This window comes from Tasmannia lanceolata, unplaced genomic scaffold, assembly GCF_043159265.1.
Source record: "Tasmannia lanceolata isolate RefF3 unplaced genomic scaffold, GAP_Taslan_0.1 ptg000024l, whole genome shotgun sequence".
NCBI lineage: Eukaryota > Viridiplantae > Streptophyta > Magnoliopsida > Canellales > Winteraceae > Tasmannia > Tasmannia lanceolata.
Genome location: NW_027518701.1, coordinates 5,122,637 through 5,194,725, shown reverse-complemented (window position 1 = coordinate 5,194,725; position 72,089 = coordinate 5,122,637). Strand labels below are relative to the sequence as shown.

The following is a 72,089-nucleotide window of genomic DNA, read 5'->3' as shown; positions in this document are numbered from 1 at the left end:
ATTCTGGGTGGACCAGTCAGCGAGCGCACGTGGACTGGGGCCAATTTCGGTTGTTTTATCTTGGAGCGTCGGTTCGCAAATCCCGGTTGCACCGGTAGGGGGCGGATACGATTCTTAAGGAGAGTGACCAGTGGCACGACTCAGCCTTATTCTTTTCAATCCGATTTCCAAAGGGTTTTCAACCAAACAGATAAGTTCTATTTTATTTCTGATTTCCAAACAGAAAGAGTTTTTTCATTTCAAGTTGCAGATTTTTTGGGTTCGAATAAACCATAAATCAGATCCATTATCTAATTTTCCAACAGCTAGTGTCCATCGCAGAGGCATTTCGTAGATGGCATGTTGCATGTGAGAGTAGCCACATCATGATTGAAGACAAAATCTGCTGAAAAGTGAGCCGATGTGGAACATGCAACATGAAGTCTAGCAAATCCCATCCCAAGATATACACTTGCCGAGAAATTCTCGAGGCAAATATTTGTGCCTTTAAAACCTAACGAATAAAGTGGGGGTGGGGGTGGATTTTATCCATCAGCAGGGGGGGGATTTTGTATAAATTTTAATTTTCTAAATAGGGTGTCTCTATCAAATATGGCATGTGCATTTAGGATTTATGGGTGACGATGAGTCATGCCATATTAGCTGATGAACCAGCGTAATGTGGATGACTGATCAGGTGGTTGGACAAAATACTAGTGAGAGTGTGGTTACTTAGATGGCAGTTTGCTATTTGTAGAGATAAGGAGTATTGATCGGACCCTTGATCTCAAAACAATTTGACCTGAAAGATAGGTTCTAAGAGAGAGATATTTGGTAATCTACATGTATGCTGATGAGCACAAGCACATCAACCAACTGGAATTTTCTTCCTACAAGGGAAAATTTAAATATGGCTTGTGAAATACATTGCCATGAGAGAACATCTAGTTTTCATGAGAAAACAAGCATAATCAATCTCTCCTGATCTCACCTCTGCACTTCTGATCACTGACATCCGCAATCTTCACTAGTATCAAGGCGAGATTATCGAATAATTCTGTGCTCACACCAGTGATACATCCTTAGATCCAGGGCTGACAAGTGAACCAGAATCAAATCAAGGAATAGAAGAAATGAATGGGGATCAAGTAGTTATCAGTGGAAGAAAGGCCCAGCGCAAACCCATGTGGATGGGAGATTACGTGATGAACCAGATTAAGTGATGATAGAGTCATTAGTCCGGAGATCTGAATAGTGTAACAACCTGATAGTGACGTATTCCTTTTATTGGAGTAAACACTAACAGAAAAGCAATGAATGATAATTCCCTTCTTTTCCTATCTATCTCTCTCTTCCTCTTTCTCTCCCTCTGTTTTCTACTCTTCTTCTCCTTGTTTCCTCTAGAATTTCTGAACTTAGATCTCAGATCTGCCATTACAGAATATCAGATCTGTAACATAGCCAATTAGAAAAGAAACAACAACATGAGTTCTGCCATTATCAAAGAATAGCCGTTATCAAATCATGGTAGTGCCAATATGAGCAGCATCAACAAATAGCATAAGCATCAAGCAATGTAGCACTTTCTTTTTTCAGCATTCTGTCCTCTCAACTACTGGCCGGCACCCACAACATGACCTCAGTATTTTCATCATTCCATGTAGAAATTAAGGACCCATGATGCATGTAGAGGTCAGGACATTGTGCACAGTACATAATATGTTATAAAGAAACATGTCCAAGGGGTAGGTACTTCTAAGGTGTTAACTTGACAGAAAAAAAACAGTTGAAATGTTTAGGAACTGTATAAGTAACTGGATTTTCTCGTATCCAGTCTAGTATTTTCAAGGAAACTGGAATACCAGTGAGCAGACAGCCTGGGGTACCTCTTACGATCCTTGTCATGGAAGTCGACTCCATAGAGACCGTAACGAGCACTGTATCCAAAAAGTAGCTCAAAACAATCCACAAAGGACCAAACAAAGTAAGCTCTGACATTTGATCCATTCCTGCACATAAATTTCCATTCAGAAACAACTAAGAGTTGGACAACAGTAATTAACAACTAATTCTGCCTTTCTTTTTGTGTGAATGAAAAATGATAGTGGTTTGCTATGATCCAAATGGTATACTGTGATTTGTCTAGAACAGTTCAGTCATGGAAAGCATATCATGTTTGAAGATTGCCTGAAATTGTTTCATGCATTCATTTCTTTCAGTAGTAATTCAGATGTTTGTATAATTGTGCATTTGAAGTATAACAGAGGGCATAAAAGAAGCTGGAAAAGTACAATAGTGTTTCCACTATCATACAAAGAGCTCGAAATTTAATAGACATTCTTTAAATGCTTCTTCCAAGTTACACTTCTACTATTGCACAGATTGTATTTTCTTATACTACTGTTTATAAGGAGATGGCTACCGGTTCAATCTATGTTACCTAGTTTTCAGATGAATTCTAGTAGAAACCAATTTCAATAGAAGTAATTAAAAAACAAAATCAAAGTATTGAAACAAAGCACTGCCTTAATCTAGTCCAACTTTTCTGGAAAAACAAATTCACAACAATTCGATCTGGTGTTCCTAGAATATTATTGGAGATCTAGAATAAGGATGAAAATACCTAATGGACGGAAGCAAGCCTTCAATGTATGCTCGTAAGTAGTCAGCTCGCTCAGCATCATCATGGGAATTGGAAAGAGCAGATGAGTTGATAAACTCCATATATCCTGATTACCATAATAATCTTAATCATGATCATATTTAACTTTACTGTAGGGCAGTTTCAGTGTCACTATGAGTCTGTTTATATTCTCAACATTTTTTGCATGTTACCGTTTTCATGGATTTCGACTGCAGGATTTTTGTAGTGCAGTTTTACGTACTCCAGCAATCTTTGCATAGCCCATGGAGTTACAGGCAGCTGAAAGTCTTTCAGGTTGCTAAAATCCTGGACATGAATTTAGTTTCGTCAGTCTGTCAACCTAAATTCAAAGAAACACAGCTGCATAGTAATCATTGGTTTCTAATTATCTTACCTCCCCAGGCAACCCATCCATAACTACATAAAAAACAAACATGGTTTTCAATCAGTTTGCTATCTAATCTGATAATGTCCTGAAAACAATCCATTCAATCCACCTAGTTATATTCTCAATGGGGAAAAGAAAAAGGAAAGAAAAGACATTTATTGAAACTTAAAAACTCGAGTAGTGCGTTGACAAAAGGAACTCATAAAGTTTATTTCAGCATGTTTGGATGTTTGTAATTAACAAAAAAACAAAGACTCCGAGAAATATGATTCTGTTTGGGCAGTGATAAATCGACTCCCAAATATCTTAAATTGACCCCCCCATGTGTCTTTCTCCGAGGAGAGAGAAAGACACATGGGGGGTCGATTTAAGATATTTGGGAGTCGATTTATCACTCCCCTTCTATTTTTCTCCGAAAATCTGAGCAACATTTCCTGGTCCACAAAATAGAAATTAAACATTTCCTGCAACTATATTTTTATATTAAACTGAGAAACATCAAGAAATTAAGAATTATGGTTTGATGATGAATAAAGCATCAAAAATTTCCTGCAACAGTACTATCACATTAAAATATGAAACACTGCATAATTTAGGAATGATATGCTGTGATGCTGAATCAAAAATAAAAATCCAAACAAATTGGATTCATGAGTCCATAGTTAATATTATGGGGATGCATGCTTGATAACGTCTGGAATGAATGTGAGAAAGCAGGACGATGTCAGAAAGGGAAATTAAAAAAAAGGCTTCAAACAACAACCAAAATGCCTGGAGAGGCAAGAAAGATTCTGTAAAAAAGGACATTACAAAAACTTGTTCATCTCCTTATAAGATTTAAATTCCAGAAAAAAATGAGTGACATGACTCCTTGAAGAAAAGAAAGAATAATAATTTCGAAAACCTCATCTCTATTTCATGTTCCACTTGAAAGTGTACCCTACTATGGAACTAGTTTCCTTGTCGTTATGTCCAAGTCCAGGTTAGATAATCCAAGATTAGTTCAAATATCTTTGAAGGTATGGATACAAAATAGATAATATTACCTTCTGATTTCATGCAAAGGGTAGAATCATTCAGAATTATAAATCGATAACCAGATCCCAAACTCAGTTACCAGAGGTTGCAACAAAAAGTACAGAAATAAGCTATTTTAGGACCTAAAGCCTCTCACAGGATCCTGACATGGGCAGCAACCTACGTTTAGAACTGGTGCAACTATATTCTTAAGTTTGAACTACCAGTTTTCAAATCTATGATAGTGTGCTTCACAAAAGAGAAGATCTATTGAGGGATCCATGACAACTTACATGATAACCTAGCAGAGATATCCATAACATAGTCTATGTCTCTCTTATCTGGGTCAGCAGGTGCATCTTGTGCATAGAATACATTATAGTGATTCAAACCGATAAAATCAAATGATCCCTTCAACATTTTTGATTCATCCTCACTAAATGATGGCAATCGAGATCCTACGATCATTCTCATAGTGTCAGGATAGTCCCCGTAAACAAGTGGATCCAAAAACCTGGTCCAATAAATTAGACAACATATATAAGTAACAGATTTTATGCATTATTATCGGTTCAATATCTGTGTTTCATCAAAAAAGAAAAAGGAAAGAATAAAATCTATGGTTCATGACTGTTGTACTCACCAGCCAATTTGAAAAGTGAGCCATCTTTGTGTCGCAGCAATGTCCTTTGATGAGTCTGTGAGTGGTTCAAACCAAGAACCCAAAAGCGTAATTCCTATGCAGCCCTTTTGCTTTACCTATATATAGAACATTTCTCATTAAAATCTATCTTGAAAATTTAAAGGAGAATACGGAACACCAAGTGCCTCTGTATCTTCTAAACTGCCGAAATGTCTAAATCGAATATTGCAACATGAAGTTGTAGAAGCAAAACTACTGGGTCATAAGATGGCTAGGAAAAAGAGATGAATGACATTTTCGAACCTGGTATTTTTCTCTATATAGTTGGACCGCTGCTGCATGTGCTAATAAGATATTATGAGCAGAAGTATATACTTCTGTTGATGAGTTCCCCTCTGTGCAATTGCGGCCAAAAGGATAAGAGCATCGTCCTGGTGGAGAGATTCCCGTATCATAACCAGTTACAGTTAGTATGTTGGGTTCATTAAAAGTGCTCCACGACCTCACCCTATCCCCAAATTCTTTGAAACAAATATCTGCATATGCTGTGAAGTCCTTGCTGCAACAGAACGACAAACAGCATCAGCAGCAGCACAAAGGCTATGAACAATAAGCAAGCCAAACGGCCATGAATCTTTTGTTTGATGTAATTCAATTTTTTGGGATGTAACAAACAAGTCCCCAAATGATGCAAAATGCATCAGAAATTAGTGAGGACTTGTAGCTTCTCTGGATTTTTAGATGGTTTCCGTTGGTGTTTCTATTTCTCAATTTGATGTAATGTGGATTTCAATTTCATCAAACCATCTGGCTGGGATTGAATACAATTTTTTTTTTCTTTTAGTTCCCATTCCATCATCTTGCATTGCCCCAACTATTTAATGATATGGAATAACTAATCATAGTAGTTCCTATTTAAATTAATGGATTTTGTTGTGAAACGAATAACTAGTCATTTTATTATTGTATATTGTTTGTTTATTATTTTATGTGTATATGAATGAATGTTACGGATTATTATACGATTTGAACCTTTTTTTTTGGTAGGTAAGCTGGAATTGGAACTCCGACCTCCGGGTCGAAGAACAAGGCCTTGACCATTGAGCTAGAGGCTCAATCCCATACAATACACTTATTACGATTTACGATTTGATTCCAATTTTTAAAACATTGCTCACCACCAATCTAGTGTTGGGCGGTTGGAATCTGTTTAGGAGACTAAGTGAGGATTAAGAATTGAAACTAGAACCACTAGGGGCAATGCAAGATGATGGGATAAGTTGGGAAGGTGATGTGTGCCAAAGTTGGAAGTTGGAGAGAGAAGGAAGGCCGGCTCCCACCTATCGGGGCTAAGGTTCTAGCGAGGCAGCATGTTGGCAATTCAGGACTTCTACAATTTCTCCTGTTTGTATTGGATTTTTGTCAGCTTCCAACAGTGTTCTCTTTCATCTTCGTGCAAAGATGTTTCAATCAGTTTGGGTTATTTCACAATCTCCAATTCAATCTTACTGTGATTCTCAACAGGGATTTTAGAAGAGTACTAGTTCAGTAAATCCCAAGATTTACGGAAGAGGCAGCAGATTACTTACATAAACTTTGGGCTCATATCCTCCGTATTCATCTTCTAGCGCTTGGGGAAGATCAAAATGATTCAGCGTAACATGAGCCTCAATTCCTGTAAAATCAGGGGACACAAGTTCTACCAGTGTTACTTCAGGGAGACAGAATTTCAATCAAGTGGGAACTAAATGCATATTTGATAATGATAAAATTCCAATGTTGAAACTGGGGCAGAGACATGCTGTAATGAAGATAACGAGCTAAGAGCAATGCTGCTACGAGTACCATGGATGATAAGTTCATTGATGAGATTACTGTAGTACTGCAAGCCTTTGGGATTGACAGCTCCATTCCCATCTGCAAGTAAATTGGCATGGAAAAGATCAAATGGGAAATTCAACTAAGTTTCTATGAATTGAGAGTTAATTTTTTACTGTAGAACTACCAGCTTCATGTTGGAAACAATTTACACGTACGTCAATCCTAACAAAATAAAGGGTATTTTAGAAAATCCATTTATAAATCTAAACCACTTTTAACAGTCCATACCAGGAGTAAGCCTGGACCAGGATATGGAAAATCTATAGGCATCCAAACCCGTCTCATGCATGAGCTTCACATCATCCTGCCATCATTAATACCAAGAATTCTTTTGAGACCTGATTTTTCTTCTCATATAGGAAATCAACAATTAAGCTTCATTTTTTTAACCTTGTACTTATGATACTGATCCGCAGCAACTTCTCCTGTGCTCTTGTCCAAAGTTTTTCCTGTGAAGAAGCAAAAGAGATGCTTGTTTCAGGCAGTTTATGGTATTCCCATTTGAATTCTCTTACTAGATGAAGACGTGTATAGAGAAAGTGAGAGAATAGAGAGTGACCGGCATTGGCAAAAGTGTCCCAGACGCTGGGTTTCCTTCCATCCTTTGCAGCTGCTCCTTCAACCTGCAACCCATCGGAAACCAACCCATATTCATCACAAAAACATCTCAGAAGAGAAGATTTTAAAATGAAAAAGATCAACAGGTTAAACGTCTAATTGGACAATCCTACTTGTTGAGAAAATTAGGTCAAATCCGATCTGATAGTGCGCAAATAAATGGAAAAGTAACGATAAACACAAGCCCCAAGATTAACACGGAGATTTTACGTGGGTTGGCAAAACGGCCTACATCCACGGGCGAGAACACGATCTTCCACCATGAGAAAAATAATATACAAGGATTACAATGAATTAACCCAAAACCCACAAACCCGCAACGCTTTATTTGCTTCTCTCAGCCAAGACCGTTCACAAGAGAAACCGTACATAAGAGTATCCTGAGAAAATACCCAAGACAAGAGGAACCCGAGAAAAAAACCCCAAAAGAAACCCCTTTCTTCTTTCTCCCTCTCCCTCTCTTTTTTCTCTCTCACTCTATCTCTTCTTGCCGCTGACACACAAAGAAGTGTTGCGGAATTGAGGCTCAAAACAGCCCTCCTCAGTGACCCGTTAAAATCTGAACACGAAAGTGTGTTTCCGGATTTACTTGTTAACAATACGCAGCGTTGCCGAAGTAGATTTGCAAGAACAAATAAATAAAAGTGCAAGACAAACAAAACATAAAGCACACAAGAGCACCAAAATTTAATGTGGTTCACCACACAGTGTGTGTGGCTACGTCCACGGGGAAGACTTCAAAAGATTTCACTATGTGGAAAATAAGTGGGTTACAAGATGCACTCACCGGATTACAAAAACCCAACGCTTTCTCCGGTTTACACAAGTAATAATTTCTACACAGTCTAGGATCCAAGCACTACGCTCCCTAGATGGCTTGCTTCTTCTTTTGCTTGTTCCCAAGAGAGAATCCAAGAAACACTTGTCTGTCTCTCTTGTTCTCAAAGAGCCGAAAGACCCAAGCTTTTTCGTTCTCTTTTCCTCCAAGTCGTAAACACCAATAACGTTTGTGCTATTTCATAAAAGTCGTATGCATAGGATGCCAAGCTGTTTTGGAGTCTTTAGAATTTATCTCTTTATGATAAAATAAGAGTCCCAAATAGAACCGACTTCTATTTCCAAAAGCCTTTACCCAGAAGTTTCTTAAAAACAAGGAAACATACACACGTGCAATACTTTGAAATTCAAGGCAATCTCAACATTCTCCACGTTGTCTTGAATTTGATTCCTCCACCACCTGTAAATATCTTTCATCACAAACTCTTCTCCACCACACCCCGAAGGGTGCTAGTTCTACCCAACTTGTCGGCACAGGCTTAGTCAACATATCCGCGTCATTGTTCCTTGTATCGACCTTTTCCAAAGAAATTTCATCCCCGTCAATGACCTCTCGAATGAAATGGTACCTCACATCTATGTGTTTCGTCCTCGCGTGAAAAACTTGATTCTTTGCCAAGTCTAATGCACTCCAGTTGTCGCAATATACACAAGTGTTTCCTTGCTCTACCCCAAGTTCACTTACAAGTCCTCTCAGCCATATAGCTTCTTTCACTGCTTCCGTTGCTACCATATACTCTGCCTCTGTAGTAGACAAAGCTATAGTCGTCTGTAAAGTGGACCTCCAACTGACAGGTCCCCCAGGAAGCGTAAAAGCATAACCTGTAGTGGACCTTCTCTTGTCCAAATCTCTAGCATAATCGCAATCCACATAGCCCATGATATTTCCTTTTCTAACACTGCTCTTGTCAAACAAAATCCGAAGGAACGACGTACCCTTCAAATACCGAAGTATCCATTTGACTGCCTGCCATTGTTCTTTTTCTAGGTCTACCATGTACCTGCTAACAACACCCACTGCCTGTGCAATATCTGGTCTAGTACAGACCATAGCATACATCATGCTGCCAACAGCATTCGCATATGGAACATGAGACATATACCTCCTTTCTTCATCTGTAGTAGGTGACAACTTAGAAGAAAGTATCCATCTCATAGCTTGAGAGCATCTTCTCAATATACTTCTTTTGAGATAGCCACAACTTTCCCTTTTCCCTGTCTCGGCAAATCTCCATACCCAAAATCTTCCTTGCAGTGCCTAGGTCCTTCATTTTAAACTCCTTGCTCAACCTGGCTTTTAACTTGTTGATTTCTAACATGCTTTTAACAAACTATAAGCATGTTATCAACATATAAGATCAAAATAATGATAGAGCCATTACCAAGGTTTTTGACATAAACACATGAGTCATACACTTCTGTAGAAACCCTGTCCAATCATGAAAGTATCAAACTTCTTGTACCACTGCCTAGGAGATTGCTTCAAGCCATACAATGACTTCTTCAACTTGCAAACATGGTCTTCCTTTCCTTCTACCCTGAAACCTTCTGGTTGATGCATGTAGATTTTCTCTTCTAGATTCCCGTGCAAGAACGCCGTTTTCGCATCAAGTTGCTCAAGCTCAAGATCAAATAGTGTTGTCATGGCAAGTAATACTCTGATCGAAGTATGCTTCACTATCGGTGAAAGTATCTCATTGTAGTCTACTCCTTTCTTCTGAGCATATCCTTTGCCACCAAACGTGCTTTGTATTTTTCTCCACCATTTTCTGAGCTTCCTTCATTTTTGCACCTAATTGCTCTTTTGCCCTTTGGTAACTCCACCAAATCCCAAGTCTGGTTCTTCTGAAGAGATTCCATTTCTTCATCCATTCATCCTCCCAACACTTGAGTTTTCGCATGCAACTACTTCTTGAAATGTAATCGGATCTCCACTTTCTGTTACCAATGCAAAAGCCAACATATCCTCATAGGCATATCGTACATATGGCTTATGAGTTCTTTGAGATTTTCTAACCTGTGATTCAGACTGGTGCATCTGCCGATCCTGTTCAGGTAGTCTTGCTTTAGGAAATTCAACTTGAATATTTTCTTTATGCACTTCTCTTGGAGTGTCAACCTTCACCTCAATGGTCTCACTTGTGTCCTGTCTCCCTTCTTCTCCAATCTGCTTATTTGACTTTAACTTAGAAGATTTTTCGAAAACAATATCTCGACTAATGGTTAGCTTGTTAGAAGAAGGATCTCACACTCTAAATCCCTTGACCCCACTTGCATATCCAAGAAAGACACACTTTTTGGATTTTGGGTCAAGTTTAGAGTGTTGATCATTTTTAATATGAATATAAGCAGGACAACCAAATATTCTTAAAAAAGAATAATCACTAGGTTTACCAGACCATACCTCTTCTGAAGTTTTGTAAGAAATTGCTGTTGAAGGTGACCCGTTGACCAAGTAACATGCTGTATTGACCACTTCTGCCGAGAAGTCTTTCTATAATCTAGCATTGTTCAACATACTGCGAGCCCTCTCTAGAAGAGTCCTGTGAAGTCGTTCTGCAACTCCATTTTGCTGTGGAGTTTTTGGTGTAGTAAAGTGGCGAACTATGCATTCGCCCTTGCAGAACTCGATAAATTCAGAAGACTTGTATTCTCCTCCATTGTTTATCCTCAGACAGTTCACCTTCTTGCCAGCTTGCTTCTCAATCATGGTTTTCCACTGCTTGAATGTAGAAAACACCTCAGATTTTCTCCGTAGAAAGTAAACCCATACTTTTTTAGAGTAATCATCAACGAACGTCACAAAATAGAGAGCACCGTCTTTTGAAGCAGCTGTGACTGATCCCCACGCATCTGAGTGCACATAGTCTAACTTGCCCTTGCTGTGATGAACTGAAGTTTTGAAACTCACCCTGCACCGCTTTTCGAATACGCAATGCCCACAGAAGTTCAACTTGCAACTTTTAACACCCTTGAGTAGATTCCTTTTATTGAGCTCTCTCAACCCTTGCTGACTCATATGCCCCAACCGCATATGCCAAAGCTGTGTCAAATCACTCAGACCATCTTCTTCTGTAGAAATGGATGCTCCACCTACCACTGTATTTCCTATCAACTCGTAGAGATGATTTTTGACCATCTTTACCTTCACGACCACGTGAGAACCCTTTACAACCTTCAGAGTTCCACCATCTCCAGTAAACCGACATCCACTGGTGTCTAAAGCAGCCAAAGAAATTAAATTTTTCTTCAGCTCTGAAACATGTCTAACTCCTGTCAAGGTTCTAACGGTTCCATCATACATCTTTATATTCACTGTACCCATCCCAACTGTCTTGTAAGAATTGTCATTCCCCATCAAAACTGAGCCACCATTCAACTGCTCATATGTAGAGAACCAATGTCTATGTGGGCACATATGAAAAGAACATCCCATATCAAGGATCCATAAGGCATGATAACGATCAATACCTGATGATGCAGTGAGCACCTTGCCGTAGTCTTCATCTGAGTTTTCCTCTGCCACAATTGCCTGTTCAGAAGCCTCTCCACGCTTCTTCTCTGATCTTCCTTTTGTTTTTGGCAGTCTTTCTTTATATGCTCAATCTTATGGAAATGAAAACACTTTATCTTGCCTTTTCCTGTTTTGGATTTTGACCTAGGCCTGCCTCGATTATTCTCATTCTCTTTTCCCAGTGGTCTACCTCTGGCAACCAAACTTTCTGCTTGCTTCTCACCCGTAGGCCTCTTTCTCATCTCATTAGAAAGAAGAGTAGCAGTGACCTCCTCTAATTCTATGGTATCCTTACCATAGAGTAGTATTGTAACCAAATGTTCATAAGATGGAGGTAGAGAAGTCAACAAAATCTAGGCCTTATCTTCATCATCAATTTCCACATCAATATTCGATAATTGACAAATGATCTTATTATAGGCATTCAAGTGATCTATCACTTCAGTCCCTTCTTTCATCTTCAAGGTGTATAATTGTTTTTTCAAATACAACCTGGTTGTAAGAGATTTTGTCATGTACAAACTCTCAAGTTTCAACCACATATTCGCCGCAGATTTCTCATACATGACATGGTATTTGACATTCTTTCCCAACGACAGGCGAATATGGCTCATAGCCTTCAAATCCATATCATCCCAATCACCATCTGACATATTTGCATGTTTCTTAGCCTACCATAACGGTGCTGTATGTAATCCTTGTTGAACCAACAAATCTCTAACATTGACTTGCCACAAATTAAAACTGTTTTTTGCGTCAAATCTTTCCACTTCAAACTTTGGCTTGAAACCGTCACCGCCATTGTAGAACCAAAGCTCTTATACCACTTGCTGCGGAATTGGGGCTCAAAACAGTCCTCCGCAGTGACCCGTTAACAATCCGAACACGAAAGTGTGTTTCCAGATTTAATTGTTAACAATACGCAGCGTTGCCGAAGTAGATTTGCAAGAACAAATAAATAAAAGTGCAAGACAAATAAAAAATAAAGCACACGAGAGCACCAAGATTTAATGTGGTTCACCACATGGTGTGTGTGGCTACGTCCACGGGAGAAGACTTCAAAAGATTTCACAATGTGGAAAATAATTGGTTTATAAGATGCACTCACCGGATTACAAAAGCCCAACACTTTCTCTGGTTTACACAAGTAATAATTTCTACACGGTCTAGGATCCAAGCACTACGCTCCCTAGATGGCTTGCTTCTTCTTTTGGTTGTTCCCAAGAGAGAATCCAAAAAACACTTGTCTGTTTCTCTTGTTCTCAAAGAGCAGAAAGACCCAAGCTTTTTCGTTCTGTTTTGCTCCAACTCGTACACACCAATAACGTTTGTGCTCTTTCATAAAAGTCGTATGAATAGGATGCCAAGCTGTTTTGGAGTCTTTAGAATTTATGTCTTTATGATAAAATAAGAGTCCCAAATAGAATCGACTTCTATTTCCAAAAGCCTTTACGCAGAAGTCTGAAACAAGGAAACATAGAGAAGGAGAGGGCATTAATGCACCTACCTGGTAAGCAGAGGAACCAGCACCAAAGATAAAGCCCCGTGGGAAGTCATCTCTGCTTATGCCAACCACGCCACCATAATTTACAGCTATTGATGTTGTTACAAAGAGAAGCAGGTGACACACTCTCACCATTAATCTTTCACCTTGCATCTCTCTCATGGAATTTCTTGTGTGATGAGGAGGACATCGAGACGAAGTCCATCATATCCATTATTTATTTGTTGAAACGAGTAAATTAATCAAGTAAGAAGTAGAAAACACCAAATTATTTGTTCGCTCACACCACAACCATGTGCTACCCATCTCCCAACACACGCCAGGTAGAAAACAAACAGGTAAAGGACTAATTAATGAATATTGAGTCTACAGTCTACTCTTTGGGTGCCGGTTGACGTGCATTGCACAGGCAACTAGAGACAGCTCTCCAAAGGTAGAGATTTTATATGGTGTGTGCACGTGGAGTTCAGTATTTTTTAAAAAGTGCTATGTCATAGGATGCTCCAAACCGTTCAAATGTTGGACCAGAACGTAAACAGGTTGTACTTGTACCTCGAAAATCATCTACTTTGTGGCCCAACAAATGAACGGTTTGGATCATCCTATCAAGTGGGCTGGGCCCCATTGAACTTTTGAAAAATATTGGACTTCACGTCCATACATAATAATTGATATATTTACCCCCTTTCTTCCCCAGGCCACCCCCTCTAGTGTATTTATAACTTTTTTTTTTTTTTTACAATACAAGCGTAGGCTCAAGGGAAGAAAAGTGGCAAATATATCATTTCCTATGAAGATGATTCAGTAGTTGGACGCCAATGTAAATAGATTGTGCCAAAAATCATATCAATAGGATCACCCTAACCCTCCAATCTGTTGAGGGGAGGGTTATGATTATTCAATGGATTTGATCTGCGGGGGTCGCAACATATATTTACTTTGTGGCCCAACAATTGAACGGTTTGGATCATCCTATCAAGTGGGTCCATTGAACTTTTTGGAAAATATTGGACTTCACATTCATACACTATAACTGATATATTTAGCCCCCTATCGTCCCCAGGTCACCCCCTCTGTAGTGTATTTATAACTGCTCTTTTTACATAACAAAGGGGTGGTAGCTAGCCCAGGGAAGTAAAGGGGGCAAATGTATCATTTTCCCATATAAAATCTCTGTAAAGTCATCCTATGGAAATGATTCAGTAGTTTGACGCCAATGTAAATAGATTGTGCCCCAAAAATCATCTTCATAGGATGATCTTAACCCTCTAATTTGTAGAAAAACTACACCATAGAGAAATCTCTACATATTAGAGGGCTAGGATCATCCTATGGAGATGATTTTCAGAGTACAACCTATTTACGTTTGTTTACAACCATTTTGGGTTTAATCAATCATAAATGACCTGATCAACGAGTGACCATTCACGTGGACCGGGACAACATAATTACGTGCCACGATGGCACTTAATGGACATATAGGGAAACATTCATGACCCAATGTGATATAAGGAGGCAGTTATTGAAAATATCCAGTAGGCACATTTACCCTAAAGGAGACAATCAGCCAAAAGGGCCGAATCAACATGATAATATCTGTTTGAATGACTTAAAGACGTAACATGTCTGTTGCCAGTCGTGGGAACATAGATATTGGCCACCTGAACTATGGAGGATGTGAAAATAAGGTAACCCATCATGAGTAGTTACCAAAAAGTTTCCCTCCAAGAAGAACCTGAGGTAATGAGGATAAAGCTATATAAGGAGACATCCATCTCCAAGGAAGAGGTCTTAGAACCAAATGCAAAACATGTATTAGCATTGCCCCCACCCCACCCACCCCCCGCGTAAACGGATAAAATACCGCCCCTTTAACGGTTTCTGTGAGAGTGGTTCGCTGCTTTAGGATAAATTCACTCCTTTAACATTTTTCTTTTGCCTTTAAAACCTAATGAATAACGTTATGGAGGGGGGGGGGGGGGGGGGGGGGGGGGGGGGGTTGGAGATTTTATATAGAAGGGGGAAGGGGGAAATATTATTTCCCCTTAGAATAGCCAAAGAGGTTTTGAATAGGACAAAATGCGCACTAGAGAAAGACTTGACCAAAGTAAAACAGAGTCACTCAGGCTAAGGCTAAGGCTAAGTAGGAAAGGTCAAAGCCAACCTTTCTTTTGAAGGCAATGGAAAGACTTATATATTGTTTTGCTTCCCTAGTAAGCTTTGCTTCCGAAAGCTTCCCTCGTAAGAAAAGAATCTTAAAAGGTAACCAAAAGCCAACCTTTCTTTTGAAAGCAATGGAAAGACTTACATATTGTTTTCATCAGTGAATATGAAAAACTCATCCCTCAACTCCTATAAATACCCATCCACCTCTATAACTCATGCCATTTTGCTTTTGTAAGCTTTCCAACTTCACATTTCATTGAAATTCAGTTAGGTTCTTCTAAGATGTCACAGGTATGTTCTAATTTTCTTTTTATTGATTATCTGTTTTATTGATTGATGATCTTATAAAGCTTGGGTAATTAAAATTTTAATCCATTCTTCTTCTTTTAAATTTGAATGCTTAGCAAAAGGTGGTGATAAAAATCACGTCCATGACCAACGAGAAGGTGAAGCAGAAAGCTAGAGAGGCAGTCGCTGAGATTTTTGGTACGTATCAAAATTTCTTTTTTACCTTCTATTGTTGTCTTTATTTTAAGGGAAAAAATGAAAAATACTGTTAAAGTATAAAAGATAAATAACGCCTTTCTCCAACAGCTTAAGCTTTTGGAGTAACTGGTTGTCTAACATAGCATCAAGCCAAAGGTCTCGAGTTCAAACCTCCCGGATAGCAAAAATCCACATGCGATGGTCGGCCCAAAGTAGGACCACATGTGCCACGTGTTTGCTAAGTGGGCCACACATGCGGGAGAGTATTAAAGTATTAAAGATAAATAACGCCACATATTTGGAGAAGTTGGTAAGTTAACAAATATCATGCGGCTAATTTGAAATTGAAAAATGCAAGCATATTTTGCTCAAGGCATGATACCTTGTAATCGATAAAAACATGTTTGTGCTGAAATCATTTTCCCTTTTTTTAATTTTATTATGGGTGGTTTATGATCTGCTTTTTTAATTTATGGATCTTATTTAGCTAATTATATATTAATAATATATTCTTCTTTTGAAGCCATATGTGAAGGCTAAGATCAAGATCCCATGGATGACAAACAGGGACATGAGGCATAGAGCTTTTGTGGCAATTTCCGGCATTTCAGGTATATATTGAATTTGTTTTTAATTAAGGAAAGATGAAAAATGCCAAGTTAGTTATTAAAATGGAACCCAGCACCAGTATCGGTTTAATTGGAATAGGATTCCAATTCTGATTGCAATTTTGGCCATCCAAATCTGCCCATAATAAATGCAGTTCAAGTAATCTTTTCGTGTTAAAAAATAGGAAATTTTCAATTGCTGAAAAAATATTTCTCAAGTAAAAAATTTTCTAGTATTTTTTTTATTTTCACAATGTTGGAAGAAATGATAAATTTTAAGAATATCGTTAAACATTAAAGGTCTCTATAAATAAATTTTGACTTGCGGTGGTTCAAGTCACTTTTCTCATATGAAATCAAACAATGAAGAAGCATGCATGAAATTTTGGAAAAGTTTTTCTTTTCCGAACTTTTTTCCAAAAAAGTTCCTACAATCCAAGTAGAGTTGAAGGGAAATTATATTTCTACCCTCCTTAGCTAAATCTAATAAAATAATGATAATATTTATTTGATTTAAAAAAAAAATATTTTCCGCGCAGGTATCAACTCGATTGCCGCTAAGAAGCAAGAGTTGGTGATCGAAGGCAATATAGATGCATATGCGATTGGGAGAGAGTTGGGAAAAGTAGGAAAAATAGAAATAATATCACTTGGGGTAGCTAAAGAAGAGGAATAAGGAAAGAAGAAAGATGGGAAAAAATAGCATAATAGTAAGAAAAAAGAGGTATTTAATGTCTCATAATATTCGAATAGTTGAATCGAGAAAAAGGTCTATGTTGCATTGTTAAATGCTTAATTTGTTGTAGTTAGGGGACATAGCTCCGGACAAAGAATTTGGTGAGTCTGAAATTTCTTTTCAATCGCATGTTGCACCATATTTTGTTGTAGTTAATCATTTGCTACTATATCGCAAGTTATATCGACTACTTGTGGTATTATATCGCCTTTGGTACTATAAGCATGTTGACTAGTTGTTATATTATATCACATTTGGTACTATAAACATGTTATATTAGGGGTGCAACTCGGGTCGGGTTGAGGCCAAACCCTCAACCCGGTTTCCAACCCGACGAGGTTCAACTCAAACCCGACCCGACTTCAACCCAACCCAACCCAAGTTTTTAAGCTTAAAAAAAATTATAAAAAATGTCCGATTTCACTCGGGTCGGGTTGCCAAACCCTCAACCTGAACGCAGCCCAGTTTGGGAAAAGTCAACCTGAACCCGACCCGAACTCAACCAGACCCGACCTTTTTCGGGTTGAACCATACCCAAGTTGCGCCAGTTATAGTTATATCGACTAGTTGTGGTATTATATCGCATGGTGAGTTGGACAATGATAAATTCGCACCTCCTGTAGGAAAAACCCCAATAACCTCCCTTTTCTTAGAAAGTTTATGGTGACATGCAGACAATAGGGATGACCTTCAACCCATTTTTGCAAGAGCGCTCCCGAGTTTAGAATTCCTCTTATAGAGGTATGCTGAACTCAGGGGCAGGGGAAATCAACAGCTCTTTCATCCATATGCAGACCTATGATAGGGATATGAATCCCCACCATCAGAGGGCAAACTTAGGGGGGGCAGGGCAATGTAGTGTAGTGTGCTGATATTAAAAACGGTGCTTTTAGGATGAGTCGTATTGCTAGATTCATAGGCACCCTTGCAAAAAACGGGTAAAGGGCGCCCCATATGTCAATATCCATGTAGAGGAGCCCTTCACATCTTTTTTGCGTTGGCTCCTGTGAGCAGTATTCCTCTGGTTATAATACTCTTTCTATGAATTTTGGTTAGTGGTTGCTAAAGTGCCTTATTGACCCATTTGGGAATAAGATTAACTTAAAATAATGTTATTTGCAAAATAATATTAAGCACAGTACAAGAGCAGGTTGGTTGAAGTGGAGGCATACTTCAGAAGTTTTGTGCGATCGTAAAATACCTACTAAGTTGAAGGAAAAGTTTTATAAGACAGCTGTGAGGCTAGCCATGCTGCACGGCTCAGAATATTAGGCCACCAAGAAGCAGCATGTGCATAAGATAAGTGTAGCGGAGATGCGAATGCTTAGATGGATGTGTGACCACAAAATGTTAGATCGAATTCAAAATGAAGACATCCGTAAAAAGGTGGGGGTGACACTAATTGAAAAGATGAGAGAGCACCGCTTAAGATGGTTTGGGCAGATCCAACGTAGGCCTTTGGATGCTCCACTGAAAAAAAGTGACTTGTGCCAGATTGGAGTAAACAGAGGGGCAGACCGAAAACAACTTGGGTAGAAATATTGAGGAAAGACTTAAGGGCTCATAACATAACAGAGAACATGACCTTGGATAGGATAGAATTGAAGAAAATGATCCATGTAGACGAATCCAACCAGTGTCAGGAGTAGACTTAGTCAATTTTGAGCCGGGTAGATCCTTTCACCTTCTTCATGAAAATTTTCTAGGGGACAGGCTTAGTTGAGTTGAGTTGTAAATAAGAAGGGATTTTGGTAGTACACAAAGAGTCCCTAAGTGAGTTAAGGACTTGAGAATCAAGTAATCTTTTTATATTAACAAGAAACACCATGATTATGAAAAAGGCCCCCACTAAGGACCGTAACATTTCACCGTGCAGAACCTTAGTGGCTCTATGACTCGAACTCAAAATATAGTGTGAGCTTTGATACCAAATGTCAAATATCAAACCAATATGTCTAAATGACATCCCATGGAACGCGTTAGGCTACTGGCCCTTTAAAACTGTCCCATACCAGGCTGGGTCCCACCTAATCCCATAAAAGATTAATTTTTCACTTAAAATTTTCGAGAATTATAAAAATATGATGAGAGAAAAAGTCAAAATTGGTTTCTTAAATTATTAAAATTGGTTTATGAAAAATAGAAAACGAGTTCCTCCAAAATAGAAAACAGTTTTATGACATTTTGGAAATGAGTTTCTTTAAAAAAAAATTGAATCACAGGAATTGGTTCCTCCATGTTGGTAGAGCAATTTTACAAAGCCAATGAAATGGTTTCAATTTTGTTTCTGTTCGGCAAGTCTAAACGTATCCCTTCTTGTAGATATAAAGTATATGACCAATAAGTCCTATTGCCTTATTAGTTTTTCTAATTGGAGATTGTGCACACCCTTGTTTTGATAAATAACAACCCCCTCTTATAAAACTAACACTCCCCTCTTTATTTCCACATTTATAATTAGCTAATGAAGGTTGTTTCATTTCTCAAAAAACTATGAAAAGCCAACCAGAAAAGCGATGAGTTCCATTATAATCTTTTTGTGAAATTGTATATCATCTGAGTCGTGCTATGTTTTACTCAATTTAAAAGATTCATTTCTGTTATTTTATCTGTTTTCCCATCTAAAAAATAAAAAATTTCAATAATTTTCATTGTTACTCTACATTCAACAAATATTTTAAATTTAATGACATCCATAATCTCACATTAAAGAGTTTAACAAAGTATACCTTGTGTTCATCTCTCTCAATTTTCATTGTTACTCTACATTCAACAAATATTTTAAATTTAATGACATCCATAATCTCACATTAAAGAGTTTAACAAAGTATACCTTGTGTTCATCTCTCTCAATTTTCATTGTTACTCTACATTCAACAAATATTTTAAATTTAATGACATCCATAATCTCACATTAAAGAGTTTAACTAAGTATACCTTGTGTTCATCTCTCTCTCTCTCTCAAAAAGAAAAAAGAAAAAAGAAAAAGAAAAACTAAGTATACATTGTGAGGGTTTAGGGTTTGCGTAGGGTTTTGGAATTGGGGCTTAGGGCACTGATGATCGGATAACTGCCCAAGACATGCCACCATCTTCAAATTATAAATCTTTCTCTCCCTCCCATGATATTTTGTGTTCTGATTTGCTCACTTCTACTAATTCCAAAACATGCAAATCCAATTTTTTCATATAGCATTTCTACTCTAGTTATTGCAGGTGATATGAGCAAAGCATTTAAGATTTGAACATGCAGATTTATGCCTTCCTGTGATGAGTGGTAAAGATTGATCTGAAAAAAAAAAAAAAGAAGAAGAAGAAGAAGAAATGATTAAAGCATCTTGCATCATGAAGTTATTTCAGAGATGTAGAAAAGTGAGTTCATAAATTTGGGGTCCAAATAAACTCACCTATCTGACAATAGTAAATGCCTCAAGAACAGAAGGTTTTGGAAGCCAATTGCTGAAAGGCAGGGTATTTTTAAAAATACCCAGAGCAGAATTGTATTCATGAGCCATGGTCTGCAAGACAATTAGATTCACCAAGTGTTCAAAATATTGTTACTATTTTCCATGGAGATTGTTAAATAGCATATTTAGGCCCTGTTCGTTTAAGATTATGTCAATCGATTGTGAGTGCCAAACGATTTTTGGACTAAAATTAAATGTAATTTTAAGTCCAATAATCAGTTTGGCACTCACAATCAGTTTTCATAATCTTAAACGAACATGGCCTGACACTCCAAATTCAAATTAAGACCAAGTGTTCTGTCCTCAACTCAATTCAACATGTTACATGCGTCAATAAGATCAAAACAGTGTTTGATGGAATTCCTAACTCCCATTGTTAACGTTAATTCAGAAAATAAAACATTGTGACAGAATAAAACCATGGCATACTTCAATATCGATGGAGCTCTAAAGAAAAGTAAATTTCAACGGCATAGAAGAGAAGAAAATTACAATAGAACAGTACTCTACAAGAGGAAAAGAAAACAAATAGCAGCTAATAACAAGAAAAAAGAGGGCATAATTCATATGAAAATTTCTATGAGATTTACCATCGATAGGCATATCCATTCTACAAAACCTAAATCCAAAGGAAGAACCATCCAAGTTAAACTTAATGATGTTAACATCTCTGAAAGGTATTCACTTTTCTATGAGATTGCTATAATTGCCATTTCTAACAAAGATGAATAATACCAGTTCTGAGTTAACTCAACATACAATTAGAATCTCTCTAGTATGCTCAACCATTACTCATGCCTAATGTGTGAAGGACATGAAAAACATTGAAAACAGTGCTTCAAAGCGTGGATGTGGACCAAAATACGGCCAAAGAAATCATAGTTGACTCATAGGATATCACTTTGGGTCTCTAGAACACCGCTATTCATAAATATTCAGTCACAGCGAGGAAAGAGAAGAAAAGAGGGACTTGGAGCGGAATGAAATGGCGTCGCTCAAAGGGGGGATTGGTTTTGCTCGGCCTGTGCCTATTGGAACTCAAATGGCGTCGGTGCTGCCGATGGTGTATGCAAATCCATCGGGATCTCCTGTTAAGATCATCAACCCTATATCAAAAGGAATTATGGACTCGAAGCAAGGAGAATCTAATCTGGAATCCCGGAGATTGGAGTTGTTCATCCTATCAATATCCAAATTTCGGATGGAGGAACAACTGCCGAAGGTGCCACTTGATTAGGATGGAGGGATCTAGCCTTGGTAAGAAAAAGAAAAATCAGGGTGAATCTTTGGAAACTGCTAGTAAAGAAGTTGACCGATGGCCTGATTCGGGACAGATCTCCTCGCTGGTTGAAGGGGGTGTCCCATACATAACCATCTCGGGTAAGGAGATGGAAACAAGGCTGAATTCTCTTAAGAGTTGCCTCATTGGGAGGAAACAGAATGCTGCCGGATCCCTTGACGACTTATGGCAGTGGGCAAAGAATTCCTGGAATATTCCCTCCCTTCCTTGTCCCTCTGAGTTATCAAGGAATGAAATCTTGTTTACGTTTGATTCGGAGGAAGCTGCCATGGCTCTGGCCAAAGGATCGAAGGCATGGAATACATTTGACTTCTCTCTCCCCCTGAGCACAGAGTACGCACAAGGTGTGGAGGCACTTTGGGTTAACTTTTACGGCATCCCCCTCCATGTTTGGACCCGGTCAACAGTTGAAGCAATAGGAAATCTACTTGATAAAGTCTTGGAAGTGCAAATGAAAGGGGATCATAAAAGCTGTATGGCATTTGTATCGGCTAAAATCCTTATTCCGTGGTGGAAGATGCCTCCACCCTCTATTCAGATTCCAGTATTGGATCAAAGTTTCACGGTAGGAGTTGTAGTCCGGAGCAATCAGAGATCGGAGCAACTGTCGGTGACCGGGGGTCGCCGATTTGCCCCCCTTTGGAATCTCAAGGTAAGGAGACCGTTGACCAAGTGGGGCCTTCGCGTTCAAATTTAAATCCTTCTAAGGCGCCAGTCCATTGGTTCGGTACGGTGCCTTCCTCCTTTCTGCCCCCTTCTCTGAATGAAAGCAAGGTCTCAAAAGTCTCCAATCTCCCCAGTTCAGGTCCTCCCCTTTTCTCGATACCAGAGTCTCCTAAGAGAGTACCCTTTAGGAAGAGGCATGGTCATCCTCCTAGGCTTGTCAGATCCCTTTGTCAAAAGTCTTGGCAGAATGGCCTTGTGAAGTCAAGAGTAGACCTTGAAACCCTTAGGCTATTGATCTCTTGTTTACCTTTTTCGAGAGCTCGCTTGGAGTCTCAAAAGTCGGGAAAGGTGGGTCCAAGGATTCAAGGCTGCAGATTGGATAAATCCGAATCCGCTGGGGGGGCCATCCTGTGGAAGATCAATCATGGACAAATTGAGCAACCCCTTGAAATATCCACTAGGTGGGGCTGAAACTTTTGGAGCTTTCAAATCGATTGCTGGGACCCCCTTGCTACCCAAAACACGCGTTGCCTGTGGATGAGGGGTTCCCATGTCCTGGTTCGGAGTTGGGATAATAATCGCAAAATGTGAAATCTCTTTCGTGATACGGATTTATTTATTTTTTGAAAATAATTTTATTAAAATTTGATTCCCCCCCCGGGTGATACGGATTTTTTTGGATGACGGCTATTGGAGAAATGATTATTTTCTTTCGTGAGAAAGTTGGTTGGTATATTTGGTGTGACATATGACTAAAGTATCCATTTTTTGGGACTTTAACAATTTTGGGAAGCTTAAAAGGTTACTTGTATTAGGGGGTTTGGAAATGGCCACTTCGGCGCAATTAATGATGTCACATGATAGCGGGAGATCTTTGCAAGATAGATTAATTACAAGTTCGGTTACTTGGCCCTCCCTCAATATCCATCCTGAGGCGGTGCATTTCTTTTTTGGTTCATTGTCTCCTTGGTTTCTTCTGGGTTCAGGGTCTTGTACATAAAATGGAAAACCAGAGCGGTTCGTCCTCCTCTGCTTCAAGATTGTTTCTAGGCCAAAAGAGAAAGTTGCCGATGGATCTTTCTGAGATGGAAATCTCCTTAAAACTATTGATAAAGATGGCATACCTGGAGGAATTAGCATCTAAACACTCGCCTACTGATAGAGAGGTTACTAGGGGACTTCTTAAAACAACAATGAAAGTTATTTAAGGAGGATGTTAACAAGGATGTCGGAAGTGTTGTTTAGCCTGACTGGTTTGCATAACGTAAAAGAATCTCACTCTCCCATGCACAAGCATCCTTTATTCATCAAATTATTGGAGGATGAACAGACCTCAAGGCGCCTTCAATGGGAGGAGGATAAGAAGGTGGGGATTCAGAAACTAGAGGCAATGATTTCCAAAAAGAGAGCATCACAAGTGAAAGCTCCATCTGACGAGGAGCTCTCGACCTTGAGTCTTGATGAGGAGGTCTTTGCTTCTGAGGTTGTGGGTCTTCTTCTGGAGTTAAAGAAATGCTCTGTCTAGTTTGTCTTTTTTTGGATTTTGATGCATAGTGTTTCTTTAGATAAACTCGGAGGTTTGACATAGTGGGGTCTGACGGAACAAAGATGGTTTTTGTTGGGTTGGATAGTAGCCTTCATGCCTGTAAATACGCTGGGGACCGCTGGTCCCCACCTTTTGTATCTTCTGATTTCTATATTAATATAAATATTCTAGTCGCTTTTCAAAAAAAAAAAAAAATCATAGTTGACTCGGCATGGAGGGCTGAGTACTCGGTTGGCACGTTCATAACTTTGGAGAGTCAATGGACTTTTGAATTTTGATTGACTTGGACGTGCAAAATACGAACTAGGACAAGAGCATTGCTGAGATAAAAGGGAAGAGTTGACTTAGGCGAATCGACGATTGACGCAAAGAGTGTTGAAACATAGATTGAAAGTCACCATGTTTTGAATATGTCTATATGGATGTACCGGTGCTCAGGTACCTTGAAGTCACCATATCTGACAATCGTATCTTTGTAAAGACATCTCATAGTGAATGAAAGGCGAGATAAGGTAATCTAAGTGAAGCAACTTGTTGGCCGCTAGCAGCAGTATGGGAAGCACACTAAACCATACAATTTAAAAATATGCAGAGAGAGAGAGAGAGAGAGAGAGAGAGAGAGATATGTAAACACCTAATTTTAAAAGTAAGTTTTTAATGTAAAAATAAAAGATTATATCGCTAGACAAAATCAGCCATAATTTAATATTTCTATTTTTTAACAATCCTTTTAAGCAGAATCTAAAAAATTTAACTTATATCTTAGTAAGCCAACAAAAGTTGCTTTTTCCCCTCACACTACCAATGGCTCCCCCTTTTTTAGCAAGTCAACATCTTTCTCTCTCTCATCTTTTATTTAGTAACCAGCCCACTCCTCTTTAATTCAAGATTCATAAGCGTCTCTTCTCCCCCTTACTTTCTATGAAAGGACAGTACAAAGGAGAAACAAGGACTTCAACCCTCTCTCTTCCCAAGGCTCCACATACAGCAAAAAGGGACTTCTTCTCTCTCTCTCTCATATAACCAAGTAACAAAAGCTCTCTTTCTCTCATACACACTTTGCTACACTCTTCTCTTCCCATATCTCCTCTTTTGTAAAAATACAAGAGGGGGCCAAAGTTCTTCATTTAATCATTTATTACAATCCCACCGGGGCAACACACGTATTGGATCACGCATACATCTCGATCATCATACAGGGCATTCGTGGCCCACCTACTTCTCTGCTTGAGTTGGATCCACCATCAATGCTCGGATCAACGAATCGCACAGATCGGATAAGTACTAAATCTCTTTTTTTTTTTTTTTCATTATTATCTTTTGCTTTCTTATATTTTCTTTAAACTTATTTATTTGGTTCAAGATTTAATCATTCACACTTCTTTTCACGTTTTAATTATTTTAATTTATTCTTTATGCTAGTCACCACTGAAACTCTATGTTAGTCTTGATTGAATCATATATTTACTGTAAACATGCACTTGATTTAATTCCAATCATTATACATGAAATACCAAAATATTGTCACATTTACTTCATTTATACACATAAAATATTATTTATTTATTTATTGTTGTTTTCAGGATGTAACAAAATCAAGTGTTTAATAATCGCGCTAAATTCCAACAACAATAATATTATACTCATTTAATCAAGTTTTGGTCATTTTTTTTAAACGGTAGCAAAATTTTATTAAAAGGGAAAAGGGCGACAGAGACGGTCAACCCATGGGATACAAACATAAGCAAAAGCAGAGGAAGAAAAAAGAAAACAATTAACGGCCCAAATCAAGGAGGCAAATAATGAAACCACTCCACGGCCTGCCTATCAACTCCTGCCTATCAACTCCTTCCCTAGCCAAACGATCTGCCAAGCTATTAGCCAATCTTCTTACATGATTGAAAATGATTGATCACCCCTCATCAGATCTCATCAAAGAACTGGGTAAACCTCCACAAAGGTACAGAAGAGCCTCTAAGCTACCGAATAGTATTTAAAGAATCTCCCTCCACAATCACCAGATCAAGGCTTTCCTTATCCAGCCAAAGAATCCCTTGATTCTTAAAAGAAATAAAAATAAATATAGTTATATACCGATACTTTAAGAAAGGGAAAGTAAGTTTTTCGCGCATATGAAATCAATGAAGACATACAATGGATACAAACATTAACAAATTTAAAATAGCTCTCATAATTTTTAGTAATTATATAAAAAAAAAATCAAATTATGGCAGTATGTAGATTTTTCTCTAGTGTACCAAAACAGACCAAATGTTACCTTTTTGTCTAGTGTGCTAAATACAAGCCAAATGTTACCTTCAGTTCACGATAAGAAATCCCATCTGCTTGAAACCCAGCAGCCTCATCACCTCTCAATGAGATAAAAAGCTCCAACAGCCGTCTCCTAACGTCAAGGAAAATATGAAAAACTAATACTAGTGAAAATCGTGAATCATGCCTTGTAAGATACCGTAGATGGAATGCAAACTGTAATTACTCCAATAGTTCTTGAATGCTAAGTCACGAGTATCGTTCTCGGGAATTTCTCAGCAAGAGAAAATATCAGGATATATTAATTTTCTTTTATTTTTTTGGGTTTATATCGAGGAAAAAGAAAAAATTTAAACTATTTAAAAATATATAAAATAAAAGTTATAGTAAATTCAATCAAAAAAATAAAAGTTATAGTAAAAATATGATGATGTTATTGCGGTAAATGAAAATATCACTATATTTTTTTAATTCACAGGATTATTTCGGAATTTTGTTGTTTTATCAAAATGTCAAAATAAAATTGCTATATTTTGAAATTATCGGAGATATTTGTGACATAGCTTGAATGAAACTGAAAAAATAAAACAATTTTGTGTTTGGGATATCCAAGTTGAGCAGTAGAGAACGTACTTGCATAAAGTTGACTCGGTTGATGGGTATACCGCCCCTTTTGTGGATGTACCCTGCTTTCTTCCAGTAGTTCCAAGAATGACCTCATGCAAGCCCGACTTATTCCAGCAGATAGAATACCTGAGAATTGAATAATCCCATAAACAAAGTTTATTTTTTTGAATAATTTTTGGAAGGTAAATGATAGGGAAGTACCAAATTCTCAAACAAGGCAGATCAAAGGCAGATTGAAAAGAACATCTAAAAATATAAGTTACCCGCATGCCAGATTTGGAATGTCAGTGTCCAATTGCCGAAACTCAGTAGGTGGGAGAGGAGCCTGCCAAAACTGTGGCTGCCAATGGAATGACAACAATTTTAGCATGATTTTTTATTCCTCTCTCTCCAAGTTGACTTTAACATATACATTTCGCACCATGTTTACTAGGAAAGGACTTGGTAGCTTGTTAGATAATGGAAGGATGCGATCACAAAGTGCTCTTTTCAAATGATTTTCTAAGGGAAGTTCTTGAGAAGTAATGCTAGGAGACTGTCCAATAGTTAAGGAAGATATATACACCGGCTGCAGAAAGTAAGAAAGCAAAGCTCCTGTCAAAGAGAATGAAATAAATTATCATCCAATTGAAAACTCAGAAGAATAACCAATCTCCTACATGCTCCAGTGGTTTGAGCCAATATTGTCATGAGGTGTAGGGTTCAAGACTGGTAGGGGGTTCAAGAAAACTCCTACATGCTCCAGTGGTTTGAGCCAATATTGTCATGAGGTGTAGGGTTCAAAACTGGTAGAGGGTTCAAGAAAACTCGGAAGAATAGCCATCCATACATCATGTGGAACATTGAAATAAAATAAGTTATTCAAAACACCATCCATACACCATGAGGAACAATTAAGTAAAATAAGTTAATCAAAACAAAAAAGGGTATTAAGAGAATGTAATAACTTTGAAACATATTAGTGAAAAGTAAACTTTCACGAAAGTTACTAATACTTGTACTACTTATATGAATGACTGAAAGCTATGACTACTATTGTAGTTTACACGGTAATTTTCTTGACAATTGGTGGAAGAAGGAAAACCATAAGCAACTTTGCATAGATCTATAATAATGAAGCACCGAGGAAGATGGGGAATCAAGGTAAGTGTATGCAAAGTATTCATCTAATGTAAATCCATGTCTCTATGTGAACATTTAAACTCGATGTTATTCCTTGTTTTACATAATATCCTATATGTTAAGAGGAGAAATGTTAGATCAAAGCACCTCTTTAGGTGCTTCCTAAACCCCCTTCTAGGATCAATCGCAGGGACAATTTTCCTTGTTTTACACAAAATCGCCAAGTGACTCCCTCTCTCACTTGCTTTAGAAGACAGAATGTGTATCAGAACCAGTCCGAAACACGACCATTTTTAGAAAAGGAAAAAAATGTTGGAATATTGAGCATCCTCTGAAGATTTCTCTGCCAGGTTTTTAGGGCGATTTCTCCAAATCAGGCAATGGAATAGCATAATCTCCCAAAAAAATCTGAGTAGAGAGAATAATGGTAAAAGACTAGATCAATATATAAAAAATTATGCATTAAACAATTTCTTCTATGTATAAATAGTTAAATACCCTCTCCTTTTTAGTGACTACTCCTCTTTCCTCCTGTGCTTGTCAAGAATTTATCTGAAAAAGAGCCTCGAGCCCTAGAATTGAAGTATTAGCGTGATAATATTTCTAGCCTATACAGGGTTCAAACCCTCGCATCCACAGTATGTCTTTTAACATGGTATCAGAACCTAGACATTTTTATCCATAGATTTTTCTTGACATCATCTAATGCATTATCTTCTGAACCAATCAACCAGGATTATTTCACACAACGAGACATTTAAAAATAAGAATAGAAGTAATATAGGAAAACTTAGAAAGCAAGTAAAGATACACTGAGAGACTGCCCTATGACAATGAAACTTAGCAGTAAATCTCGAGGCAGCTTTTAGAGATCTGAGAAGTCAACCAAATGGATTGACGGTGAGTCTGATCCTCCATTGAGATCCATCAATGTTGTTGCAATGATTTGAAAACACACGTAAATGATTGCCTAATCATGCATGAGAATTGTTGCATGGTTTTCAAGAATTTTTATTCAGTGTGTCGTGAGTAAAATATGGTTCTCGCCTCGACTTTCTCAACGAAATTATGTACACTTCCGCCAGCAGTTTAAATGTATTAGATCTCATCACTCTGTACAAATGACGTGGACAAATTTATACAATGGGAAGATAAATCCAGCACTTTAAGTCCAATCAATGTACAGAGTACCACTAGCACTTGGTAAACATTTTTTAGATAGATTTAATGAGTACAAACCTTGAACCCCAACAACATTCCAGCGGCTTATTTTGTCAGAGCAGCTCATCGACAGAGTAGTATCACCACGACCAGGCTTCCTTTGAACCATTCCAATGTCTTGTGTATAATCTCCTGCTGAGGAATCCATAAATGCATTCTCCATTCAGGAAAATTATATCTTAATTTTATAAAAGAATTCTCTTTTCACATCTGTTACAAATAGAATAAGATCCAATCAAGTAAATATTGGAACTAAAAATTTGAGGGTGAATGCAAATAACCACCAAAAAGAAACAAGAAAACATAAATAGATAGCATAAGAACAGAATGACAATAGGGAGCAAAAGATGAGTAAGCATGGTACCAAAAGGGCTTCAGTAAGCCTACTGTCAATTTCGGTTTCAGTTTCGGTTTCGGTTTCAGACATAGCCGAAACTGAAATTTCAGCCGAAATACCGAAATTTCAGTAATTTCATCTGAAATTTTGGAAATAAAATTTAAAAACTTACATTTTCCTCGAAATTTCGGCCGAAATTTGAGATTCCTACCAAAATTTCGGATTTAGGTGGTTTCATTGTCGGTCCCAACCGAAATCCGAAATTTTGACCAAAATTTAAAACCATGATAATGAGATGTTTGTTGAAGAGACAAGGCTGCTTTATATAGCAAATCATTAGAAAAACAAGGACCCATAAGATGTTCATTAGTATCTCCTCATTTATATTAAGAAAGAAATAAAGGGAGATACAAGTGAACATTTTGGAGCCAAGATGAATAATTCATGCAAGCAACATTTATTATCACCAATACCATCAACAATATCAGCAGCATCTGAAAAATAAGGACTACCCATTTAGGTACAATCAAATAAGAAGTCCATCATGTAAGCAACCTTTTTAGAATCAAATTTCCTCGCTGTCATTCTTGAGCTTGTTACATGTTTGGATGTTCCAGTTTTATATGTTTAGACACCACCCAGTAAGCTTATGATGTCTCGCATAGTTGGAATAATCTCAAAAATATGGAGAGCCATTCTCCAAATTGTACTACCATATTTCTGATGACAATTCAAAACTGCAACAATTTGTTTATCTCCATTTTTCTCTAAGGATACAATTGAAAACTCACTCGGATTATCGGTAATCTTGTAATCTTTCATCAGAGACAATTGTGAAGAGATGGAAGCATTCCCGCCTATGATGAAAAAGAAAAAGGATAGTACAATATAAGCTCAACATACGAAGTAAATTAGAATGATATTTTTTATCCAAAAATTTTGGATAAATAAAAATCACATTTACATAGTTGAGACTTGAGACTGCTAAAAAAATAATAAAATAGAGACATCAAGACTTACACGGAAACTGTGTGATATATAGATGTAATTGCCAGCCCAATTTTAGTATGTATTTTCTTTCGCCGGAAACATCTGTGTCCAAATGGAAGAGAAAGTTTTTTACATCATTAGCTTCCACATGTGCCCTTCCATTTGTAAGCCTATCATAGATCTTCTTAAGAGATCCAATCTCTGTATAAAAGTATCTGTCATGATGAGCAAAAAACATATTCTCAGAATAGGAATAAAGTTTCCATGAAGCAATGTGCTTGTTTATATATACTATAGGGATCCTCGAAAAAAATGTGCCTTTAGCATTAGAATTCAATTATAAAACCCTGTAAACAAAGTTAGTGCAAAAGAGAACTAATTGTGTTATAGATTTCAACTTATCATTTGCTCCGTTCATACATGTGTATAACTCTTTTTTTTTTCCTTTTTGAGACATAACTGAATATTTTAAGAAAAATAAATTACCTCAAGGCAGAGATTGCTCTACGGAGAAAAGTTCTATTTACAGCCTCTTTCAATAATATATTGGCCACAAAATTAGCCTCTCTAAAAGTAATTCTGAAAGATATATTTAAACCCCTACAAATGTCATCAATCTCATCAATGTAAATGAGCTTCCAAAGGAAGAATATTAATTGGATGCCCCCTTGATTGTACTAAATGAACCCCCATCCACCACGAACTCAACTTCGACCTTGCGCACGACCCGTAGAAGAGGAAGATCATATTGTATAACGAATTTCGAAGCTATCAAAGGAGGTTGATGAACTTCCCGAAGAGCTAGGTGTGGTGGAAGATCCCATAAGTCCATCATATTGTAGCAGCAAAATCCTCAACTCGTAAAATGCAAGAAAATCTTTTCAAGTAAGAAGTGAAGCACTGAACACCTTGTCGGTTGTAGTCATCACCCAGCCCATTCAGAATGTAGCTAACTTTATCTCATTCATAAAGTGGTTTTCGAATGGCAGCAAACTAATCATAGATGGTTTTCATCTTAAAAAGAAAGTCAAGAGTAGTGAGATTATCTTCTCAGTAGCATTGTACTTCGGTTTGAAATTAAAGGATGAGAGATTTGGACCACTGGAAAGGGTATCTTTAATATGCTTTCAAAGGTCCCGTTAAGGGGCCATATCTAGGACCTGTGCTAGAACTTTCAGAGATAAGGTTGAGTTCATCAAAGCAATCACATGTTTTTCATATACCACACTTCAAATGCAGGATTTTTCTCCCACTGATAAGGTATTGTCTCGTCTAAAGTACTCTCTCCAGATCCTAACTTCACATATTCTAACTGCAAGGCCTTAAAGGTGATCAAGAATGCTGTGAGCCTGTGAGCATGGGCAACCGGAAGTATTTGAAATTCCTAGGATAGTAAAAAGTAGTAGTCATAGGAGGTGAAGCAAGGTTAAGGAGGGAAAAAGGCCATGAACGTATAAGAAAAAAAATGAAGTAGGACAAAAGGGATATGTGAAGAAAGTGGGGAAAGAAATTTACCCTGCAAATTTAATAGAGAAGAAAGGAGCTAGGGTTTGGAAATTTAAAGATAAATGGGTTTGGGATATTCGAATGGAGAAGAAGCTAGGTTTTTCTGATTTTTTGAGGTCTTTGTGCTATTTTTCTTGAAGAGGTTGCCAACATGCACCTTTTTCTTTAAGTCCGGTGCTAAAAAACACCTAAGTGAAGTGGGGTCTATCTTTGCTTTCGAAAATGCCCGTCACCTAGGTTAAATGCTAATATGAGATGAAAGTTAGCAAGAGAGGAAATAAATTACATGAAAGAGAAGAAACCCTAGCAAATTCATGGAGATGGAAATGGAAGTTTGTAGTATTTAAAAAAGAGAGTTTCGATGAAGTAAAGAAGAGAAATTAGGGTTTTAAAGGTGAGAAGAAGAATGGATCCGATTTTGAAGGAAGAAAAGTAGGTATTCCAAAGATAGGAAAAGGTGGAATAGATAAGAGAAGAACAAACCAGAAAGCGACTGAAATATCTCTTTAGAATGGTACATCTTAGCATTTTTTGAATGGTGAAAATTTATTGAAAAAGGAGCAAGAGCTCCATGCCCGAGATGGTAAATCTACACCAAAACAAAACGAGCAGAAGAAAATGAAGAAAATACAAAGGACCGTGAGACCGTCAGAGGAAGAAGATCAAACATCTCAAGCATCCCTCTCTCAACACTTGGCTGAGTGAAGATGGTCTGCCTCACAACTGGTCAACCACAAAACATGTTAAAAAATCGTGTTGTGGTCCTCGAACATGTCCAAAATCTCCCCCTCAATAGCATTGGCAAATCTATGGGGATGGCTAACTTGATCTATAACCAAGCAAATGAAAATAACGTAGTCACCCTCGACAATGAGAAAATCAAACAGAGACTGATCCCCAAGACAAATCCATTCAACAACAATTGAACCTCTCTCTCATTGGAATCTTGGCCTTCAGCTTCCCCTTTTGATAGATCCCCTACTCTGATAACATGTAAAATAGATAGAGAGATGGAGAAAGAAGAGAAGAGGAGACAAAGCATCTAAGAAAAATTTTGTTTCATTGATTTTGAAATCTGTGCATATAGTGACTTGTACAATCCATCACAAATGACTTAAATACCTTCATATAAGCTTGTATTTTCTACCGGAACCATGGTCCTGAAAAATTGGTGGAGAACGAAGGAATATCAACCAATTCTCTGAAACCGCTACAGCCCTAACAACACAAGTAGATACTTTGTCCAGACCAACTGATTGGGCAATGAGCAAGATTTAATCCTTACTTGAAGAAATGGTTGGGGCCACACCGATGAAGGTCAACGATCCTTTAAAAAACTCCAACAATCAACCAAAAGGTGTTCAAGTTGGAACTCAAGATCCAACCTAGCCATGACTTCGGAATAAGGTGTGATTTGGCAAAAACCAGCATGAATGTGTTTTTGGGAACCAAACTCAACATGTAGAAATGGAGGAAGCCTTTGACAAAGAAAAGCATCTCGAATTCATCCAGCATGCAACCGAAGATGGAGAAAGTCATGAAAATATACCAAAGGTAATTCATGATCCAAAATACAATGAGCATATAGAAGATGAGGCAATTGACCCCGAGTTTTGTGGGTTACACTTAATTCTAATAGTTTAAACTTCAAAGTTATAATAATCAAAGTTTTTGGATTTCTTAAAGAAAAAGCTTTTCAATGTGTTATTCACTATGATCATTTGGAATTGTGAAGAAAGGTGATGAGCTCCACTCCAAATATCGCTATTTAGAGAATCCATGAGTCAATCACTGACTAGCACAAATCGACTCGAGTTTACCTTGTCTGAGTGCAGGTTTTCCCTACCAAGTCAATCAAAATCTTCATCTGAGCCCGAGTTTTTAAACACTACCAAATATCTCATTCAGCGGAAGGGTTTACATAGTATCTTCATCCAAAACATGAAGAGAATCCATTAGGGTAACAATTCGCCAGAGTAGAACTTCTCCAGATGCGAGAGAATTGATGCAATATACATCCATATGTCCTTCAAACCATAAATTGGGGAAGGAAGGTTGACCTTTGAAGAAAGAAATTCTCACGATTTTTTGTGATTTTTATTTGAATTTTCAGAATATTTTTATTAGGTTTTAGAAAGTCCATGTTTTGGAAAAGGGTAGGCCTCCTGGAATTTCTATTTTGACTTAAGAAGGTTAAAGATGAAGTAGAATGCTGAATTGGTGCTGGTTTATAATTAGAAACAGTTTAGAACAGAAATTTATATTTTTAAAGGATATTTGGGTTAGTTTTCTTAGGAAAGTTTCTATTTTGTTGTGAAAGAATTGTAGCTTGTTTAAGACTCTTTTGGAAGCGTTTTAAAGCTTAGAAGTGTGTAAGAGAGGTCTAGAATGATAATGTCTATGAAGGAAAGTGCTTTGAAAGTGAATAGAATCTATTATATGAAGTTTTTTTTTTCTTATTGAATGGTTCTATTTATATGACGTACGGTACTCTTTTTTTAGAGATTTTCGTAGATTACAAAAATTGAAATTTATTCAAGTAGCTTTCCCTTTTCTATGTTATTTTCTCTTTGAGACAGCACCATACCTTGCTCTCCTTGTCATTCATTGAGGTATGTGCTTTTTTTGTTTTGGGTTTAATTTAAATCTGAAACTTGAGACTGTTACTTATTTCTATTGCACCAAGTGCCTTTTATGGGTGTTGGGAACAAAAATCAAGCACCAACCACAGAGCGCCATCTGGATCCTGAGCCCACAAGGGTCTTGAGGCCACACAGCATGACACGTCATCCCACCTGGCCTAAGCCCACAGAGGCCTTGAGGCCAAAAAGGTGAGACACATCATCCCACTTGGTCCCTGATCCCACAGAGGCCTTGAGGCAACGTAGGCGATAAGTGTCCCCCTAGATGGTCCCTGGGCCCACTGAGGCCTTGGAATCACGTGGCGAAACACGTCACCCCAGCCATGATGACCCTCCAAGCCGGCGTCGCGATCTTCTTCGACACGCCACCCTCAGCAGGCCACGCGCCTCCCCAGCAAGCCAATCAAAGGCCAGTGGCCAAACTTGAAAATAGGCACAACAGTGCCAATCACGGCCGTCACCAAAAAGGTTCCATCCATGGTCAGAGCCACCCTGAAAAGGCTAAGCAAACTAACGGCACCGACCAAAGGCACCAATGCCATTCTTAGCCAGGAAAACATGGCAAACTCACAATCCAAGGGAACTTCATCTATAAAAGGGAACCTGCACCTAGCAACAAGAGGAGGGAGAGGGTAAGCAAAACTAAGGTACACCTAAGCTTTATTTTGAAGCTTAGTTCTATTTGTTACCTCCAGAGCTACCTTGAGTGTCGAAGGGTTCCCCGGAGTTACCATGCTTCGGGCAGACTTAACCCTTTGTTTGTGAACACAGGCCCCTTGCAGCACTTCTGAACCCCGGAGCATCTCGAATGACCTATCAAGGCACACTCGATCAATTCGGGACCGCAACAATGGGGATTAACAAGTATGATATTTTGCATACTTGGAGTCTTCCTTGAAGGCGATAGAAGCAAATCGCTCCTCGCGCAAGCATTACTAGGTAAAATAATTTTGGATATATTAAAGAGGGTGGTCTTTCTTCCATATTTTAAAAGTATAACATATATATGTATATATATATATATGAGGAAAGTGAAGCTACACCGCCGGTGTAGCTAACTTAGCTACACCGCCGGCTTAAAATACAATGGGCCCACATTGTTTTGGTGATCCAAACCATTCATTTGATTGGCCCTCAGATAGATAGGGCTTCAAACTGTGGAGGCAAAAATGGACAAATTTGTGAAGGTTTTTACACGTTCATTTTTGCCTCCACAAATCGTAGGGTTGGGATGATCCTATGGAGCTGATTTTTGGTGGACACCCTATCTATGTGAGGGCCAATCAAATGAATTCTTTGGATCACCAAAACAATGTGGGCCCATTGTATTTTAAGCCGGCGGTGTAGCTAAGTTAGCTACACCGGCGGTGTAGCTTCACTTTCCTCATATATATATATATATATATATATATATATATATATATATATATATATATAGAGAGAGAGAGAGAGAGAGAGAGAGACAACATCACTGCCAAGAATTGTAATGGGGTTTGTAAGGGCAGTTTAAATCAATAGAAATGTTCTTTCCATTTTTTGTTAAGTTTAGCAAAGCGCTAGATAATGTCCCTGAAGGTAGAAGAAAATGAGAGAGAGAGAGAGAGAGAGAGAGATGCCTTCATTAAGGGGAGTTTCGAGGTAAAGGGAGATTGTTTTTTGATAGGTAAGCTGGGGAGTAAAGGGAGAGTTAGCAGAGATAGTAGGCCCTAATATCATGGATACAATTGATATTAACCTAATATTCTATTGTTTCATTCCTTCTATAATGGTCATAGTGTAGCCAACAAACTTAGCTTCCAAAACATTTGTCTCTAGCAGGGGAACAATCACGTACCCATGCCTCCCGTAATCCCCCACCATCCTTGACATAGCCCACAAAATGCCAAATATGTCAACAATAAAACCCAAAGCATTGTGGCAAAATGTCAATGAACCAAAAGACGATCAATTGATTCTCCTGCTTCACAACACATCGCAATGGTTTGGAATATGCCGCCAACTATGGTTCAAGTAATCTAGAGTGAATATCTTGTCTAGGTTTGTGATCCAACAGAAAGCAACCGCCCTATAAAAAGAACAAAGCTTATATGTAGTTGCAAACAAGCTTTTAAATTTTGGTTTTGATGTCGGTTTCTGCCACCACGGAAACCAAAATGTTTCGGTTTCGGGCCGAAATCATGTAAAAATATGATTATGATTTCGTTTATTTTTTTAATTTCGATCGAAATGTCTAAAATTTCGGTGTCAATTTCGGCGATTTCGATGGAAATTTTGTAAAAAAGTCAAAAAATGATCATAATTTCGGTGAATTTTCAGTAAAATTTCGGCGAAATCTTGTAAAGAAACGACTTCAAGTGAATTTCGTTTCGGTTTGTGCCGAAACCAAAATATTTCGGCCGAAACGAAAGGTTTCAGGCGAAATTTAAAACCATTGTTGCAAAACCCTCGTTGAATCCACAAAGATTGAAGTAAGGGCCCTTTTGGATACCTCAGATTTTGTATTTGGATTTGGAATTGAGTTTTTAGTAGAAAATGAATAGATCTGCCAGCTCATATTGAGGGAGAGAGAGAGGGAAGGGGGTAATTCCTGCTGCAGGGGAGAGGTTGAGGAGCCAAAAGGGTGAAGGAAACTGCCAGATCTGTTGATTTCCAATTTCTTATTTCCACAGAATATTTGGAAATCTGATTTTTTTCACTATCAGTCGCTGAATTGGAAATTCAAGGATTTGATCGGGATCCAAATGTCAAAGCAAAAAGGGCTGCAAATGTGAATTCCAAATCAAAATCTTCTCGGCATCCAAACGGGCCCTCAAAGGATTTAACAGAGGAACCCAACTCCCTAACTACTAGGGTCAAAATATTGTCAAGAACATCCCCAATACACAAAGCAAAAAATGGAATGGGGGACATTACACTGGCTTCACTTCTCAATTGCATCCTTTACTTCCACTTGAAGAGTGGAACCAAAACCATTGCCCTCAATACCTTGCTCAACTCAACTCAACTCAACTAAGCCTTTGTCCCATACCAGTTGGGGTCGACTAATGAATCCTTTAGAAAATTTTCATGATGAAGGTGAAAGAATCTACCCAGCTCAAAATGACATTGTCCAGTATATGCTAAGCCATATAAATATACTAAAGTATGTATATCCAATGACAGCATATTTGAGCTATTAACTCTCACCCTCCAAGGAAAGACTTTGATCTTTCAACTTTTAAAAAACACTCGTTATTTGACACCAAAACACCATATTAATTCCCACCACACCTTCATTAATTGCTTATTATTCCTCATCCAAATTTCTACCTTTAAAAGCAATGTTGCAGTTAGACTTTCTATTGCATACACTATTAAACTATGATTTGGCCGACACCTTGAATTTATTGCTGACACACGTGTCCACACTCCTTTAAACACTTTGAAGTGTACTGCTAGAAGTGTCAGTAACTTTATATGTATATACTTGTATGAGTGTGCCACTATTTCTAGATTTTTAGGGATTTCCATGTTAGATACCTCGTATCCGTGTCAAAACTCGACACACGAATCTATGTCCACAAATCAAGATTATATGTACTTTCTATTTTAGCCGTGTCCCCATTTCTAAATTTTGGGAGTTTGCCATGTCCGACACTCCGTGTCCGTGTCGACACGCGACACTCGTGTCCGTGTCCACAAATCATAACTATTAAATGGTAAATAATTTTTTTTAGCAAAAGTAGTAGAATCGATCAATCCATTGCCAAAGGAAAGTCAAGTGGTCAGTCAGACCATTAAAAAATCATCGTCGAGCTTGAGAAGACCGCATTCGAAGGAAAAAAAAAAGAGCAGCCAAAAAACTGTAATGAGCGGCTCTCCTTTAGTACATAATTTATCATATGTTATAAAGATCTCCAAAATATACAATCAAGAAATAACTAAGAAGACTAAGCAATATCATAATTTGGTAATGGCACTACTCACTTTGTTTGAAATTTTTATTTAGTTTTTCCATGGCAGTTACAATAGTCAAGATGCTATCAACATCCAATCAAAAAAGTGTAAAACAAAGTGAGTACTTCCATTATCAAATTATGGTAGCCCAAATATCAGTCCACAAAACTAAATTCCCCAAAACCAAATTCTAAATGTATTCTTATTCCAGATACGTAAAAATGAGAAAAAAAATGACAGAATTAAACATTATAAGAACCTTATTAGGGCTCTCCGTGCGATAATTTCTGCATGTGAGTCATTGACAACATCGCCTCGCGGGCTCAAAAGTGAGCCTCCAAGACATTTGGTTCCCGTTCCCAGTGCTACAACTTGCAAATCTGAAGGAGAAGACGGATAAAAATCGGTAAATTCCTCCACAGTGATATAATGTTTTTAACCATAAACTACACAGGAAAAAAAAAAACATCTTCGAGTTTTAAAGTTACTGGGATATCTTTACTATTTTCTCTATAAGAAAGGGATACTCACTTCTTGAAAACACAATGGCATTTCTCAATTTAGAAAAAGAAAATAATTCTACTGAACTTACTCAATTCTTGAATATACAAAGGCATTTCTCAATTTAGAAAATGAAAATAATTCTAGTGAACTTTAAAAACCTTCAAACTAAATTTTTCCATAGTTTTACTTCAAATTAATCTAAAAATATTCAGATTATCTGTCTCGACTCACTACCCAAAAGAAAACGCACTTGGGTGAAAAGGCATGATTTAGATGTCCTCAAATTACCAACACTGGTAGTCTACGGTCTACCCCAATCTACTCTGGGTCCCCCTTGAACGGACTAAAATCAAGAAATTTCACTGGTCATACGATTGTAGCTATTCAAACAGCGAACTTTTGTATGTTAAAACCAAACCATTGGCAGATAATCAACTAAAACTACCAAAAATATTCCTATTTAACAGCAAAAAGCAGAGGTGTTTCCATAATTCTCTAGAGACTAACACAACCCAAAAGTTTCCATAAGAAAAATCACAAGTCAATTAAATAAATGTAAAAGGAACTGAAGTTAGAATTTGAAAACGAAACATTGGAGCAGTTGTTTTGATATACACCCAGGTATGATCTAAGAATCAATAATCGCAGTCATCCAGGAAGGGTGATAACTGATAACGTGATAACGATTAGGAGGGAGATTAGGAGTGAATCTCTCTATTAGTAATTAATTAGAATTTGAATAATGACTTGTAATTAGGAGGGTAGACTAGGAGAAACTATCTCTAATAGTTAATTTGAATTTGAATAATGGCTAAGAATGATAGGGTGATAATGTGATGGGGAATTAGGAGGGAGATTAGAAACAAAATCTCTATTAGTTAATTTGAATTTGAATAATGGCTAAGAATGATAGGGTGATAATGTGATGGGGAATTAGGAGGGAGATTAGAAACAAAATCTCTATTAGTTAATTTGAATTTGAATAATGGTTAAGAATGATAGGGTGAAAAGGTGAAAGGGATTAGGACAGAGATTAGGAGAGAATCATTCTAGTAGTTAACTTTTTTGAAGGATCTCTTTAGTAGTTAATTTGGATTTGAATAAGTAGAGAATAAATAAGAAGCCGGAAGAGACAAGAGGAAAGAGATTTTTGTATAAATGGAAGCGAATAGGAAGAAACGAATGTGATTTTCAGCTATATTGAACATAACATACTAGATTCCTTAGTCTTATTCGATCCACATAGTTACTAACAAAAAGCTTTCCAATGAAGCTGATCGTATGAATTATCGTCTAGCCGAGTCAGTAGCAATGATGCATGAGCAATTTGATCAAGTAGCATCGTCATGCAAATGATGCAAGAAGAGATTGGTTTGAATAAAAAACCAATCACATCAGTCCAACCCCCAACACCAATCACAGCCTCCACTGCCATCCCCACGATAAGAAGACACTTTTAACCAACATGGACATTCCCACGTAAGATTGACCTTCCGAAATTCGATGGGGATGATCCGACCAACCGAATCTACATGGCTCACAATCATTTCTCTTTTTATGACATACAGTTGGAGCTCTCATAATTAATGCTCCATAAATTTATAATCTCTTTATATTCTATGCTAAGGCCAGAACCGACATTGTTCCTACATTCGTAATTTATAATCTTTTATTTCTAATACTTAATAGAAAAATCTAGCGACATAAGATATAAGAGAGTACCTTCTTAAAAATGTTGTTCAAATACATTATAATACTTATATGTAAGTACAACATAGAAACATAGAAGAAGGAAGAGAAAAAAAAAAAAAAACAGCTGTCAAAATTCACATATCCTTATCCCATTTCATACCACTAACATTATGACAAGATCGGAGGGTGTGTATATAACCAAAAGTCTCAGATGTCCTTCTCCATCAATTGCATTTCATACCACTAAAAGTACAGAATGGCCCACATCATAAGATGATCCAAGCCCTCTTCCCCAATCATTAAAAAAATTAGGGTTAGGGTTTTGGAGAAGGAAAATAGAAGGAGAGAGTGGTGAACCTTGAGAAGGAGAAGAGAAGAGGAAAGCTGCGAGAACTGTGGTTTCTCTGCCTTGAGGCTTCCCTTTCTTTGGAAGAGAGTTATAGACACACATAACTGCCTCTGAAACCCTCTGCCCCCATCCTTCCGTTTCGGTACGCGAATCCATCTCTCGTCTCCGAAACGTTCCGCGCAAATACAAAAACGCCTAATGCTCCTGCTTATGGGGAGAGTAAAAACACCACACATTTATATGGTTTCTACGCCTATTTTTCAAAATAGACTATGGGGCCCACCTTGTTTGAAGATCCAAACCACTCGTTTGTTGGGGCTTTGCACCTAATATTAGAACCATAAGAAGATTAGGGAAATGTTATCAGCACTACTGTATTTTGATGAGGGCACTCCTCCTTTATTAAAATTGCGGTATGGCCCGCACCATAGGATGATCCAAACCATCCATGAGATGGGCCACAGCCTAAATAGGTTGTGCCCCAAAATTCAATTCCATAAGTTGATCCTAACCCTCCGATCTGAATGTTAGAGGGTTGATCCTAACCATCTATAGATCGGAGGGTTAGGATCAACCTACGGAAATAATTTTTCAGGTACAACCTATTTAGACTGTGGCCCATCTAATGGACGGTTTGGATCATCCTATGGTGCGGGCCATACCGTACTTTTAATAAAGTGAGGAGTGCCCACATCAAAATATAGTAGTGCTGATAACATTTCCCGAAGATTATAGCCCTCTAATATGTAGAGAGACACAATCTAAAATAAACTTTATGCCATGTTTGGCAACATGAACTTTTTTCCCCATGTAATATTAGATCCATTACACTGTAGCTGGGTGTCCCAAGTAATGAAAAGGGGCACATTTATCATTTCCCAAAAAGAAGGGGTGTGATGATGCCGAAATCTGCTTTATACGATCTAGTGGTGGTAGAGTTGATCTTGTAAGCAACTTGTACTCACAGAAGAGATGTCACTAGTATCGAAATTACAATACTTTAATACTTAAGCTAGAAATCGGAATCACACGTAAATTGAAGGGAAAGAGATGGGATTAAGAAGTATTACCAACGAGGATGAAGAGGAGATGATTTGACTGAACGTGGTCTTCCCAAGCTGCCTACGTGCCTCTTTATTGAGGATCAAGCCTAACGTAGTTCCATTATGAAGTAAGGGTCACTTTTTATAGAGAATAGAGTCCTCAATGATTAGAATCTTACTGATTTAGGAGTCTTGCCTGATTGGTTGACTTCCCTGGGAGATAAGTTTGTATCTATTTTTATTAGACATCATATTTCCCTGTACAAGTAAGTTACTGTTAATAGACTTCCCATAGATGGAAAGTTACCGCCTCAGGGTGCGTTGCCTCTTTGAAGGGCGGTTTCCCAGCTTGGGACGTTACTATTTATTTGGAGAGGATAATACGTCGTTACCTTTCCTCCCAAAAGCTTTTGGGGCCACGTGTCGTTCATCCACGGTAAGTGCCGATTTTACCCTCAACAGGGTGCAACTCGGGTCAGGTTCAACCCGCAAAAAGGTGGGCCGGGTTCGGGTTGACTTCTCCCAACCCGAGTTTAGTTCGGGTCAGGTTTGGGTTGAGGGGTTGGCAACTTTACCTGAGTGAAACCCGACATTTTTTATGATTTTTTTATTTTTTTAATCTTAAAAACTCGGGTTGAACTCGTGTCGGGTTCCGACTCGAGTTGCACCCCCTAGAAAAAAATTCCACTTTCAGGGGCCGTTTGGATATGCGGATTTTAGAATCTGGGATTTCTCCAAAATTCTAGCTAAAAGACAAGAGAAGAAGCAGACCGGTCGTCATTTTTTACTCGTTTTTTATTTCTCACCCCTCTTTCCGACAGCAAGAGAGTAGCAGATCCTCCTATATTTCCAGGTTTTAGAAATCTCAGGATGCAAGAGAGATTTTTAAAACCTGAATTTCTCACTTAAAATCCAAGAAACACTGTCAGGACAGCATACAATTGCTTGATCATAAACCCTCTTTGACACTGTTTTCAAACTAAAAACCTGGATTCTAAAATCCGTGTATCCAAACTCTTGTACACTGTTTTAGCTACTTCTCACCCTCTTCATATTCATTGCCGCTGTAAGTCTCTTATTACCCCCACCCTCCTTACCCATTTGATAACCTGCTTTTGCATGGAAAAGAATTTCATGATTGCCAAATATTGACCTAGGAAAATTTTTTTAGTCCACTATCTTAATCAATGGATGATCACACCCTTCTGATGAATTCTCTTCTGGTAACTGATTGTAACTGCTCAATATTTAGTTCTCTGCTGTTGTCTGGTGTTCTTGAATCTACCCTCCATGTATTAGTAAGCTCTATCTTAAGGATCCCTTGTTTTTGTCACATTAACTCTTTACTACTACTTCCTTCTGGCTTTTATTACCCTGTATTTATCCATTTTTGGTCCCACAATCTCTCTGTAGCATATCCACATTTCCCATAACAGTAATATTCTGTTTATGAAGGAAGATGTACTGTTAATGTTATGAATATAATAATAATGTATGGCTTCTTTCCCTTTATTAATAGTTGCTGGAAACTCCTTGGGCGGGTGGGAAACCCGTTTCCCATGAAACGCATTTCTCGCAGTTGGGAAACTCGTTTCCCCTAAAATGAGGGAAACACGTTTCGGAAACGTTTCCAAAATATGATACAAAATTGGAGAGATGTTTCTGAACCACATGGGAAACATATGGAAAACTTATGTAAATAGTATGTAAACGCGTGATAAACATATGCAACACTCGTAGAAAATGCATATGAAACGTGTAGGAAACATGTGTGGAACTTACGAAAATCATTGTGGAAAAAACACATCATTTCCTAAGACGTTTCTCCTATGATTTTCTATTGTTTCTGTTTCTCGTTTCTCCTGTATTTTTTTTCATACGTTTCCCGTTTCCCGTTTCCGTTTCACGTTTCACGTTTCGTTTCCCGAATTCATTTCCCACCCTGGTAACTATGATTAATACTACATGATTACAAGTCATCTGCTTCTTAAAAGTATTTTTGATTATTTTACGCTCCCTCTACATATTAAGTAAAGAAAATGGGATGCTGTTTTGATTTGAATTGTATCAAAATGTGTTAAAATGCTTCCCATTTATCAGTGTTTCTTTAGTTATGTGTATGACTGCAAGTAAATTTTGTATTAGTTTTAGAAGCTTCATTTATCAAATTTGAGTCCCAGTGTTGGGATTTTAAAGAATATATTGAGCAGAAAATGGAGAAAGGAGGAGTGCAATTTGTCGAGCGAGAGTTTTTGAATTCAGAAATTAGCTTCAGCTGACCTCTCTTTATTGGTAACTGAATTTATATCTTTGTGCCAATTTTCATGTTCCTTCCATTTCTAGTATGACATAGACAAGCCATTCTGTTTATCTTTTACCTAAATGTCTGTCACCAACATATGCTTGACAACTATGTTGATTCCTTGCTGAGTCTTTGAGTAGGGTGCAACTCGGGCCAGGTTGGGTCAGATTAAGGCCAACACTAACCCAACCCGATATGGCATTACCTTAACCCTAAACCAACCCAAACCTTGAGGTTGAGGAGATCAACCCTAATCGAACCCGGCTTTAAATCTCACAACCCAAACCCAACCCATCTAACCCGATTCCTCAAATCGGGGCGGGTCGGGTTGGGTTTGCGTTGGCCCAGGAAAAGATTAGAAAAAAAATACAGAAAAAGGATATTGAGTTTGGGTCCACATCAGTCAAGGATTATCTCTAGTGGTCATGAGATATTGGAAAAGTTCAAGAACCAAACTTTCTCTCCAAAGGATGAAATGTTGGGTAAAAAAAAAAGAGTGCCGATACTTTGTGTTGAGTGATCTGGAATGGAATGGCATCAACATATCTGAAAATGTGCATGAAAACTTGGGAAGGGAAGTAATTAACCATAATAATTCCTTCTTGAATGATGAATTTTCCTCTTTTCCAGGCACTAGATGTTTCACAAGTAGGGTGCCATATATGGAGAAAAAAAGCTTCAGCTGGATACTATGTACCTACAAGAAGATTAGCATTTGGTACAGGTAATCATCCTACCTTTCCTACCTCTTCATAGATCACCTATGACTCAGATATATGACTCCCTTTTAAGGACAACAACCGACACTTTGAGGACAAATGTGCGGAAAACCAGATATAGAGTCCAATATGGAGGTTTTATTTACCCATGAAACGTAGGGGACAATTACCAAATGATAGCAAAACACAAATTTTTAGGTACCTAACCAAGACAAAAAAGCCCCTGGACTGATGGAACGCGTTAGGCTAGGTCCTTTAAACCTGTCCTATACCAGGCTGGGTTGCACCTAGTCCCAGGCCCCACTAAGGACCGTAACACAAATCTATGAGAAATACTCTTGGGTTGTCTTTCCAAGAAAAAAAAAAATCTTCTCTTCATGAAGAGACGACTCTCAAATGGCAAATGTTTTTTATGGCTGCTACATGGGTCGCATTGTAAAATAGAGTTTTTTAATAGAAAACCAATAGATTAATCAACAATGAATAAAAGGATCCATCCTTTGTTCCGAACTTCCAACATGGACTCATATTGAAAAGATATCAAGACAGGTAATTTTTAATGGAACCTCATTTAAGTTCTGTAGAGAAGGAATGCAAATTCTTACGTGTTAAACAAATGCAGACTCTATCGTTTTTGAGAAATGGTAATGAAAAGCGAAGTAAGCTGGTTTGAGGGGGAAAAGATCTTGAAATGAGCTTAAATCAATGGGAGTTCTATTTATCGTCAAGGGAAAAGATTTCAAATGGAGCTAAAATCACAGGGAATTTCTGGTACAACTATTACAACTGCATCTATTCATAAATTCTTACTGTTCACACTGCAGTTTTTAAGCGTACAACTGTACAAGTCAATTATCTTTATTAGATAGGAATTCATATGCATCTTGTTTGCATATTACCTTCGCAATGGATGCCGGTTTCTCACACTCTACTGAATACTGACAAACATTAGGCAAATTCAAAAGGCAGCAAAGCAAGCAATAAACACTATGGACTCGAAGACCGTCATCTAAACTTCTGATTTATGTCTTCATAAATTCTGTACTTGGTCAGTTAATGATGTTGTATAACTAAAAATTTATGTACTCGAAGATAGATTTGATTCACATCTCTAGAAATTTTGTATTTGGTTAGATCAGTGCATAATAAATACCTGTGTTACATGGATTCTTCTAAATGGGAGAAGTATTCAGGTAGGACATATCCCTACTACCCCAACTTTACAATTACCACATGTTTTGAGTATTACCCATCTTAATAGTAAGTTCTTAATAAAAATAACACATTATATATACTTATCCTATTACTTTTTTTAATATATTACTTGTTACAACCATATATTTTTTGGTAGGTAAGCTGGGATTGAACCTTTGACCTCAGGGTCGAAGAACATACTCTTTAGCAATTGGGCTAGAGGCTCAACCCCTTGTTATAAATATATTATTATGGGAAAAAATAAAATTTGATAGTTGATTAAAATATTTTGGCAAATCCACTGATCGTTCCTTTTGAGGTTTGAGAAATCCATCACTCAATACCCGTGTCGGATTCCGACACTCGTACCCGTTCTGATGCAACATACATAAATACTCTATCTCTTTAGCTTCCATATCATTACACAGATAATTGTCCTACTCTTCCAAGCCTAGGACTGCCCTAGAAAGCTACTTGGTAAATTTGTATCCTTTTCAAAAATGGAAACGAGCGAAACTTGCACATAAAAAGAATATATTAATGAGGTACATGTTGCATTTTTCTTATCAATCCCTAGTGTATTGCAGGGGCTGGATCTTCCACTAGGCACATACAACTGCTTAAACTATACACTATATCTATTTTCTGGCACCTTAATGAATGCAAAATTAATTATTTCTTAAGATTACGGATGGTCATTACAAGCTGTTGCCTTTCACCTTCCACTTCTGCAAACTTAAGACTAATCTCAGAGTATCTTTCTTGCATTTCTTTCAACTCACTTTCCATTGATTTATTCCTCTCCCTCAGTAATGTCATTTCACTTGACAATTCAGCACTTTCGCCTTGATCACTGGCATTGACTGTGGTGATTTTCAGTTCATTCTGTGAATTTGTTCCAGTGGCGCTGCAGAAACGAGACAAATGATCATGAGTTAGGATTACTAATTTCATTATGAAATTTCCTCCATCAGAAATATCTCATGTAGATCCCATTAGGATAGTCACATATATTTGTCGCAGGAATCTCTCAGGAAGGGTTTATCTCCAGATATTTTAAAAGTTTTTTGTTATTTCTGGGTTTATATCGAGTAAAATTAGAAAAATAAAATCTTTAAAATATATAAATATATAAAATTAATGAGAAAAAATAGGACAATATGTAATAACGTGAATTTGCCATTCATTACAAATAATATCTCAATGATTTTTCAAATTCACAGGAAAATAACTGGGTTTTGTCAAAAATTGGAAAATATTGCTATATTTTCGAAAATGTCAAAGATATTTGTGACTATGCCCATTAGTAGCTATGCAACTAAAAGGGGAAAAAAGGAACCAGGGCAAGATAAATGAGTAGTTTCGGACTTCTACCTTCCGATTGATGCTCCATCGACGCCATTTTGATGAGGAATATATGCTTTGGCTCCCAACTCAGACTCCAGGATATTTTCAGTTATGTTTACTTCGTCTTTGGACTTAACGGAGTTTACATTTTCATTCTCAACATTGGCATCCTGCATATTGAAAATGATCTCATGCTTGAGTCAAAAAGTAATTGAAGAGCCATATCTTTAGTTTGACTTACTGGAATGTTGCCCATATGTCTTGTATTCTGGCAGTGATTTATCACCCTTGAGGACTAATGTGAGTGACACACCGAGAGGAAAGAAAAGAGAGTTTGCAATCCTAATTGAAATAGTGATACTCTCTTCTCCTAGTGTTGGATGCCTACTAAGGTTGCTTAGTTTAAGTGCAGCTGAACAATAATTTTCAAAGCAACATCTCCATGATATTTGGCTTCATTTTAGTAATGATTCGCTTCAGTCATATTATAAATATAATTAGATGTTGAGATTAAATAGACATAAATTTGGTATTCATATTATAATCCACAGGAAGGAAATCTCAGCACTGTGGAGTTGTGGCCTGACTTTCAGAGGAAAACTTGTAGAAGACTTGGCATGCGCAATGATTAAATAGAAACTTCAAAATAGTTAACAGAATCTGATGAATGTCTACATGTTAGAACTCCTCTGTTTCTTTCTTTGCCCACAAGCAAGAAACTGATTTCCAATAAGTTGCCATTCAAAAACAAAAAAAACGATTTCCATTAGGATTGGTTGGCAAAGAGCATCATATGACAGATATAGCTGTGCTAAGTTGCTTATATTCGTTCCTATTTACAAATTTTCAAGAGTACTTTAGTCATATTTGTTCCAAACCCCTATTACAATAACCTCAATAGTCATGCATAATCACTTGAGTTATGCTTCCATAAACTGTATTTACCAATAATAAATTCCAAACTACATGTATACACTACATTTAGTGGCTGGATGTGTTAAAATACAACATAAGAATTAAACTGACTGACCTTTTGAAGTTTATCTTCGCAAAAGCTTGGATCATTCTGATTGAGCTCTCCCATTTCCTTTTCTAGTTCTTGAATCCTATTGCACAGATCCTTTTCCTTTTCTAGAAACAAATGAGTTGAGTTTTCTAGTGCAGATTCTTTATGCTTTATATCCCGCTGCAAGACATACCAACTATCATTGCCAAAATCATGGCATTATATCTCTGAGCTAGATTTTTTGCAAAACAAAAGATTATGTATAATTAATTACTTTAAAATTTTAATGCTATAGAGTGCACAAAATAGAAGATTCACCTCGAGCAGTTTGATTTTCTCCTGCAAATTAACAGTCTCCTTCGAACGATGAGGAGGTGGGACGGATTTCTTGTTCCTTAAATTTGGCTTTGTAGTTTCATGTGAAACAGCAACTCTTACATTGCTATCCTTAAGTTTCTTCTCAATGATGGAGAGTGAACCTTCCTTCTTCCGAAGGTCACTCCTTAAGTTGAATACCTGTTTTCTTAGGTTCTCTTTTTCTAATTCGTCCTCGATCAAGGAGTGTTTCAAATCATTATACTGAGATCTAAGGGTTTCCTTATCTGCTTGTAGAATTCCCACCAATGCCTCCTTTTCATTCATTAGACATCTTATGTCATTTAATTCCTTCAATGATTTCTCTGCTTCGTTGCTCAGTGAAGCAAATTTTCTCTCTAGTACGTCTCGTTCCATATTTACGCTTTGTACCATCATCTCTTTCTCTTCAACTAATTTCTTCATTCTTTCCATGTCAGCTCTCCATTTTTCCTTTTGTTCTACCTGTTCAGAAAGCTCACTTTTCTCTCTCTTGAGAATTTCAATCTCATTTTGGAGAATTATGATTTCATTTGAGTGTTCTTTGTTCATTTCCTCCTCGGATTTCTTTCTATTCTCAAGCTCCTTAGACTTTTCTTCTAGTTCTAGTAGCAACCGATCTTTTTCTTGTGTTTTCAAATCTATTTGGTCCGAAAGCTGTTCCACTTTCACGTCATATCGACCTTTCATCAATCCAACCTCTTCATTAGATTTCTCAAGCAACTCCTCTAGATGGTTTTTCTCCAAATGCAATTCTCTAGCTTCTTGTAGTGCTTGCTTGGCCAGTTTTTCGTTTGTATCGAATGTAGATGACATTTGCATAGAGAGCCTCTTGAATTGTTCATTAAGCCGTTCGGCTATGTTAGCATTTTTCCATTTTATCTTCCTCAAGGACTCCTCTGCTCGAATGGCTCGTTTCTCCTGTTCGACTTTGGCACATGTAATATCATTTAGATCAGATTCGAATGCTTTCGACTGTTTCTCGAGTTCTTTCTCCAAGTTCTCAACATGGATTTCAAGTTCATTTATCATAGCTAAGGAGGCTGAGCACTCATATTGCATCATCAGCTGTTCTTGCAGCTGGCTTTGTTCCAGCTTTGAAGACATGTCATGATTTTCCTGTTTCAAAATCTCATAATCCAACGCTAGTTGATCCATTTGCATTTCTAGTTCCTCGCGATCTTTCTTGTACACCTCTATTTCACTACACAGGTCAAAAATCTTTTGTTCAAGTGAATATGCTACTCTGTCCTCTATTTCATGTTCAGAAAGCTCTTCCCACACCTCTTGGTTGCTCGTAGATCGGCTTAAATGTGAACCAACAATTCCAAATTTCATCTCTTGCGAATTATCTTTCTGCTCTAACAGCTCTTCTAACTCTCTCACAGCAAGAATCAGCTCGGAGTTAGATTCTTGAGTCTTATGAAGTTGTAATCGAAGATTAGCATTCAAATCTTTTTCATAATTTAGCTCTTGTTTCATTTCCTCAAACATGTACCTCTTATCCTCATTGTCAAACTGCAATGTATTCGAAACCTTTGCTCCACCAACGCTCTGTCGTGAGGCCTTGAATCGTTCACATTCTCTTCTAAACGCATCCCTCTCTTCTTTTAGGCAACAAACTTCCCTTGAAAGATCCTGCCCCTTTTTGCTCTCCTTCACAATCTGCTTTCTGAGAGTTTGTAATTCCACCTCTGAGACTTCTACTTGTCTTTCTAAAATAATAACTTCATTTTTGAGCTTTTCAATAGAGATATCCGAAGCCTGTGACGTTTCTTTTGGAATGATATTTTCGGAACTGTTTGTTGAGCCGTCTATACTTTCGTCTGGAGCTGAGCTGACTGACCATTCCGTGTTCGATCTCTGATGCTCTCCGAAGTTTTCAACATTATTGTTCTTCGATCGATCTTCTTTTGGGGTATCTTGTCCAGAGCTGCTATCAAAACTTGATGCTGATATAGCATCACCATAGGTAGATGTCCTGAGTACACCATTTGAATCAGAATCCTGGGATATTTTTTTATGAGTTAGGCTGAATTGAGCTTGACCCGTGATAGATGAGCCATCCTGCAAAATAATTAGAGAACACAAATACCATTTCAACATGGCACAAGGAAATTTCAAAATCAGAGATTTTTATGATATGTGTGTGGGAGACAACAATGCATCTTGTAAAATGTAGAACCCCTAATTAGCAAAAACTTAAAAAGGAATACCGAGGGCACTACTTAGACTATAACACAAATAACATTTAGTGTTAAAAGAGTTCTATATAGGAGTACAAGTAGAACTTCAATCTCCTGAATAATTTTTTTTGTTGCAGTAAGAAAAAACAGATCGTTTCTTTTGAAATGTATGTAGTATACAAGCCTTGATTTTCTTTAATTATTATAGACAACTAGAACCACATTAAGGTTTAAGAAATCTGCTCCTGGGGAATATGAGACTTACGCCATTAGAATTGAAGTTTTTGGTGCCATTAGAAGCTTTACAACTTCCATCAGTACTGTAATTCTTCAATTGGCTCTGCGGGGTCCTACTGTGTGATGGGAATGTATCATTTTCTTCTAGTTCTCTGAACAAGAGTGCAGTATAGGAAAAAAATATTTAGAATCCAGACTCATAAGATCCAAACCAAAGAACTCCGAGGTAAAAATAAAAGAGGAGAAAATCATTAGTTCTTATTGTTCACCTTCCATCAACAGCTATTTGAATTCTCTGAATGGTAACCTGTAACAAGAATCATAAGCCCAAATCGTTAGTTCTCATTTACAATTGCATGAAGTTTTAGGCTTGAATAGCACAAAACTTACATTGCACTTTAACATGGAAAATTTAGGAAATTCATAATAATTTCATTCGGAAAAAGCAAGCACTAACATGCAGAATTGCGCACAAATTTGAAGTCTTAAAGGGCAGAGAAACAGTGGAAGGTTTAATGGACTCAGCATATTCTGCGAAATCAATAGTGACTTCGCCCAGAAGACTAGCTTTGGAGGATCCCTACAAAAACCAGTGCAACTAAGTGTACACAAAAAGAGAAAAAAGAAAAGAAAATTGGCAACATAGTTGTGAAAGGTAAGGGTCATCACATACATTTATAACAAGAAACTGGTAAATTTTCTCATTGATCTTTCCAGTTTGTGGGTCCTGGTTTAATCTCACTGTTTCATAGATGGGATTCTCCCACTGGCAAACTCCATCATGAACTGTAGCTTTTTCCAATTTCACCGTTGGTTTCCCAACTTCCAGAGGAACTAGAGACACCATTAGAGTATCCCATCCTAACTGAGGCACCTGAAAGAAAATGATAAAACAAGTAAATTTAAATTCAGACCACTATAAATCTTCCATTACACAACCACATTGGTAGGATTCTCAGCCTTTGGTTCTTATTCTCCGCCTATCGTTCAAGGTTTTAAATTTCAGTGTCAGTTTTGGTTTCGGTCATCAAGGAACCGAAATGTTTAACGTTTAGGTACAAAATTTTGGCCAAAATCTTGTAAAATCACCGGAACATTTCAGTACATAACCATGTCTGAAATCTAAGCAAGATTCGTTACCATTGGTTTTTCTTTTTAGTTTTTGTCCTCTTTTAAGAAATATTTAAAGAAGTCACTGAAACATTTTGGTTTTGGTATGAAATTTCGGTCGAAATCTTGTAAAATAAGAAAATATTTCGGGTACAAAATAACATCGCAAATCCAAGCAAGATTCTTTACCACTGGTTTTTATTTTTTATTTTTTGACCTTTATAGAAATATCTTAATGGAATCTCGTCGTTCTTATCTTTTCTGCGAGTGGAGTTGGTTTTAGCAGGATTTCTGCCAAAATGTCTTTGGCTTTTTTTATCTAAAAAGTTCATGTTTCGCATATATCTTGACTGAAACATTAATGAAATCCGAACGAAATTTCGTGCAAAATCTTGCATTTTTCCAAATCCAACTGTATTACGTTTCGGTGGCAGCCAAAATCAAAATTTTTTGACCGAAACGAAATGTTTAAGCCAGAATTTAAAAACATGCCATCGATATAGCATTGAGTATACCTCATACAATAAATGTCCTAGTTCTATCGTATCTTTTGTTTCATTTCTTCTGAAACAATCGCAAACACTTTTTTTTATTATGGATCTACTACCTGAAAATCAATGCTTAATCTCATCATTCGATGTGTATTCCTGAATAATCTCATTTTTCAATTATTCAACCATTTCATTGTACCAAGTTCAATGTTAGCCAGATTAGTCAACATTTATATGTTCCGACGCAACATCCGGCATTGCAGAATTCTCTCAGTAGAAAATCTAAGAAAACCCATTACAGATTTGATTGACAGAGAATGAAATTTTGCATAATAATAGCAAAATACCTGTGTTGCCTGGAACTGCAATTTGAACACAGCTTTGATCATGTTCTTCTCGCTCCTCCATCTCCCCGCCTTAAACATCTTTCCTCTGTTCTTCAATTCAACATCATCCTGCCAAATCAAAGTTACTGGTAAACCTCAATTCAGTTATTTCCCTCATTGATTTTTCAGCATATCAATGCCAGAAAAATCAGCATTACCATATAAAAGATACAATGTCATAAAAAACCTTAGATTTTTTCCTCAAAGAATAGATAAGAAAGCAAAAAACAAGAGCTATGAACTTGATTTTGTTTTCTAATTGGAACAGTGCTCTCTAGTTAGAGAAGGACAAGATCTAAAATAAAAAAAATAAGAAGCTTCTCTGTAATAATTTAAGAACAGAGATTATCTGAAACAAAACTAAGGCTACAGCTGGGAAAACGGTTTTCTTGTTTGGTTGCGTGACACTCACAGAAAGTGGAAAAGCTTGTATATGTCTAAATGGCAAAATTGCCCTCACTTTATAGATTTTGAGATGTGTGTCCCTTATTTGATCAGACCAACATGGGGAGTGGGACCCTTATCCGAGTTCTCAGAGAGTCAGAGCCTTTAATAGCTAATTGGAAGAGGACTACTCTTTTCTTCCCCCTTTGATCTCACCCCCTTTTCTTCCCCGGGATACCTCCTCTGGTGTATTTAGGAATTAGGACTACTCTTTTTACACTACAAGGGGTGACCCAGGGAAGAAAAGGGGCCTAATAGCCTTAAATACTTTTATATTTTCCAAAATTAAAATATGGGTTTTGCTAAGGAGTTGGAAGTGATATTTTACAATCATTTTACACATACTTTGATAAAAATACACATGATGAAGAACCCTTAAAACATTTCAAGTATTTGGGGCCTGTTTTGATATCCAAAGCTTTTATTATTAAAACATAAGTGTACTCTACTATGTGCTTAAGTCATGTTCCCATAATTCCATGGTAAATATTTTATTACATTTTTGTAAAGAACCTCCTTTAATTTATTTCTAAAAAAATAAAAAAAAATATCTTATCTAGATTTAGAAGAAACTTGAGACGGGCCGGAGTCCGGGAGCATGACGCGTTCCTAAAAATTAGGAAATCAGAAAATCTGATTTTCAGCATCTATTTCTTTTTCAAAATTTTTAGTAGAAGTTTAAGGGCCTCATTGGTTACAGCTAAACATTATTTGTTTATAATTGTGGATGCATAGTCTTAGATAATGACTTCAAAAGTGGTCTTAATGCCGTGTTCACGAATAATATCAACTTAAAATAATCTGTATTACAACCTAAATAATTTCTTTTGTTGGTAAGTTGGGCTTTTACAGGACTCATCTAGTTTATTAAAGTTAATAAATAATTTGGATAATTAGATTGCTACATTTTACCTTTATTTTTCTTCTTTTCCTAGGCACAAAGCCTCATTCAATTGAGCTACAAGCTCAACCTTGTTAGATTACTAACTTTTTCCCATTGCTAAATAAAATTTCTTTAAAAAAAGGGGAAGAGTATGTTTGATGGGGATCTCTTTTTTATACAAAAACAAAGACTCATTTTTTTACAACTAAAAAATATAGAAATAAACATATGGAAATATTAAAAAAAAAAGGACAAAAGAAAACTCTAAAGTGACTTTTTTCTTCAATAGAAAAAGAGGGAGAGGAAGATGGTGGACCCATAGTAGGTTGAGGTAGTTGCTTCCTTCCTTACTTGGCTTTAAAGCTGCTCATGATTTGGCCCTAACTAGAGTTACTTGACCACGTGGGTTAAAGCGTGAGGGTCCAGCTAGGGAAAGTGAAATCACCATACTGCCCTCTTATTAATTAAAATTTAAAAGTGAAAAGTAGGACTGCACAACCATAACCCCATTGCCCGTTTTTTAGCGGACATCACTGTTCTTTGGCCGCGTTTGGATTGCCGGAATCAAGAATAGGAAGAGGAATCGAATAGTATTGACGTGATAAGTGATTGAACATAGACCCGTTCTTCGCGCTTCTGGCTACACCAGAATGGGAAAAAAATTAATTAAAAAAAGAAATAACGTGTATTCCAATTAGAGCGGAATCAAAATACCACCTCTTAGGGCAAACAAATTCCAACATTTTCCCATTTTAATTCTGCCCCAGTGTCATTTCACCCATGATTCTGTTTGTATTTTTTCAAAAAAAAAAACATGAATCGGATTCAGATGTCGATTCCAGTGCCAGATTATTCTAGAAATCTAAAAGCACCCATACAGAGGCCTACCTACCTTTTCTTGGGTTTCTTCTTTAGGAGAAATTATATGATGAATGGGCGGACAAACTCGTATTCATCATCCCACCCTTTATATTTGATCCAACAGCATCACACTTTTTGAGATGCTACTGTTGGATCAAATATCAAGGGTGGTACTTCGGTAGTACCCCAAATACGAGTTTGTCCACCCATTCATCATATAATTTCTCTCTCTTTAGTTCTTTTACCCGGTAAAGAACGGAGACACATCTTAGCTAGGAAACTAAAAGTTGGAGTGTTTTTCTATGGTTTCCCTATTTAGCTGTATATAAATGATGTACCGCCCTTGATATTTGATCCAACAACATGTGACTTTATTAGAGACAGTTGCTCTTCTAACCCCCCACGGCGGGAACTATGTCGTACCTTCATTACGTGCTTGCACCTACTCAAGTACACCATATGATTGCTCTTCACTTTTTGCAATGGTTTGGATTTATGACTCATTAATTAGGGCTGGGAAGAGGGGATCCACCACCTTCTCTAGGGTTTCCTTCATTAGTCAAAAATTTGAAAAGTCAAGTCGAGTCAACTCGAGTGAGTTACAACTCTAGAAAACTATGAGGGAATTTTACTAGAAAGAGTTACCCACGACTCAAATTCATTTTTTATCGAGTGGAATCACTGAGCCGGGGTTTTAAAAAACTTGTTAGGTATTAGTACTATTACTTCTTCCTCAATTTTGATGGCCCCAAAATAGTTCAAACCATGTTTGTAACCAAAAGCTTTAGAATTGGGATATGATTCCAATTCCATCGTTTACTTCAATAAAAAGGGCAGAACTGAAAGGGCGAAATTGACACCGGGACGGAATTAGAGGGGAAAGGCTGGAATTTGTTTCTCACCCAAAGATATGGTATTTTAATTTTGCCCCAGTTGGAGTGAAATTGTTATTAAGAGTATTTTTGAATTAAAATTTTATTTTAATTTTTTTCTCATTCCGTTTAAGAGAGAATCGAAATAGGAATCGGAATATGATGTTAACTCGGAGTCCTGATTCTAGCAATCCAAACAAAGACTAACTCATAACTCATTACATAGAACCCTCTTTTGAAATGAATTGTAATTTTGGTTTATTTTCTCAGATTTTGGAAGAGGGGTATTATGGTAATGATGGAGAAAGGTTGAAGAGAGGAAGACACCTCACACACAAAAAGGGAAATCAGAGATTTCAATGCTTGTCACTTTTGATGATGTGTAGATGGGTAGTGTTAAAAAATGGTCCCTTTCCACTTTCTCAACTCTCTCCCTCCCTGGACCCATAATTCACTTCTACACTCATTCCTTGTGACATTTATCATGACATGTTCTTACTTTTTTTTTAAGTTCAATTCACTAAGGCCTTGTTTGGGTACCATGATTTTTTTTTAAAATGTTATATTAGCTTACCCAATGGTGAGAGAGGATGGGAGAAGGACCTCAGAGGGAGGAGAGGGTAAGAAAAGGTTGAAGAACAATGAAAAATAAAATTCCCCTCACAATATGCATTCTCTCACACCCTCTCCTCACTCATGCCTTCTCAAGTCTTTCCTTGTCTGTCCCTCCACTCCATTCTCTCACCACTTGATTAAACTAATATTCCATTGAAAAATATTTCATGGTTGCCGAACATGGTCGAAGATTAAATTCATTCCTCACAAATTATACAGGAAGCCATTTTCCTTATTATTAAGCTATGATTAGGTGAATCTTCGAAAGTAGAGGAAAATTTCTATTAGGAATTTTTTTAGCTTCATTCAATCTTTATCTAAAACAATAAGAAAGGTAGAATGAGATGATCAAAAGATGAAGAAGAATAAAAGGCTGTAATTATGGTATGACACCTTTTTGGAGCTTTTAGTACCTTGATGGTGTTTTTAATTGGTAAATCAAACTCGATTATGACTGGTCGAAGTTTACAAAAAGAATTGAATAATTTATTTAATTTTGTTAATTGTGCCAAAAATCTACATGATCGGCATGAGGCTTACACGCTGTTTTGATGTAGGGAAGATTTTTATTGGAATTCTTCCATGGAAAATGAATTTCCAACATTTAGTTAACTTCTTTGGGGCAATTGATATTGGCCTATCATGTTTTAATTATTGCACAAACTCAGCTTGCCTTTTCCTCTATAATTGGATTATGTGAGCTTTTTGGGAACGGTAATAACCATTGACAGCTTAGACTCGAGACTCAGTCATAGTGGAGGGCGACTCTTTAAATGTGATAAAGTGGTTAGAGGGTAAAGAATCTCATCTGTGGTGGTTTGTCCGGTGAATTGATGAAACATCCGACTGGGTGAGAGGCTCTGATATCTCATATCATCATGTAAGGAGATCGGGAAACTCGGAGGCTGACAGGCTAGCAAGGGATGGTTGCTCCAGGTCGGCTTTGGAATTCTTCGATTCCCTTTCCTCTTGATGCGTTTTCTTGAAGTGGTCATGTGAATTGTTTTTGTATATATTGCTTCAATGTTCTCGACCGTCGATGGTTTACTATGTTTCGTTAATTCTTTACAATTCAAAAAAATAACCTTTGACAGCTGTTTAAATAATAAAAGACATGATGAGTTAGCACAATTATCAAAACATGGTAGTCCAATATCAGTTGCCCTCCTTTTTCATGAATTTTTGTTCTATAATCGAAAATTTCTTTTTATTCCCTGAATAATTGAACCTACTAGACCATAGAATTTTATCTTTCATGAAATATTTTTTAATGGAATTTTTTCCATAATTTTCTTTTCCCTACGTCTAAATGCTCCCTTTGAGAGTTCTAACAGTGGTGTATAAACTAGAATTTTGCTTGTAATCAGAGCATATTTGGATTTGGAGCACCCATTTTCCACCAAAGGTAGTGCATGAGATTGGCACATTGAAACCTCTAGTAGGTTTTTAATGGGTCCCGGAGTTGCAACATTAATTTCGGGGCCTTTTAGCTCTACTTTGTTAGACATCAATCTATTATATCTTATTATAAAAAGATGATCACTTTGTAACAGTTGGATGATGGGATGATGTAGCACTCTCCCATCCACCAAATCCTACGTAGCATTAAGTCATTAATTTTGACTTAATTTTTTTTTTTTGCTAGTATATCTCGTGTTGATATACCAACACCCTCAATTTCTTTCCATTTGGCAAGCGTGGAGCTTGGTGTGTGTGTGTGTGTGTGAGAGAGAGACTGAGAAAGAGATGAAAGTAAAATTCCAAGCTTTACCTCCAACAAAAGATGAAAGTACAAGCCAAAGCTAAAACCTCCAACAAACATGTTGTAAAAGCAAAATCTTCCCAAATGAGAATGCACTAGAGGGCAAACCGGCGCAAATGATTTTTTTTTTTTCAAAGCTTAGTGATAGTGCAATTGTTAGTAGGGTGTCAACGGACTCAGATGGGACATCCAAAATCCGAACTTAAACAGACACATTATTAAGATCCATAGATACACTCTGAATTTCAAAATTATTTTTGATCAAATCCAAACAACTTACAAAAGCCCAATCCTAAATCCGATTTTATTATACTATTTGTTGAGACAATTCATTGGGCAAATTCGATCCGATTGTGCACAAATAAACGAAAAAGTAAAATAAGAAAATAAGCCGCAAGATGAACACCGAGATTTACATGATTTTGGCACAAAGGCTACATTTACGAGCGAGAACACAAGTTTTTACTGTGAGAAAACAATATACAAGGATTACAATGGATTAGTACAAACCTGCAATCTTTTCCCTTTCTTCTCAACTAAGACCATACACAAGAGGAACCCAAAAATAAAAAAAAAAAAAAAAAAAAAAAACCCAAGAGAAAACTTGAGGAACCCGAGAAAAAAAAACCTTTTCTCTTTCTCTCTCTCCTTCTCTTTTTTTTTTTATCTCTCTTGTCTCCTCTTTGCATCTGCCAGACAAAGAGACTCCTCTGCCAAGAGAAAACACCTCTCTCTTTCCTATTCGTATCTTAGGTATCCCAAAAACCTAAAAGAAGACCTTTCTATTTTACCCTCCCACTAAACCATGGGAAACAAGGCAGCTTTCCCAACACTATTTATGAAAACTCTCTTCAATTTTTTTTTATAATTTTTAGTATTATTCAAGAGTATTTTACTAAAAATAAGCTATATCCATCCCACCAAGGAAAAAGAAATTCTAAGGGAATTAATAGGCATGGAAGAATCTAACAAGGAAGGAAAATAATAGGCATGTAAGATTCCAAAAGGGAAGGGAAAAAAGAGATAGATAACAGTAACAAAAGAGATGGCAATGCTAAACCAGTTAACAAAGTCAAAACCAGCTCTGGTAGAGTCTTTAGAAATAAAAATCTACGTTAATTATGAATGGTCTAATCTGGAACATTAGTGGAGTCAAGAATGAGCTAACCATTCATAGATTAAACAACGTTATTAAAAATGAACAATCTTGGTTTCACAGCAATCATGAAACTTTTTGCTAAACCTAATGAAGAGATTAATTTCTCTCCCAAATTGCATTGGGAAAACACTTTAGTTAGTGAAAATTGTCCTAAAACCTTTATCTTCTATAACAATTTCATTCAAATGAACCCATTGAGCTCTTGCAATCAAGCACTAACCTTTACTATGACATACATCAATTTAGGTTTCTCTGCTATTTTTCTATTGTTTATGCTAGTTAGCTGCTCTATTGTAAAGAAGAGATGGATGTATCTTATGGATAATAGTAAACAAAGCAACTTGTCTAGATTAGTTGGAGGTGATTTCAATACCATTCTCCGTAACCATGAAAAGCAAAGGATCAATAAATGATTTTCTAGGCACAGTGAACCTAGCTGGCTTAATAATATTCATAAAATAAATTCACCAGAAACAACAATCAAATTGATAATGGTAGTATAAGAGCCAAACTTGATAGAATTTAAGTTAATACTAACTGGAATGAAAAATTCAACATTACTAAAGTAGAACATCTTTCTAGAACTTGCTCTTACCATTGTCCCTTTCTTTTTAAAATTAGATTCAAGGATCTAGCAGTTATTAAACCTTTTAAATTCTATATAATATGGATCCCCTGTGAAAATTTCTACCAAATTGCTAGAGATGAATGAAATACCCCAATTGACGACAAACCCCCTAAACAGACTAACAAGAAAACTTAAAAAACCTTAAAATTAGGCTTAAGAACTCGAATGAGGAAGTCATTGGTAATGTTTTTCAAAGTGGTAAAAATGCAGATGATGAGATTACTATAAGAGAACAAAAAGTGCTTTGCAAACAAATCTTGATAAAGTTCTAGAGGCACAAAAGGACCAAAAGGAAAAACTGCTTCATGAAGAAATTATCCTAAGACAAAAATCTTGGGAAAAGTGGCTTAAAGGAGATTAAAAAACAAAAAAAACAAAAACGCATGCCTTTATGGCCATTAATGGAAAATATAGAGGGATTCACAAACTGTATCGTATGAACGATTGGATGGAAGGCCCTCATAAAATAAGTAATATTATTTATAACTATTATAAAAGTCTTTTATCCAATGCTGAAAATATTATAAAAGTCTTATTCAGTGATGAAAGGACTAGGTTAAACAATATTTTGGATAGCATTCCCAAGATAATAAATAAGGATGACAAAAACCTTATACCTATCTGTTGGTGCCGAAATCGGCTTCGGAGGTTGGTGCATGGTAGAGCTTCGATTTGTGTTCACTCTGCACTCAAAGAACACGCATTAGGGGTCCCGGAGTTTGGACTCCGGGAAACCACTTCGATGCTCAAGTCAGAATTCGGCACACCAGCGAGAAATCCAAACAATATGATAACAAAATAACAATGGTTGTGAATGAATGATGATGTTGAAGCTGCATACCTTTGAGCATGGGGGTCGTTTTATAGAGGAGTCCAAAGCAATTTAGGAGACTTGCCTTAATGGGAGTCTTCCCTATCCGTCGAGTTTTCCTTGAGATAGTTTCCTTATTTATCTGGATAATTAAGCACTGAGTTTCCTACCGGGAACCAGTTTCCTCCTTGGGCGACCGTGCTTGTAGAGAAGTTGCCTCGCTAAGTTGGGACTTTCCTATTTGTTCGGCACTGCCAATCTCAGAGATGGAGAGTCCTTCTTGCTCTTGCTATCTAAGAAGCAAGTTCAGTTTCTTATTTATGCTATATGCCACTTGTCATGCGACTATTAGAAAGACGGATTTTACCCCTGACACTATCATTTTCATTGAGGAAGAAATTAGAAAAGCTATTTTTAGCCTTCCTCCGGAGAGTGTCTCAGTTCTGATGGCTTCAATGGTATTTTCTATACCCATTGCTGTGATATCATTAAAAAGAAATAGTGGATGCTATAGAGAATTTCTTCAGAGGTGAAAATCTGTTTAAATATTACAAATCAACCTTCATTGCCTTAATTCCCAAGAAAGAAAAAGTGGAGAAAATTAGTGATTTTAGATTTTGTAAACACCAAAAATTAAAAAAAAAATGTTTCTTTAAATAAAATTTAGAAAATCTTGGAGATATTTGAAATTATTATTGTAAGCCCAAGAGTTTCCATGGGTTAATCATTAACCTTACCTTCTTGTTTTGATGCTAGCAAACCAAATTGATTAGCATTTATGGACTGATGTGTTGCTTTGAGATGTTATGTTGTATACAGGAATTTCATGTCATAATCGCCATTATACAACTCTTCACAACACATGGCTTGTGGATTAAGGAGAAAATGAACCAAGAGGTTGTACCTACATTGAAGACATCCTCATTTGAAGATATTCAAATCAAGAAGCTCATCATGAAGATTCCACAAGATCCTAGCAAGGGTCAAGAAGGAGCTTGGAGTTGAACTAGCCATTGGTGACACCTCATGTACCTCAACATGCATTGAAGATTGGAGGACAAGTCACAAGAGCCAAACAAGGTCAAGAAGTTCACTCCTAAGCCGAAGAAGTTTAAGAAAGTGCAAAGGAGCCAAGACATTCAAAGAAGACTCAATGTTCTTATTTTTAGAATGTATTTGGACTCCTCTTGATTTAATGTTTAAATGCACTTTCAAAAGATTTTGAAATGGTTTTTATACTTAACATTTTACATCTTTGAAAACCATCAACACACCCAAAAATGTGTTTGAAAACCTTGGACTTAAGCCCAAAGACCATAGCCCAAAAGCTCCTGAACTTTAATGTAAAAATGAAATTTTAAACAGGGCCAGTCGACTGGGGTGTCCCGGGCGATCGCGGTAAGGTAGCTGGAAATCCAGCACTTGCCGGATATTGGCGGGCCGATCGACCGGGTCAAGCCGGACGACCGCGGAGGTGTCCCTGGACATCCAGGAACAATCCGTCATGGGTTTGGGCGGGCGGCCGCCATGTGTCGGTCGACAGGGATAGCTTTTTGAATCGAATTTTTTGAGCAAACAGGTTAGCCTCGCCGGACGATCGCAACGATAAAGAATTTGAAAATAAAAAGGGTGCCCAACATGGGCAGACGACCGCGGTGGCTCGGTTGACCACGACGGTCGGGCAAACTAACCGTTGGGGCGTTTTCTACTTGACTTTTTCAAGCCAATTATTTAGAGTTTTACTCCAAACAGTCATATTTTCAAATACACTATATATACATGATTAAAACCTATCTCTACAAGCTTTTGAAGATATGAGAATGATCAAATACCATTTCTCTTTGAGTTTCAAGTGTTATTTCAAAAAGCAAAAACCTTTTTGATCTTTCATTTCTACATCTTATCAAGAGGCACTCCATTGAGCTTTACATTTGTATTTTCTTGGAGTGATTGTGAGCTTTCAAAGTTCTAATCCGCCTATCAAGAGGCATGAGAGTTTTTATTTTTTTTGTTCTTCGTTGAGGGTCTTCTCTTCGGCCCCGGTAAGAATTGTGAAAAAGAGGGTCTTCTCTTCGGCCCGTGAAGAAAGGTGAAGACGAGGGTCTCCTCTGCAGCCCATTAAGAAAGGTGAAGACAGCATATGAGGGTGTGTCCCCTCGCCGAAGGCTTCGTGCAGATGAGTTTCGCTTTGGCCCTTGAGAATGGAAAAGCTTGTTGTAAGAGCTTCGATATTAAGCTTGAAATCTCACCATAGTGGAGTACCCAAGGAGCTAAACTTGAAAGAGTGGATTAGGTCTTTTTGATAGACCGAACCACTATAAAAACTTGGTGTTCTCTTGTGGTGTGGCTCTTCTCTTCTCATTTCTCTTGCACGTGTGGTGATTGGTAATCTTTAACCTAACTTGTATTTGTGCTTTTAATTGAACAAGGATTAGTAAATGCACTTGATTGAAATGTTTAAACCCTAATTGCATTATAATGCCTATTTGAATAAGGGTTAGCAAATGTGCATGATTAGAATGTCTAAACCCTAGATTTCACTAATATGACTATTTGAACAAGGGTTAGACTAATTAGTATTTAATTAGAGGATTAATTTTTAATCTTTCATTAATTAAGCCTAAAATTTCTAATTGGCCAATTCACCCCCCTCTTGGGTTGTCACACTTGTATTTCAATTATAATATTACTAAAATAATCTATTTGATTCCATTCAATAAATTATCAACTTAAGTCAAATTAAAATTTTTTCCTTACCTCTTTAGCAGCCAACTATGTCTTTCCCATTTTCATTCAAAACATCTCCCTTTTTACCACGTCTTCTCTCTCTTATCTCTATTTTCAAAACAAATTACACAAAATCTAATGGCAAGATGAATCCGTTCCATTTATTTTCTTTGTCCTTTCAAAAATAAAAAGTCAACCAAGAAACATCCCTCAACGTCTCTTTGTCCTCCTCTCCTCCTCTCTCTACAAAAGCGACACAAAAAGTATTCTCTTACACAACAACTTTTCACAACAAGACAAAAGAAAAATATTTTCACTTTGCAAGAAAGACCACTCTTCCTCTCTTTCAAAAAAAGACAAATAATCTCTTCTCTTAAGAGACCCTCTCTCTACCAATCTCTCTCATTCACATTTTTTACTCTCTTGTTCCTTCTTCTAACACAAGGGAAAAGACTTTTGCTCATTTCCCCCTCACCTTTACCATCCCCACTTTTTCTCTTTTAACAAGAGACAAAGGGAGGCCAAAGTCCTCCACTTTTACTATTTTTTCTTCATTTCTTTTACGTTCTCAAGTTGGAGTGACACATCAACCGTCGGCATCCTTTCTGATCTTCACACAGGGCATACGCGACCCACCTTCACCTGCTTCTCCTCCGCCCTCATGGGATCAACAATCAACGTCCGGATCAACAAATTGCACGAATCAGGGAAGTACTAAACCATTTTATCTATTTATTTACATTATTATCTTTGATTTACTTGTAATTTTTTAATCCCTTTTTTAAGCTTCAACCATCCATGTGCCATTTCATGAAATATCATCTTTTTTTTTGTTTTCAATTTTGCATGCCCGATATCCCCCCCTTTGCCTATTTATTAAAAACCACACAATTAGTATTTAAAGTAATCTACGTTTTATCATTACACTATTCAATCACATAATTGTGCATGCATTCGATCATTTTCTTCTCTCACTAGCTCATTGCCTAAGTCTCGGTAAACACTTATTTATGCATTTTCACACAAATTTCATATTCATTACAATTAGGGCTGTTCAATTGGTTATTAACCGAACCGTATTGACCTAACCAGACTAACCAAACACATTTCGGTTATCTGCCCATCGAAACTGAAACCGAATGGTATTAAAACCGAACCGAGCCGAGCCGAAACCAAATAAAAATTTCGGCTGTTTGGTTAGTTCAGTGAAAAAACAGAATTGAACAGCCTACCACCTCACAGTAATTTCCCTATGCAAAAGACCAAATCGATAGAGAGAGAGAGAGGAAAAGAAACACTTACAGTGATGGTGGAGGATCTGAGAGAGATGACAAGCCTCTTCTTCTCTTTCTTCTTAACCAAATCGAGTGAGAGAGAGGGAGAGAGAGCATGAGAAACCCCCTTCTAGTTTTATTTTCCCTTTTTTATAGTGTTCAAACTCTAAAGAACTCCTCCTCAAAACCCCGTATGGATTTAATGTCTTGTAATGCCAATTCTTTCGGATTGCCAAATCCTGCATCAAGAACGTGGGATACAAATACTTGTGCTATTTCGGCCATATCTCCTCCTCCTGTAAAGAAGAAAATCCTAAGATGAACCAGATGTTTGTGTATAGTGCAAATAGAGAAATAAACTTTAATCAAAGCTACTGCAATAAAAGTTCGGGTATTCTCAAAGTGATATTTCCACTCCCTTTTTTCACGCTTTTTGCAAACAAAAAGGGTGGAGCTATCATTTTTCCATAAATTGAAAAGTAATGGACAATCATTAATGTGATGTAACTCCTTTCACTCTACAACACTTTCGACTATCACAGGAGTTCTGGATCCGCGATCTTGAGGCTGCCCGAGGGGCCTCTAGGTCTCCACACGATAGAGAGCTCTGCCAAGGCTCTCTCGAAATATAGCGCCCTCACAGCATGACTTAATGGTGGATGCGATACCTCTTGATTCAGAGTCAAAGCTCGGAACCAAGACGTACCTCAAAATGAAGAGTCGTTATCCATGGAATAAGGCCATGAAACCAATAAAAATACTCTGTCACAATGGATAACCAAAGAAGAATGGGTCCATGCCTGGTTACGAGTGAGGAGGGTGTTAGGCACCCCACTCGCCCGAGCGCACTCGGTCTCTTATGCCATTTTTATTATTTTCGAAGAATTTTGGGCAGAAATCATGTGAAATGGGAACAAAGATTTACAACTAATTAAATATGCAAGAGATAATAAGCAGATAAACAGTAAAGAGCTACAGCTAAGCGGATAACCAAGATATAATGAACAAGTAAACCGTAAAGAGTAACAACTAATAAGATAATCAAAGGAGAGACTAAACAAGTAATGCTACAGCTAAGCATATGAATAAACGATTAATCCAAATAAGATCAGCAAATAAATGCTACAGCTAAGCATGTAAATAGGCATATGATCAAATTAATAAAGTACATATGTACTACAGCTAAGTATGTGATCAATGCATTAAAAAAACAGATAACACTATAATAAAACATATGTAAGCATGTGTTTAACGTAAAAACTATGCTAAACATGTCAAAACACAAGTAAAGAATCAAAGAATCAATAAAAAGGGTTTGCGGAAGAAAAGGGGCTTATAGGCTCTAGAGGGCAATCGTCCTTACCTACAGCATGTGTCCAATGAAATCAACTCTCAGAAGAGTGTTGACTTCAAAGTGCCATCGACAATAACTTTTTCTTCCTTGTTATTGGTTAAAAACTGTTTTTCCTTAAATTTTCAAAAACCGTTTTATTAGATTTGAAAACAAGTTGAAAATATATTTTTTTCCTATGCTAAAGGAATATCTTTTTGAAAAGGTTTTGAAATTGTTTGTTTAAAGGTTTAAAATATGTTTTACAAAGGTTTGATTGGACTTGGTATGAGGATCCCAAGCTGCCTACGTACCTCATGGAAGAGGATCAAGCCATGGAAACAGACTTTCCCAATACGCTCTCCGAATGTTTTTTAAACTTTTTCTGTTTTTAAGTTTTATGATATTTTTAATGTTTTTATGTTTTTAAAATGTTTCAAATGTTTTTGTATTTTAAAAATATTTCACCCTTTTAGCCAAAGGGAACCTATATGACCACACCCCGTGATCCACAGCCTGATAGAGTGTCAACACTAAAGGACAGAATCCCTAGAGCTAAAGGGTATCCCTGAACTAGTGAACTAGTGTCCCAAGTAACATGTAATGGATAAGATCCCAATAAGGTGTAAAGCGCTAACAAGACTGAGCTAGTCTCTATAAAGGGGCTATGTCTAACATAAAGGACAAACTCTTATACTAAAGATAAACTCCTAACTAACAACTCAATGGAGGGGAGTACTAATCAGACAAGGCATGTCTCCCTAAAGAAGAGAAGATAAACAAAAGGTGCTAGTGATACTCGGCAAGTTTCCTAGACACAAAGATGGACTCCAAGTAACCTTATCATTGCCCCTTGCAATAATAAATAGCATAGGGTATATGACTAAGTTAGTCTTTAATTTAGAGGGGAGTGTAACTAAAATGAGACTAGGCAAATCTCCTAAGGGGTGCAACTTTGTAATGAGACCAAGATGGTCGCTAGAGGGGAGGCTCCGGATGGCTCCATCATAGCCCTTGCTATGAAAGGATCTAATGAATAACTAAGAAAAGTATCTAAAAGACTAAATAAGTCTCTATTAAAAGGAAGAGGGAAGAGGGGTTGCTACAAGGACTAAGCAAGTCCCCTAAAGCATAGGCTTGGGATGACTCCTTCATCGCCCCTAGTCTCAAACTTACCTTCTCTTGATTCAAGGAATCATTCAATTTTAACTACAACATAGCATCAACAATTTATTTACTAGATCACTAAATTGTTCACAAAATGACTAAAATATAATCATCACAGTAACTCACTTATAAAATTATCCGATCTCAGTTGAAATTTCAGCATCAATAATCCACAAATTTAAATGAAAGCCAACTCCATGAAATTATTAAGATTATTTGGTCTTAATTGTACACTTAATACTCATTCTAAGGAAATTACCAACACACAGCATTTATGAAATTATTCCCTCTTAATTATATACTAGGCATAAACAACCTATGAAATGACCAAAAGAGTAAACATCAACTAACCAAAACTAATAGTCCCATTCAATTTTAATTCCTGGCTTTGTTGAAATGACAGAAAGTAATGCAAATATCGAATTACAAAACTAGTAAAACACTCAAATAGTAATCGATAACATGAGAGACTACCATTATCAGACTATGAACGAAAGTTATCCAAACTAAAATGCAAACCATTATTCGATTATTAATCAATCCCATTTATCAGCTCAGCATTCTCAATTCATACATATAAACAATCAGCTTGACTTAACACCAGTGGGATTATTCTCACTTATTTACTATCCTAGTACATATAGCTTGCAATATAAAAAAAAACTTATCAAATAATAAAACTGATGAAACAGAGAAGTTGAATTTACTCATGTTTTATGCCTTTAAAATAAATGAACAGGTTCTGGACATCAATTTCATAAACTATTCCAACTAGTAAACAAAATCAAGACATATGCTTTGTGAATCATAATAATCTCCCCTATTCTACTAGTGCTAATACTAGCTGTTTAGATAATCACCCAAATGTAAGTAGCTAATGTATTTAAAGACATGAAAAGTTAGCACTGTTATGGTGATACCAATATCAATAGAATCTGCTTAGCATTCATGATAGGTAAAAAGAATCCATTACCAAGTACCTATGACATAAATGTTAATCACCTGATGAAAAATAAATCTTTGCAACTATGTTTTCCAGAACTACATTAACTCATCTTATCTCTCATTACCTCTTTAAATTATTAGAGTTCAAATAAAAATTTTGAACAATATAAATGACAAAAACAAGTTCTGAAAAATTATACGAATTAAGTAATAACAAACCATGGATCAAAATTCAATGACAACTTAACTTTCCGATCAACTGCTATGAAAGAGTAAATGCCTAAAACAACATATTTCTCAAGTACACAGACCTAGAATTAAGAGAGACATCTCTCTCAAGCCAATGAATTCAAAGCTTAACAAAGCTTGCACCAGACCTTTAATTATGTGACCGCAAAATAAGCTAGGTATCCTTTAATTAATAGTAAGTTGTCTATATAAACTAATATTGACTTGAAAGTAAGCTTTCTGGACTAACCATACAGGCTATTTTTCGTATGTTTTCTAGCATAAACCTGTTAGAAGAATATGGCTCGATCTCTAGCATAATATTCATCCAACTCATGTACTTGAAAAAAAATCACATCCACCATTCAAATCCAAACAAAAACAAATCTTTATTACATCCTAAACAAAGTAGTCATAACCAGGATCCATTCTATTTCAACTTAACTGACTACGTTTGATAGGCCAACAACTAAAAACTATCCTGTCATAATTTTATAATTTATGTAGTTATCAAGAATTTATACAAGTCATACACCATAATATTGAAATCTTATGTCTAAAAAAAACAATTCCAGTTGTAAGAAGAGAATAGAAAGTGGATCTATAACCTGAAACAATTTCAATAATTTTTCAAATAGCTAAAGGGATAACCCGATATAATTATTCAAAAGAGTAAAAAGTAATTAACCAGTGAACACACTTCATAACATGGAGACCATAAATCAGTAGCTATGCTATGTATAGAAATGATGAGTCAATGAACATACTGTATGCAGAAATCTTGAATCAATAACCATATTATGTGCGGGATTTTTCAACTAGTAACTATGTTATGTGCAAGAATCATGAATCAGTGAACATGATATGTGCAAAAATTTTAAACCAATGACCATACTATGAGCAAAAAATATGAATCGGCGAACATGCTGAAACAATGAAAACTCAAGTGTAATTGATGTACAAGTGACAGTTCGCTTACAAGGATAAACTATTACTCAAGTTGTCAATTCAATACTTTCAGGCATTAAACTTCCTTACAATGACCTTACTGATATATCAAAATATATAAAATAATATACAAAAGATCACAGAGAGATATATAAGATGAAACAAGCCTAAATAACAGTCTGTAGCTGTAGACACCCCATTTTGACCGAACCCTAAACCCATCATTTTGAATAAAAATCTTCTAAATAAGTGAATTAGTGTCCCAAATTTTACCCTAGAGTAGGTTAAGATCCCAAGTAGGTCCCAGTACAATTTCAGAAAAATCCGTTAAGAATTGCCTAATGAGACAAGTTTAGTTCGTGGCATAGCGTAGTGTAGTCCAACAGGGGGTTGGGTTATCCAACAAGGATGTGTCAATACCAATCCCATACCCTATAACAGCAAGAGTTAAATGCTTTCTTTGTATTCTTATTCAAGCTACCCTTGTAGAGCCAAAGTGTTCATAAACTATCACAAAAAGGAGGGTGTGCTAATATTAGTACACTCCGTTTTATAAAAGCCTTCATCGGCTATGAAGGAGGGGGGGGGGGTTAGATTAGCATGATAGGGAGTGCCCATAGATCATGGAAAAAGGCAAATTAGAGTGTGATTAATAAAGCAAGGGGGTGGCTGCTGTGGCAAGGGGGGCAAAGTTTTTTTTACTTTATCTATAAAAGGGGTAAAGAAGAATTGAGAAGGGGGATTCTCCCTCGTTTTGACAAATAAAAATCAGAGGAGTTTTCCATTTTTTAAACGAAGATGCAGAGATAGTGTGAGAGGGAGAGAGACCAAACCCTAGTTGAAACCCTTTTCTCCTTCGTACCATCTTCTCCGATCTAGCTCCGGCAAAGCTTCGGCTGGCAAGATCTTCCTATTTTCTTCTTCGTTTCGTGTTTTAACCTCTTCAAAATCCTCGGCCATAGATCTGCACTATGTTTCAACTCCTATAAACCCTAGCAGATTTTCTATCTCCATTAAAGCTTTAACCTTAACTTTGTTTCATTTTCCGCTTCTTCAATGATCTCCGTCTAGCTCTGCAACTTTTTTTTTGGAGTATTTTTGCCAGATTTGATCGTCACTAATATTCTCAGAGAAATCTGATCTTGTCATCTTATCATCATTGTTTTGATCTTCAATTAGAGAAAAGAGGAGCTAGCTACATGTTAGAATGATTATAAAACCCCGAGCAAAATCGCTACACGTTGCGGAAGAATAAACCGTGCAGAACAAAAATTTTGCTTTAACCCAGGATTCCTTGGGACTAATTGATTTTAATGTGATTTAATAAACATAAATATAAATACCTTATTTTTTTGATGAGAAGAAAAACGTCTGTGTGATCTACTCCTTGAAAATCCACCAACGATATAAATCGATGCGAAACCGCAAGTTGAACTGATGGATTCCTTTCTTTGCACAAAGGATCTTGTAAACAACTCTTTGTTTACTTTATAACATGATCTAAATCAGATTATAATGTGGGAATATGTATTTAGATCAATGGACCTTTGTTGGATGTTTGTCTTTGACTTGGAAAAGACAAAACTAGTTGATGGAATTGAAGAAGAAGAAGAAAAAGACTTTGGGATGTCTTTAACAATTTTCAACACATGAAATTATGGAAGAGCTCTTGCAAACTCTATTATTTTGTCTTGTATTTATAGAGTTCTCAATTTTCATATACACAACCCAAAGCTTCTAGAGAAATCTCACAAAACATGGAACTAGCCACAATTAGAAGCTCCAATTTGGAAACAAGTTAGTTGGCTTTTTCAAAATAGAAACCAAACAATGTGGAAGTGTTTTTAGAAATTCTTGGACTTTT

At 37.0% G+C, this 72,089-nt stretch overlaps 2 protein-coding genes, 1 long non-coding RNA gene and 1 pseudogene across 6 annotated transcripts; 1 reads left to right on the top strand and 3 right to left on the bottom strand.

Moving 5' to 3' along the window:
- Positions 1-1,524: 1,524 nt before the first annotated feature.
- LOC143857183 (putative inactive beta-glucosidase 33) lies at positions 1,525-13,329 on the bottom strand (annotated as a pseudogene). Its single transcript, XR_013238499.1, has 13 exons — positions 13,029-13,329; positions 7,112-7,175; positions 6,943-7,001; positions 6,781-6,856; positions 6,517-6,588; positions 6,261-6,346; positions 4,975-5,230; positions 4,672-4,787; positions 4,322-4,542; positions 3,018-3,040; positions 2,815-2,929; positions 2,603-2,708; positions 1,525-1,988 (listed from the first exon to the last, which is right to left on the bottom strand). The product of XR_013238499.1 is annotated as a putative inactive beta-glucosidase 33 (transcript).
- A 2,020-nt stretch (positions 13,330-15,349) lies between these two features.
- LOC143856897 (uncharacterized) lies at positions 15,350-17,145 on the top strand. The gene is made up of 4 exons (XR_013238421.1): positions 15,350-15,482; positions 15,596-15,677; positions 16,201-16,288; positions 16,825-17,145. It is a non-coding gene; the product is annotated as an uncharacterized LOC143856897 (long non-coding RNA).
- A 2,655-nt stretch (positions 17,146-19,800) lies between these two features.
- LOC143857228 (denosine deaminases acting on tRNA) lies at positions 19,801-41,395 on the bottom strand. Of its 3 annotated transcripts, none has more exons than XM_077367645.1 (11): positions 41,205-41,395; positions 38,911-39,031; positions 30,598-30,782; positions 30,369-30,434; positions 29,259-29,372; positions 27,319-27,491; positions 27,161-27,237; positions 26,904-27,023; positions 26,316-26,403; positions 20,428-20,538; positions 19,801-20,309 (listed from the first exon to the last, which is right to left on the bottom strand). In XM_077367645.1, exons 1-10 carry the CDS (start codon positions 41,350-41,352, stop codon positions 20,428-20,430), a joined length of 1,203 nt encoding a protein of 400 aa, XP_077223760.1. In that variant the 5' UTR covers positions 41,353-41,395; the 3' UTR covers positions 19,801-20,309. The 3 variants fall into 3 exon arrangements, with proteins under 3 accessions (XP_077223760.1, XP_077223761.1, XP_077223759.1); XM_077367644.1 differs by having other exon boundaries at positions 19,875-20,309; positions 29,259-29,375; XM_077367646.1 differs by lacking the exon at positions 26,316-26,403 and having other exon boundaries at positions 29,259-29,375.
- A 5,716-nt stretch (positions 41,396-47,111) lies between these two features.
- Positions 47,112-53,904, bottom strand: LOC143857224 (uncharacterized). The gene is made up of 10 exons (XM_077367639.1): positions 53,759-53,904; positions 53,533-53,640; positions 52,258-52,458; positions 52,042-52,164; positions 51,854-51,891; positions 51,613-51,736; positions 49,126-51,228; positions 48,832-48,987; positions 47,829-47,971; positions 47,112-47,361 (listed from the first exon to the last, which is right to left on the bottom strand). The coding sequence occupies exons 2-10, from the start codon at positions 53,608-53,610 to the stop codon at positions 47,127-47,129; spliced, it is 3,201 nt and encodes a 1,066-aa protein (XP_077223754.1). The 5' UTR covers positions 53,611-53,640; positions 53,759-53,904; the 3' UTR covers positions 47,112-47,126.
- Between the last annotated feature and the right edge of the window lie 18,185 nt (positions 53,905-72,089).

Coding starts and splice junctions, on each gene's coding strand:
- LOC143857228 (XM_077367644.1), bottom strand. CDS start 41,352: ATGGATTCGCGTACCGAAACGGAAGGATGGGGGCAGAGGGTTTCAGAG. Junction 27,492..29,258: donor GAATGTTGTTGGGGTTCAAG/GTTTGTACTCAT, acceptor TCTCTTTGACAG/GAGCTTTGCTTTCTTACTTT. Junction 27,024..27,160: donor ATTCCAAATCTGGCATGCGG/GTAACTTATATT, acceptor TTCAATTCTCAG/GTATTCTATCTGCTGGAATA.
- LOC143857224 (XM_077367639.1), bottom strand. CDS start 53,610: ATGTTTAAGGCGGGGAGATGGAGGAGCGAGAAGAACATGATCAAAGCT. Junction 51,229..51,612: donor AAAACTTCAATTCTAATGGC/GTAAGTCTCATA, acceptor ATTATTTTGCAG/GATGGCTCATCTATCACGGG. Junction 48,988..49,125: donor AGAAAATCAAACTGCTCGAG/GTGAATCTTCTA, acceptor TATGTCTTGCAG/CGGGATATAAAGCATAAAGA.